The 71,591-nt window shown below is 43.0% G+C and overlaps 1 protein-coding gene and 1 long non-coding RNA gene across 3 annotated transcripts in view; one reads left to right on the top strand and one right to left on the bottom strand.

The window, feature by feature from the left end:
• The first annotated feature begins 2,659 nt into the window (after positions 1-2,659).
• On the top strand, positions 2,660-29,812 carry NAPG (NSF attachment protein gamma). Of its 2 annotated transcripts, XM_032152823.2 has the most exons (13): positions 2,661-2,853; positions 7,472-7,539; positions 9,404-9,488; positions 10,231-10,248; positions 11,161-11,191; positions 16,470-16,579; positions 16,696-16,762; positions 17,032-17,102; positions 23,342-23,420; positions 25,304-25,383; positions 25,968-26,097; positions 27,073-27,250; positions 28,198-29,812. In XM_032152823.2, exons 1-12 carry the CDS (start codon positions 2,798-2,800, stop codon positions 27,214-27,216), a joined length of 939 nt encoding a protein of 312 aa, XP_032008714.1. In that variant the 5' UTR covers positions 2,661-2,797; the 3' UTR covers positions 27,217-27,250; positions 28,198-29,812. The 2 variants fall into 2 exon arrangements, with proteins under 2 accessions (XP_032008713.1, XP_032008714.1); XM_032152822.2 differs by having other exon boundaries at positions 2,660-2,853; positions 27,073-29,812.
• Positions 29,813-64,019: 34,207 nt separating this feature from the next.
• LOC131383474 (uncharacterized) overlaps positions 64,020-71,591 on the bottom strand; it is a 10,051-nt gene continuing 2,479 nt past the window's right edge. The window contains exons 2-3 of the long non-coding RNA XR_009213519.1: positions 66,551-67,295; positions 64,020-65,696 (exon numbers count right to left, since the gene is read on the bottom strand). This is a non-coding gene — a long non-coding RNA (uncharacterized LOC131383474). The remainder of the gene's footprint in view (positions 65,697-66,550; positions 67,296-71,591) is intronic.

The raw sequence follows: 71,591 nt of genomic DNA on the forward strand, positions 1-71,591 counted from the left end.
GAAGAGGCGGTGTCTGGTTTGCATAGGGCCCAGGGGATTGGTTTGACCAGGTATGTCATTTACCTAGCTCTCGAAAAACCTGGCCCTCCCACCTTAGCCCTTTAATAGGCAAATACGGATCACCATGATGTTCTGAACACATGGTGTTATCTGGAGGTGGCCATGACACTTGGTACACCTGATGACAAGGAAGAGATGGCAGAATCGCCATGTTGAGTGAACCCAGTTTCTAATGACTGACATTTGCATATCAAAGCTTGCGGGCCTGGCCCTTGAAGCTGCTTTTTCTGTTAGAAAAGAGATGGTTCAGGGGTTGGGCCGGGCGCGGTGGCTCACGCTTGTAATCCCAGCACTTTGGGAGGCCGAGGCGGGCGGATCACGAGGTCAGGAGATCGAGACCACGGTGAAACCCCGTCTCTACTAAAAATACAAAAAAAACTAGCCGGGCGTGGTGGCGGGCGCCTGTAGAGGCTGAGGCAGGAGAATGGCGTGAACCCGGGAGGCGGAGCTTGCAGTGAGCCGAGATTGCGCCACTGCACTCCAGCCTGGGCGACAGAGCGAAACTCCGTCTCAAAAAAAAAAAAAAAGAAAAGAAAAGAGATGGTTCAGGGGTTGTTTCTTAAAACAGGAAAATTTCCACTGAGAACTTTTACCCTTACTATCTGCCTAAAAAGTATTTCTTAATAACTGCTATATCACTATCGTGGGTTTTTTTTTTTTCCATTCTTTCTTTGTTGATGCCAAAGTAAAATTAAGTTAAATATTGTATCCTCTCATAGATCACAAATGCAATGAGGGCAGGCATTATATATCTTGCTCAACAATTGGGTCCTAGGTGTGTAGGCTTAATGTCTTGTGCAGAGTGGGCATTCAGTAAACAATAATTCACTAATGAATGAATCAATAAGGGAGAATGTGGAGGAGGCTATAGGCTTTTGTGCAGATCCCTTCGAAAGTTTTCTTTCAATGGTTTTAGAGGGTGATGGTATTGGATGGTTAATAAATCTACATTCACTTGAAAACATAAGGCTTTCCACTGGTAACAGTCCTTTTATATTTAATCAGTCATCCCAGAGTTGTGGTGAATTGGAAGTCATGGCCACAGTATTTTACACTCCTCTATTTTCCTACCTCTTGAATCTGAACTTGCCTTATGACTTGTTTTCATCAATAAAATGTGGCGGAAGTAATGTGCAGTGGGAGTCCAGGCCTTACGAAGCCTGAAGTTTCCACTTACACTGTCTTGAAATTCTGCTGCCTTCCTATAAGAAAGCCCAGGCTAGACAACCAAATGAAGAGAGGTCTTGTGTGTGGGTACTAAATAAGAAAGTGAGGACAGAGAAAAAAATCCAAGGCCAGTTCACCTGTTGTCACCAGAGAAAAGGCAAAATATTGATTGGCAAACAGATGCAGGAAGATCGATAGATTGTGTGGTGAGGCCAAAGGGAATTACTGTTATTTTCTATTCAACAATAAGTGAGAGTTGGCAGGCAAGCAGAGATTGTGTAGGAGTTTTGAGAAGGAAGGTGTGAACAGCCCTCCAAGTGAGTGGGTGGGTGATTTGACCGTGGAAACGTAGGAGAGTTGCTCAGCAGCACCAAAGGTCGGCTTAATGTTTATGATCATTAAAATGAGTAATGTTAGCATTCTCGTTTGTTTTTTTCCAGTCAAATTCACTTGCTCAAGAGCAGTTCCAGAGTAGGTGGAGAGTTGGGGTTTTTCCTGGCTTGGAGAAAGGAGGGAGAGGGAGCCAAGGCCGTTGAGAGTATACGCACTAAAATGATGGGACATGAATTTATGCTGGGAAAAGAGGGACGTGTAAGAGCAGAGGGATAGGGAAAGGTGAGGAATCTGGTGAAGGTTAAGTAATTACTGGCACTAGGAGGTATGAGCTGGAATGGAAAGGAGAAGTAAAGTGAGCTGCTTGAAACTGACACTACGGAGGGCACACAGTTATGAGTAAGGTCAAGTGTGTGATCCCAGGAATGTGTGGCTGCGCTGGTGTGGGGAAGATCACAGGAGGTTGGAAACTGAGAGGCTGTATAGTCATTGCAGGAATCATCCATGTGGATATTGAAATCACCATGAATTGTGAATGGAGTCAAATGTATTACTGGTTACTAGTTTTACCAGACCACTGTACGCGACTTTAGATCCCTCAACTTCCCATTTAGAGCACTTACCACGTCTTGAAATATTAGAGCGATTATTTGCGTCGGGCGCGGATTACTTGACAGTAATCAGGGCTTACAAGTCTGTTTCGTTTCTTGACAGACATACGATTAATACCCAAAAGGCAGAATGGATAGATAGAAGAATACTATTCTATCTGTGATACAGAGAAACTTCAGATGTAATAAATTATAAGGCCAATTAACCCTACAAACAGGATCCACAGCAGTTCACATCAATTAAAAAGCAAGACTTCAAGAGGGCGGGAGTTTTTCTCTGCTGATCTTCCCGCGTCTAGAATAGTGCCCGACACATATTAGGCGCTTTGCAAATATTGAATGAAAGAATACTCCCCAACAGTATCCGACCGCGCCTGCGCTAGATGCCCTGGGTGGGGCAGCCTTGACGCGCTGCGCCTGCGCGATGTCTCTTTGCGGGGCGCCCCGGCCGGCTCTCAGCCCGGCTTCGCCGCAGCGGCTTGGGCCCTCCGGCCCTCCGTAGCCGCTCGACTGTCGCGCTGCACCAGCTTCCTCCTTGGGGTTCCCACGCCTATTTGGGCGGACTCTTGGACCCGGACGAAGAGGCAGGGTCACACTCTCTCCACGTCAGAGACCTGACTGTGGAGATGGCGGCTCAGAAGATAAATGAGGGGCTGGAACACCTCGCCAAAGCAGAGAAATAGTGAGTGAGAACCTTCCGTGGGCCTGTGTGTGGACGCCGGGTCCGTCTCTCAGTGGCGCGGCCTTACCACCCGGCGGGGCGGGAGGGAGGGCTCAGGGCTGAGGGGGCCCGGCGCACTGGTGCCCGCGGGGCTGCCGGGGCTCGGTGTCTCCTGGGTCACACTCCCGGGGTCGCGCTCCCGGGGTCGGGGTCGGGGTCAGCTCCGCTGCTCCTCGGACAGCGCCGTGGGTCCACCCCGCCGGAAGTCCGCTCCCCAGAGCCGGTGTGGGCGAGGACCTGGAGCAGTGCTGCGGGGCTGGTCGCTAAAAAGGGCTTCTCTACTTGGGCGCTCTGCTCCTGAAGACTCCTTGTGGTGGCGGCTGTCTGTGCATCGGAGGCTCGTTAGCATCCCTGGCCTCTACTTGCTGGGTGCTGGTCGTACCTCTTCCCCATTTGTGGCAACCCAAAATGTCCTCTGGGGAACAACATCGCCCTGTTGAGAACCGCAGCCCTAGAAGAGCCCCTTGTTGAAGGGGACCATAGGTTTACCCCAAAAACTCCTCAGTGAACCTTTGTCATCTGTCATTTTATTGTTCCTGTGGGCAGGGACTGTGCTTCGTTCGTCCTTTGATGTGTATGTCCTGCCATCTCTAGTACAGTACGTAGTGGGCACCCAGCAAGTGTTTGTGGGACTGAACTGATTCTCCTTAATTCATCCGTTTGGCAGCCTCTTCCCCCCTCCTTCATTACTCCAGCGCATTTTTATCTGGCAGTTACAGTTAATAGTCAGCATTGTGGGCCGGGCGCAGTGGCTCACGCCTGTAATCCCAGCACTTTGGGAGGCCGAGGCGGGCGGATCACAAGGTCAGAAGATCCAGGCCATCCTGGGTAACACAGTGAAACCCGTCTCTATTAAAAATACAAAAAAATTAGCCGGGCGTGGTGGCGGGCACCTGTAGTCCCAAGCTACTCGGGAGCCTGAGGCAGGAGAATGGCCTGAACCCGGGAGGCGGAGCTTGCAGTGAGCCGAGATGCGCCACTGCACTCCAGCTTGGGCGACAGAGCGACACTCAGTCTCAAAAAAAAAAAAAAAGTCAGCATTGTGCTCTGTGGTGGATGCTTCACATACATAATTTCATAAGCTGAGATCTTCACAATAACTTTCCAAATAGAGATTCTAATTTTTCGTAAGAGGAAATGAGACTCAGGGAAGCAGCATAACGACTTGCCCCAGACTGCACAGGTGAAAGATGGCAGAGCCAGTGTTCAAACAGTGGAAAAACTCAAGCTCTATCACATGACTCGAGGCAGTCAGTGTATAAGGTACTGGGGCTCTCCTGGTGCAGGAGGTTCCCACAACATTCTGACTTTCTAGTGGGAGCAAACGCAAAAATTGTAATAAGAATAGTGTGTGGAATAGGGACCACAAAAAAGCTGTATTAACTGTGCATAGATAACCCAGAGGGAGAAGTTTATTCTGCCTGAGAAAATTTGAGGAAGAGATGATTTGTGAGCAGGGCTTGAGAAATACAGAATGTTTTAGACAGAGGGAAAATCTTGTGAAAGAGATTCTTTGCACAACCTGTAGTATGTATTATACATGGGCCTGAAAATGTGCTCTGGGAACAGTGAATGAAGTGTAGTCACAGTGCCAGGGGACGAGCTGGAGTGAAAAAGAGTTGGGGCCAGACTGTGAAGGGACAGCTTCTCAGATGGCTATTGTAGGCATCTAACCAGTGGACTCGGTTAGATTTGCTTTTGGTGAAAGAAATGTGGCAGCAGGCTGGGCCCAGTGGCTCACGCCTATAATCCCAGCACTTTGGGAGGCTGAGGTGGGTGGATCACTTGAGGTCAGGAGTTCGAGAGCAGCCTGGCCAACATGGTGAAACCCTGTCTCTACTAAAAATACAAAAACTAGCCGGGTGTGGTGGCATGCACCTGTAATCCCAATTGCTCAGGAGGCTGAGGCTGGAGAACCGCTTGAGCCCCAGAGGCGGAGGTTGCAGTGAGCGGAGGTCGCGCCACTGCATTCCAGCCTGGGAGACAGAGCAAGACTCTGTCTAAAAAAAATAAAAAATAAAAAGGAAAAGAAAAAGAAATGTGGCAGCGGTGTGGAGAATGGACTTTGACATATTCAGTAAACAAACATTTACAAAGGTGTCTCTGTGTACCTGTACCAGCCACTGAGGATACTGGAGTAACCAAAAGTGGTCCCTTCTTCAAGAGCTTAGAATTCACAGGTGAGCAGACAAGTTAACAGAGGACTAAAAATAGGATGTTCAGTGCTAGAACAGAAGTTACTCAGTGTGGTATGGTAGAGATAGGAAGCAAGGAAAAGTAATATGCTCAGGATGCGGGGAATGGAAGAGGAGGAAAGGTGACTCTCCCATGAAGGTACTGCCAGACATGTTAGTGGGTTGTTGTCTTCAGGGGAGAGGTGGTGATGGCCTGAATTCAAGTAACAGTACAGGGGTAGGATTGGGTGACATTTGTCAATAGGGTTGACATGCTTTAATGAGGTGTCTGCATATAGAGATGAAGGGTTAACTCCTAGGTTTCTAACTTGGGAGATGAGTGAGAGAGGCCTTCAGCCAAGATAAGGGATATAGGTTAATGGATGTGATTGGTGGGTAGGTCTAGGGCAGGGAGGTGGGGCGGGGAGGTGTGGAGTTTAGGCTTGAAGTGTTAGTTCGAAATGCTGCTAGACAGAGTTACTCAGTGGGTGTTAGGAAAAATGGGCCAGGAGCTTAGGAGATATTTGATTTTTCTCCATTTTCTAATGATGATATAGTTCAATATTGCTGAGTAATTTTGTAAATTGATCCCCCCCACACAGATGGTAATTTTGCTGTTTTCTTTTTTTCTGTGGAAATTCGTCAATTTCCTTATTGATTCTTTGGAGAAAAAGGTCAAAAGGACTAACAGGTATAGCTGCTAAACCTAAATTAGCTGTATATCTTTCTTCCTTATTAGTGGTGTTCATGTGACTTGGGATGGTTTGCCCAGTTTTAAACTCTCTAGGTCTTTCCGTGTATAGCACATTAGGCGACTGAATGATTGTATCTTGTTTTTAGTGGGATTTAAAAAATTATGTTAGTATACAGAATGTAATGTTTGTTTTGGGATAGGAACAGAGGGTTAGCATTTTGCGTATTGCATATTTCCTCAATTTTGTGGATTCGAGTAGACACACCACAATTTAAGGATATTATTTTTCTGAACAGTGAAATTCTTGGTAAGCTTGAAAAATTGCTTATATTAATTTGAATCTTGTAACACTATATACACAAACAAGTTTTAGATGCTAAATATGTTAAATAAATTTAATTGGCAAAAAATGTTACTGTAGCTAGCTGGACACAGTGGCTCATGCTGGTGATTCTAGCTCTTTGGGAGGCCGAGGTGGGCGGATCACTTGAGGCCAAGAGTTCGAAACCACCTGGCCAACATGGCGAAACCTCTTCTCTACTAAAAATTCAAAAATTAGCTGAGTGTGGTGGTTCAAGCCTGTAATCCCAGCTACAGAGGAGGCTGAGGCACAAGAGTCACTTGAACCTGGGAGGCAGAAGTTGCAGTGAGCCGAGATAATACCACTGCACTCCAGCCTGGGTGACAGAGCGAGACCCTATCTCAAGGAAAAAAAAAAAAAAAAAAAAAGCTATGACTTTGTGGCAGTTCCCATGGCTGTCACACAATGAAGGCTGTACTTCTGAGGGCTCATATGGATTCCTCATCTTTCAGTTAAGATACTCCCCGAGTCATTTGAAGCAAGCAGTGTTCTATGCAAGCAGGCCTTCACTAATTGAATGAAATTTGGAATTTAAGATGGTTTGGGCAATTTTTATGCACACCCAAATTTGACAGTTACTGAATTAGTTTAAACTAAGTCTGAAATTATTTTAAAATAAGAAAAAAATATTGAGGAAAAGGCAAATAAGATAATGATTCAAAATTGATTGTCCGTTGGTTTGGTATCCAAGAAACCTGTAGTGATCCTGGAAAGCAGTTTCTCTTGGCTTTTGTAATATCCTTCCCTTTCTGATTATCTTGTTTATTGGTGGCGAGTTTTCACCTTTTTTTTTTTTTTTGCCTACTTTCTCTGTTGTTTCACTGAATGATTGTATTCCTTAGTCTTTCTGTTCTGTCTCTGCAGTCTCACTAGGGGATCTGATCTCATCTATGCTCTTGACATATGCTTATGATGCCTCCATTTATGTCTCTAGCCTCTTGTCTATGCGTCAGTTTCATGAATCCCTCTGCTGTCAATACTGTGCTTCAGTGGTTCTAAAGCTTTAAAGCATCTTTGGGCTCGTTAAACCTCAGAGGTGCTGTAGGCTTGGGATGGGATCAACAATTTACGATTTTAGTAAGTTCCCAGGCAGTGCTGATGGTGCTGGTCCAGTGACCATGAATTGAGAACCTCTAGGAGGAAAACCACATACCTGTGACAGTGGGAGTGAAAGAGGTGAGGTTGTGTTTGTTAGGCCTAAGTTTGGATGGAGGCGGGTGACAGAGTTTGCGCCTGATGGCTTCTCTTTTTTTTTTTTCTTTTTAAGACCTAGAAGGTCATTACAAGCAGAGATCTGACTTATAAATGTGGTTGGTAACTTCTGTTAACTGTGTCTTTTTTTCATTCTAGCCTGAAAACTGGTTTTTTAAAATGGAAGCCAGATTATGACAGTGCCGCTTCTGAATACGGAAAAGCAGGTATTTTTGACTATAGTCCGGTTGCTCCAGTATGTAATCTTAAAATAGTCTGATAACTTCATTTCACCATAATACTTACTTGTATGCTTTCTACAAGGCTTTAATAGTTAAAAAAACAAACAAAACAATTGTGCAAGCCCTTGAGTTTTTTTCCACTTATTTTCAGATGTGTTGAGAGCTGAGTCAGAGTTCCTGGTACCTGCTGTCTGTGACAGCAAGGATGGGGCAGGGTTGGTGATACACAGTAGTGGGTTTTTAGCGTTGCTTATATATTCTTTAACTCCAGTTATTTGAATACTATATCCATGAGTTTTGCCATATTTCTCTATTATACTTTCTATTGAATTAGGAATTTGTTAAATTTTTTGTTAACTTAGCCTCATCTTAAGCAGATATGCAAATCATATGTTTGCTTGGTATTTTATGTCTTTTATGAACCTCACTTTGAGTGTATCTGTTCAGTGTTCATGAAGTGTTAAGCTATATACATATTTTAATCAATTTATCTTTAAGATATAAACAATCTAAAATATGCAACAGAAAGGGAATTTACTAAAAATTTAGCATTCTCAATTACAGAATGATAGCTTTAAGCATATCTGTGACAATTTGGAGTATAAATATAACAAAATTTTGAAGTACCTTGAACACATTTTCCGTTGTATTTCAGCAATAGCCCTGATCACATTTGTTAGCCTAGCATAGAGATCATCTAGGGCAAGTGCTTTTGGTTAAACAGCAAATGAGTCTTCGGTACTTTTATTTAAATCTGAGTAAATTCTGTTTTTTTGCATCATGCAAGTACTTTATCTTATACTTTAAAATTATTAAAAGTTCAAACTTTGTATGAATTTTATGGACTACTCATGCAAGGAGGCTTCTGTAGCAGAAGGGAATAACATTTTGCAAGTTTCCTCTGTGAGGGAAATTTAACACAGATTTGTTTTCTGCCCCTCTGAGATCATGAACTACATTCAAAAATAAATGTTTTAGATGAAATTTTCCCACTGAAGCATCCTTTGTTTATTTTCTTTAAGGGCTTATGGAAAATCTATTTAATCAGAATAAATTTTTTAAAAAGCAACATATGGAAAAGCAGGGAGGCGAATAGTTTCAGTATTTGGTTTTCACATTAAAGAGAATTTTAAGAGTGTTTTTAACAAATAACACTGTTCTTAAAGCATTATGCTTTTTGCTTGTTTGTAAGCAACCCTTGATAAGTTTTCCAAAATTTGTAAGATCATATGTTATAAGCACTCCTGTTTTGCTTTGATGATTACACTTTTAAAACAGCTTGCAGTATACTTTAGCTGTTTGAACAGTGAGACATCTTTTTCATAGATAGTAAACAGTATAAAAGATTTTTTTTAAAAAAATGCATTGTTAGACATTTAAAGATTGTGCCAAAAGGAAGGTTTATTATAAAAACGGTTAAATGTGCTTATTGGCCTTCAGTTTCTACCTAATCAAATGACCTATACCCAAAATACCATTCAAAGGTAAAACTGGTGAAGTAAGGTGCTGTCTTTTGTAACTAAAGAATCTGCCAGTCACTGGGGAGTATTGGGGAGTGTTGGTGTTAGAAAGACTTCTTGATTTTGAGTGGAAGTAACACTGATTTGTTGTCAGTAGTCAACAATTAAAAAAGAAAAAGTTTTAAAAATACTCCTAAGTTACTGATAATTGGAGAAGTTGTAAGGAAATTGCTTTAGAAAAAAGTAATATTTTATAGTTTTAGGATACTTCCTAAGTATTTGAAGTAGGTATGTTTGTAATACTTCATATAAAATGCAGATTTTAGTAATGATTCATTTGAGGTTTTTAATGATGGAAATAGAGAGTCATTTTTTTTTTTCTATTTCAGCTGTTGCTTTTAAAAATGCCAAACAGTTTGAGCAAGCAAAAGATGCCTGCCTGAGGGAAGCTGTTGCCCATGAAAATAATAGGGCGTATCTTTTTCAACTTTTACAAAGAAATTAAACAGATGATTTTGACAAGCTGTTTTCTCTTGCTGTAAATTTACCTTACTACCTGTGAAGTAAAATGTTTTTAAATTAGAAAATGATTAGAAAAATTCTGTATTTTTAAACTCTGAAGGAGCATTTATAGTGGAGTTTGATCATAAGGTCCACACTGGTTCGCAGAGCTACATTTGAGAACTTATTTTCTATTGTTTGTGGTTTTACCTGATGATGGTTTTAATTGGGATGAAGTAAAGTACATCTATAGACATGTGCTGAAGAATGAAGAAGCAGCACAGGTATTGAAAACGCGTGAACTACTGTATCAATTTTTTTAAATACAGTTTTCCTTAGGTATTTGAAATAAAAATTATGAGTAGTTTAAAACAGTACATTTTCCTGAGGTATTTGAAAACTTTTCAGTAAAAAATGTTTCTCTTACTTGCAAACTGTAGTCATAATAACTTTGCACTTCAGTAAAACTTCAGATTATTGCACAATAGAAATAGTTTAAAATCTATGCAGTGTTTTGTCAGTGTTTTTGGGAATTAGGTAGTTTTAAACGATATTGACAGGCATTGAATTATTTCTTTTTTACCTGTTTGTAGGATTTGTCTTTTGGAACCAACTGGGTCAGTGATTTAGTTAACTGTCTTTAAATAGTAGATCTGTAGAAACTATTTATTTTTTTTCTTTTTTCCTTAACTTTGACTTCGTTACTTCCATTCAGTCTTTTTCATGCTGCCAAGTAAGTATTCTTCATGTTTTCATGTATTTGCAAATTGTGTTTTAAATGTTGCCGTTTTTCTGTAGATTGGTAATTTTTTCCCAAATTATAAATTTTGTATTGATTTAAATAATAATCATTTCTCTTTGCTTCAGTTTTTACCTAAACCTTAAAAACTAAGACTTACTCCTAACTCTAAGATGTAAAGAGTTTAAATTAAATTTGCCATAATATTTCATTAGGAGCATTTTGTTCAGTAGCCTATGGGAAAAAAAATAAGTTAGGATCTCTTTTTTCCTCTGTTTGATAGTTAATAGTGCCTGTGGAAATGAAGCAGGAAGCTCTCTCCTGCCTTGTGGAGAGTAGTTATTTGTTGACTGAGGCGGGTGGATCACTTGATGTCAGGAGTTCAAGACCAGCCTGGCCAACTTGGTGAAAAACCCTGTCTCTACTAAAAATACAAATATTAACTGGATGTGGTGGCACGTGCCTGTAATCTGAGATACTGGGGAGGCTGAGGCAGGAGACTTGCTTGAACCTGGGAGATGGAGGTTGCAGTGAGCTGAGATCATGCCTCTGCTCTCCAGCCTGGGCGACACGGCAAGACTCCATCCCAAAAACAGACAAACAAGAAAAAAACTTAGGTGTAGGTTTGTCAGATGGAAATTAATTTAACCTTACTGAGCTTTACTTAATTTTGCATCTGCAAAATAAAATCTCTTTAACTCAAATGTCTGATGTTCTAAGCCATTATTCCCCATGAAAAAAGAATAAAAAATTATATTGTGTGGTAATATAAGCCTGAAGTGATACGTTGTGCATGAGCCCATCTTAATTGAAGTCACTTTCCTTACCAGTGGTTCCTCACCAGAAAGTTTCTTCTACCCCTTATTTCGTTAAGATCTCATCAGAGAAATTATATTCTCTTTGCAGAGCTTATGAGCAAGCTGGAATGATGTTGAAGGTCAGTAACGTTATGTCACAATTGTTGTGTAGGTAAAATGAATTAACTACAAGATGTTAAACAAGAATTTATGTTGAAGTTGAAAAGCTACCTTACTGTAAGGCAAGAGGTGCTAAGTTAGGATTTTCTGTCCATGTTAACATTAATTGGACCCATAGAATAGATTCTATACGTCTTAAGATAAGGAATGTTAAAAGTGAAATTTAAGAGAAAATGTACTGGAATGAACTGGGAACAGTAATGTTCTAAGCTCTATAACCAGGATAGATGTGTATTGCTATAAAAAGAGCTCTATGGGAAGTTTCTCTACTTTTGAGAAGGACATCTAAATGTAAAATTTTATAAATATTAAAAAATTATCATACATGGGTTATAGAAGAGATTTTTACTTGTGTGAATAACGGTTGGCAGCAGAAACAACCACAGATTTAAGCTTTTGCTACTTTAATTCATTCTGCATGGAATATTCCAACTAATGTACCTATGCCACTGTTTGTACTTCTGCTCCTCAAAATCAGGCTAGGAATTAATGTCCTGCTGTGGTGAGACAGAACATACTACTTTATGATGCCCACTCTCAAAGTATGCCAGCTGGCAGTTGAAATAAAGTATTTGTCTTTCTTTTTTTAAAACGTTTTTTCTAAAATGGTAAAAGCTGCTTTCAAGTATTTATTATAAAGCTTTGTTTTTAAGAACTTTTACCTTAGTAAAGCTTTTGTTTTAATTTCTATGACTTTTATGATGTGAACTTACTCATTTTTTTCAGTGAACACATGCTCATTGTAGAACAATAAAAAATACCGAAAAGTTAAAGAATGATAGTAATAGCTGTTAACATGCTTAATTTAAAAGATTTTATAGTCTTTGACCCAGGAATTTCAATTCTGTGAATCTGTCATCAAGAGAGAGAGACCAAAGATGTATGCATCAGGTTGTTTTTTGAAGAAATGGCAATTATCTAAATTTTGAATAATAGGAAAGTGCGGTTGGGTGTAGTGGCTCACACCTGTAATCCCAGCACTTTGGGAGGCCAAGGTGGGTGGATTACCTGAGATCAGGAGTTCGAGACCAGCCTGGCCAACATGGTGAAACCCTGTCTCTTCTAAAAATAAAAAAATTAGCTGGGCGTGGTGGTGGGCGCCTGTAATCCCAGCTACTCAGGAGGCTGAGGCAGGAGAATTGCTTGAACTCGGGAGGCAGAGGTTGCAGTGAGCCAAGATCGCACCACTGTACTCCAGCCTGGGCAACAGAGCGAGACTCTGTCTCGAAGTAATAATAATAATAGGAAAGTGTTTAAATAAATTATGATGCTTCTTTATTATAAACTGTTATATATCCATTGAAATAAAGCTTTTCTGGCCAAACATGCAACTGAATTGGTATTTGGTGCTGCAAGTTAGGTTATTAACCGCAGTTCCTTTGAAACTAGAGTTTCTCTTACGGCCAAAGAAGCTGGGGATCTGCTCTGGTCTTCTTGTGTCTCATTTTCCTCTGAGAACTAGAAAACTCCCAGGTGGCTGTTACATTCTTAGTGTACTTCGTGCCTGTTTAAGAAATGCTCAAACACTTTAATTCTCACAGCCTCAGTTTATATTACAACAGCTGTACTAAGACTTGAATCTTCATCAAAAGTTATTATTCAGGCATCATTTCCATTGCTCAAGTATCTATTTAATTTGAGGGTTGGAAAGGCACTACTTTGAATGAAAGAAAATTAACTTAGTGGATAGGGAAACAGATGAAGGAAAATGCTTTCTGGCATTATCTTATATTTAAATTAAATGCCTTTGGACTGTCTTGGGAGCACAGGACCCCTGAGCTACATGGTCCACAATTCTGTGGGCTAAAATTTCTACCAATTTGTCATGCAGACCTTCACATTGATTCACCAGAAAGGCTTGGGGAGTGCCATTTTGTAGACAGATGCACAAGGGAAGCCACAGAAACTTGTTGGATCAACCTTTGGTTCTGTCACTTGATGACTGCTGTGATTTCATATCCTATTTGCTCCACTGGCACACAGCCATTGAAAATAGGTATATTTATGGTGGAGGGTGTAACTTTCAAGTAGGCAGCTCATCATTTTTTATGGAGAAGTATCGGTATTGTGGTTGGACCTCTTATTCACAGCCTCACTTGATTTTATGCAAAAACAGGAAGATGTAGTTGCTTATTTTTAAACAACAAATAGGACTCGGATGCCATTTATACTGCCTTCTAATGTATTTTTTGCTCTATCTACTGGGTAAAACTCATGACGAATAGTTCCTGTGTTTTTTTTATCCTCCCAAATGCTTTTATGTTGTAGATTCACATTATATATGTAATTAGTGGGTAGGTAAATTTGGGGAAGAAATACAGTTGACCCTTGAACTACCCAGGGGTTGGGATGCCAACCCCTTGTGCAGTTGAAAATCTACATATAACTTTTTACTCCCCAAAAACTTTACTAATAGCCTGTTTTTGTTTTTTTGAGACAGGATCTTGCTCTGTTGCCCAGGCTGGATTGCAGTGGCACAATCGTGGCTTACTGCAGCCTCAACCTCCTGGACTCAAGCGATCCTCCCACCTCAGCCTCCTGAGTAGCTGGGACTATAGGTGCATGCCACCATGCCCTGCTGATTTTTTAATTTTTTTGGTAGAGACTGGTTCTCGCTGTGTTGCCCAGGCAGGGCTCAAACTCCTGGGCTCAAGTGATACTTCTGCCTCAGCCTCCCAAAGTGCTGGGATTATAGGCATGAGCCACTACCCTACTACTGACTGGAAGTCTTATCAATAATATAAACAGTCAGTTAGTACACATGTTGTATGTTGTATGGAATATGTTTTATACTGTATTCTTACAATAAAGTAAGCTAGAGAAAAGCAAATACTAAGAAAATCATAAGGAAGAGAAAATATATTTAGTGTTCTTTAAGTGGAAGTAGAGCATCATAGGGCTCTTCATCTTCATCATAGTCTTCACGTTTGAGTGGGCTGAGAAGGAGGAAGAGGAGGAGGGGGAGGACGAAGAGGAGGGGTTGGTTTTGCTGTCTCGGGTGGCAGAGGAGCAACAGTCTGCATATAATTGGACCAGCACAGTTTAAATCTCTGCTGTTCAAGGTTCAGTTGTATTCTTTAAAAGCCAAAATGACCCTCAGGACTAACGTGTCTGAGAGAGATTTTGTTAGATTTACCTCCCCTGTTCATTCAGATATTTTTCAGCAGATATTGTAGACTCGGAATCTTTCATTGACTTGGTTTTATAACAAAAAAAGTATTGTTTTTATTTTTTCACTGAGGTTTGGAAATGTATTAGCATTTCATTCTGCTTGAGTGAATGATAGCAGTCTTATTTCATACAGTGTCTTTCAGTCTGTGTTATTGTTAGTTTCCATAGCTAAATAATAAAGTTATGTTTTGGGGTTGGCGAAAATGAGACCAGTTTTGTTAAGGGTATCCTAATGAATTTGTCAACTTAGCAAGGGACTGAATAGGCAGATTTGTAAACCACCCATGAGATGTCAGTGTGGAGCCTACCTTAAGATACAGCAAGTCAACACTAAATAAGTTGCTTGTGTAAACTTTATAACTAGCTTTTAAACGGTGTTTTTTTTTTTTTTTAAGTTTATTTTTAAAATGTTTGATTTGGAGATATTAGACATTAGGACTGCATGATCCTGAGATGTATAATTTGTAGCAAATCTGTAGCAAGATGCAGAATTTATCAGTCTTGGAAGATGGTTGCAAACTCAGATGAACTCGGGATATGGAGGAATAACTGAAATGAATGAGCAGCCGGGATGTGGAGGGCATTTGGAAGTGAAGAGCGGGGATAAGCGCCAGGAGGTGCATGCTCATGTGGCGGGACAGTGCTGCCCAGCCCCAGCTTGTTGCCATACAGGGATGCAAGCCTGCTGATGCCACAGCTTTTGATATTTTTTTTAAGAAAGCCATAAAACAATTTTTGTGAAAGTATCTAAAAATACTGCGTGGATCAAGCAAAACACACTTGGAAGTGAGATAGAGTCATTGGGCTGCCAGTTTGTGATCCTTGGCATAGGTCTTGTATGTAGTAGGGACTTGGTAAATGTTTAAAGAATAAGAAATGCTTAGAAAACAGTAAAGAGCAAGGTTTTTGGTTTTTTCTATTTTCATAGATTTCCCAAAGGTCTGTGAAGTGATGATGAACTCTGTGTAGAAATTACCTGGTACCTTTTTGGTTGGGTTTAATGAAGCTTGATTGGGAGAGTAATCATGTGAAGCATTTCATTTTAAATATATTTATTGCTATACAATGTTTTTGAGTTATTTACTTTCATGAATTAGGGATAAAATAATTGCATTTCATATCTTTTGCCCACTTTTTGATGGGGTTGTTTTTTTCTTGTAAATTTAAGTTCCTTGTATAAGAAGAAGACATACGGCCAACAAACATGAAAAACAGCTCATCATCACTGATCATTAGAGAAATGCAAATCAAAACCACAATGAGATCTCACGCCAGTCAGAATGGCGATGATTAAGAAGTCAGGAAACAATAGATGCTGGCCAGGCTGTGGAGAAATAGGAAAGTTTTTGTACTGTTGATGGGAGTGTAAATTAGTTCAACCATTGTGGAAGACAGTGTGGGGATTCCTCAAGGATCTAGAACCAGAAATACCATTTGACCCAGCAATCCCATTACTGGGCATATGCCCAAAGGAACATAAATCATTTTATAAAGATGTATGTTTATACAATAAACACGTATGTTTATTGTAGCACCATTTACAATAGCAAAGGCATGGAACCAACCCAAATGCCCATCAGTGATAGACTGGATAAAGAAAATGTGGTACATATACACCATGGAATACTATGCAGCTGTAAAAAAAGAATGAGATCATGTCCTTTGCAGGGACATGGATGAAGCTGGAAGCCATCATTCTCGGCAAACTAACACAGGAACAGAAAACCAAACACTGCGTGTTCTCACTCATAAGTGGGAATTGAACCACAAGGACACGTGGACACAGGGAGGGGAACATCACACTCCTGGGCCTGTTGGGGGCTGGGGATTAAGGGGAGGGAGAGCACTAGGACAAATACCTAATGCATGTGGGGCTTAAAACCTAGATGATGGGTTGATAGGCATAGCAAACCACTATGGCACATGTATACCTACGTAACAAACCTGCACATTCTGCACATGTGTCCCAGAACTTAAAATAAAAAATAATTGCATTTCAGATTGTTAACTCTGTTTTTCTTTAATTGGTGCATTTGCTGACCTGTCTGCTGTATCCTTTGCCCAAAGGAGATGCAGAAACTACCAGAGGCTGTTCAGCTAATTGAGAAAGCCAGCATGATGTATCTAGAAAATGGCACCCCAGACACAGCAGCCATGGCTTTGGAGCGAGCTGGAAAGTGAGTGTGAGATGGACAAGTCTCTGCATAGAAGTCTTGTCTTTTTGTTTTAAAGAGGTCCCTGAAAAACAAGTTTTCCATTTCTCATGTAAGACACATTTTCTTGTCTAATTCAGGCTTATAGAAAATGTTGATCCAGAGAAAGCTGTACAGTTATATCAACAGACAGCTAATGTGTTTGAAGTAAGTTTGAATCTTATTTTTTTCTTTAATTACTTAGAATGTTTAGATTAATAATATATAGGAAAATAGAGAAGCGCAGTGGCTACTTTTAAAACTTTTCCCTGCTCACAGTTGCACACTATTTCTTTTCTGTTAGAGTGAAATGAACTAGCAGCTTTCGTATTCCCCCCTTGATCCAGTGCCGTTACTTCTTTACAAAATAAATATTATGGGATAAAAACATTTCAACATTAAAGCAGCCAACAGTTGTTTTTCTTTGATTCCTTCAGAATGAAGAACGCTTACGACAGGCAGTTGAATTACTAGGAAAAGCCTCCAGACTACTAGTACGAGGACGTAGGTATGTCTTTAAAAACTATTGCTGTGTGTTTAACTATACTGTGAATCCACATTTGGAACTGGAAAGTAATTTGAGGGATAGCTTGTTAATTTTTTGGTATAAGCTGTAGACACACCAGGCCACACAAAAGAATATTAACATTTACTAGACAGTAGGCACATTGAATTAGATATTAAAAGATCTGCTGTTTTTTGAAAGTGTAATGCCCAAATTTATCATGCACCATGCTTTTATTGGTTGAACCCTGGCTCAGCAGCATGAAAGGGAACAGTTCTGTTCATCTGTTATTTGGTTGGATTATAATATCTCTCTCGAGGAAAAATAAGAATATTAGGATAAATGACAAAGATGCGTAAACACTCACCCATGAAAATTGACAGGTTCTTGACAAATAGTGTCATTACTAGAATATTTACCTTGTTATCCTTTCAACATATGACCTGAAGCACAAATAGTTGAACCTCAGAAAGCTAAAATCCTATTGGGATTTCCTTTTTTTTTTTTTTACTTTATCTCAGTTTACTTTTAGTAAACAATTTTTTTCATTAATAAAATTCTGTCTCAATAATATTTAAGATAAACATCTCTAGGAGATTGTAAGTCTGCAGCTATCTTAATTGAAATTTGCCCAAAGCTTCCCAGTAACAGAAAACACCCAAGATCCATTTAATATGTCAAGGAATCAAAATAGAAATGACTGATGAATCTATCCTATCCGAGACTGAATTAAATTTTTTCTTCATGAAGACTGCAGATTCTGAAATACAATTTAAACCTGTCTAGAGTAACATGAGAATAAATTAATCTAGAATGAACTATTAATCTCATTTAGATAAACTAATTTGTTTATAGGACCTTCCTTCACTGAGTAGTATTTTTTTGTCTAAATGGAATAGAAATTTCATTTTGTTTTTAAATTAGGACTTTAATCATGAAGCAAAGTTTAATTTAAATGTCAGTCCGGGGTCATTATCTTTATTCATCTTGTTACTTACTCGTTGCTTCCCAGAAATCAGTGACTGAAATGCTAACTCTGACAATTCCCAACTTAAAAATGGTTCAGTTTAGTTCTGAAAGTGTTTGTTATAGCAGCAGAGCTGTTCTTGGTGATAGTGCTATGGCTGTGGCAGAATAGCTGAACTGTGAGGTGATACCAAGGTTCTGACTTGTGAGCAGGGGCCCCATGTCTTAGAAACAGTGTCCTTCATTCTTTTCAGGGCAGTCAGGAGGCAAGTTTTAGCATAGTTTACCTCCTTTCTCATCTGTTCTCACCTCCTGATGCTCCCTGACAAGACTCCTAGTGCCTTTCTAGAGCGCTAAGCCCCTTACTATAAGACTCCATGGAAGGTGGAGGAAGTGAAGTTGCAGGAAGAGGCAGAAGTTAAGGACAGCCTTGTGTGAGAGTCCAGACTGCATCAGTTCCCCTGAAGTATTTCTGCTTTCCACATCTTCTTTCCTTTTGTTTCTCAAGGTATAGATTATCTAAAGCTGTGTTGTAGAGGGAGTGGCACAGGAAAGGAGAGAGGCCAGGATCTTTTCAGGGGAGGTGAGATGAGGAACGTTTTCCAGCTGCCTGTGCATATTCCTTTAGAAAGCTCCACTAGGGATGGGGGCTACCATCATCCTCAAAACATTACCAGTGTTGCCAGTCGGTTTGGACACATCCGATGAAAGCCATTGTTTTAAAGCAGTTACTGAGTTAAATTCTTCAAAGCCTCAGCAGAGGGCAGAATGCTAGTTGAATGAGCAGCAGAAGTGAGAATGCTGCATAGATGTGCTCAAAGGGCACATTTATAAATCTAGGGCTTTTATTCATGACTTTGTTTTATTGGGTTTTTTTTTCTTTTTAGGAAAAATGTATTTTAAAATGATACTTTCTGCTGTGCTAAACAAAAATGTTATGGAAATACATTTTTGAAATGTATTAACAATATAAAAATTAATTTAAATTTGTGCAGGAACATGAAGGAATTTGATCTTTTGAAAAGTGTTGCTGGGTACCTTGGTATGAAAAAATTAAGTCTACTGTCATGGTGCTTCTATTGGGAACTTAAATAGTGCAGGGTAAGAAAAAACATGCAGCTTTTATAGTGATGGAGAGATTACTGAGATGATTTATGTGATAATTGAAAATATTAACTATGTGCTTAGATTATTATTTGATTGCATCAGTTGCCTAAAAGAACTAAACAGGTGGTAATTTTATACTTCACACAAGCAACATCTACTAATAGACTGTGGCATGGAGTCTAAAGTTTTATGTTTGTTATATTTAGTTAGTGCACTTAATGTTTTTACATTAACATGAGTCCGTAAGATGTCCTAATTTAATACTTTTTATGTTAGTATAGCAAAGTTAATCTATTTAATATATTAATCTCTTGCTTCTCCTTCAGTTCTGGAGAGTCAAAATTCAGAAGTGATTCAGAGTTTCATTTAGATTACATCTGGAATGGTCTTAAAGTCAGTCCAAGGCCAGTGCCCTTGTTCCTTTTTAGAAAAGGCCTTTCCAGGCTGGGTGCAGTGGCTCATGCCTGTAATCACGACACTTTGGGAGGCCGAGGCAGGTGGATCACCTGAGGTCAGAAGTTCAAGATTAGCCTGGCCAAGTGGTGAAACTCCTTCTCTACTAAAAATACAAAAATTAGCTGGGCATGATGACGCACACCTATAATCCCAGCTGCTCGGGAGGCTGGAGAATCGCTTGAACCCAGGAGGCGCAGGTTGCAGTGAGACTCCCATCTCAAAAAAAAAGAAAAAGAAAAAATAGAAAAGGCCTTTCCAGCAAGTTGATCATGACCTTGTGCCTCTGAGAGAAGGTCTGTGCCTCTGAGACAAGGTATGTGGTCTCAGTGAACCCAAATCCCTCCTAGAAGATTCACTTAGCAAAGAAAAGAGCTGCTTCTCACCGGTTGTCTGAGACAGTCACTAGATCCTAAACACAAGGAGGGTTGGGTGTGTATATGTTCAGGGGTGGGGTGTGTGCTATTAAGGAGAATCACTGGGTTTCTGTCTTGCATAACGGTTCTGTCCATGTTGCCATTAATAACTGAGATAAGGAATATAGAAACAAACTTATCGGTGATGGTAATAAACTTAGTTGGGAATATGACACATAAACTAAACATTTCTGTAGGTAGTTAAAAATAGGTTTTGGAGTTCAGGAAATAGTTGGGGCCAGAGGAGCAGTTTGAGTTGTGGTAAGGAAGGTGTCTGTTGAAAACTTGGGGATAAATGAGGTTTTTTGATAGTTTTCTGCCATTTGCACATAACTTCTGTGGGGTTTCAATTTTGTTTCATTTGGGGAAGATATAAACAATTTATTCTTTTTTCAGCAAAACCAGATTCTTGTCATTTTGTTAGGAATATTAAGTATTACCTGATGGAAAAGTTGAAAGCATCTGTGTTTCATTATAATAAGTAACTAATACTTTTCTGGATACATTTAAAAATAGATGGCTTTGTATGCTAATTTCATGGTCTTTTAGCAAAGTCGGTCAACTTTTTCATCTACAAACTCATATAAGTGCTTGGCTCTTTTGTTAGGTAAATATATATTAGTACATAGAAATGCTATTATTATGTCAAGGAAATAAACAGTTTATGTGTAAATAATGCACCCTTTATAGTTAAATATACGAAAAGTTTAAAATACTGAGATTGCTAATAGAATGATGTAATCTAGACACGATGGGCACAGAATATTCTGACCGTAATTTATTTTATAAAACAGGATCTGTTATAAGCTCAGGGTCACAATTATGATATAGATAAATGTAGCTGTAGTCCGCCTTGCATTAATTTTTTATTTATGCATAGCAGAGTGCTACAAACTTAGCAGCTTAAAACAATACTCACTGATTAGCTCACAGTTTCACGAGGCCAGAAGTCTGGATACAGTGTAGCTAGGTCCTAGTGTAGCTAGGTAGCAGAGCTAGGGTCTGACCAGGCGGAAATCAAGGTGTCGGAGGGGGCTGATCTCACCGGAGGCTTGGGTCCTTTTCCAAGCTCATTGATTGTTAGCAGAATTGATTTCCTTGCAGCTGTGTGAAAGAGATTCCTGTTTTCTTGTTGCCTGTTGGCCAGGAACTGCTCTCAGCTTTGAGTTCGCCTTCAGTTCCTGGCCATGTGCCCCCCTGGGTGGTTCACCGCATGGCAGTTTGCTGCTAATTCGAGACATCAGGAGCACTCTGGCCTCTAACATAAGGAAGGGCCCACCTGATTAAGTCAGGCCCACACAGACAGTGATTCACTCGAAGTCAGCTGATTTGTGTCCTAATCACAGGATGGCCCATCATATTCCAAGGGTCACACCTACACTTAAAGGGGGATTATAGAGGAAATGTTTACAAGGGGCAAGAGTTGGGAACGCTCTTAGAATTCTGCTACCAAACCCAGCTTATAAATTGACTTTGTTCCAAAAATTTATCAAGTTGACCTGTGGAAATTCAGAATGCATTTCTTCTATGAGTGTCATTTTATAAGGCACTAAGTTGCCAGCGTGCATCCCATAAAGATTCAGTTCAACTCATGATGTAAGTAGCCATAATAGCATAAGCCAAGCCACTGTGTGTGTGGTGTGTGTCTGTGTCTGTCTATACATGCAACTATTTTTAAAAAGATAACATACAGGCCAGGCGTGGTGGCTCACACCTGTAATCCCAGCACTTTGCAAGGCCGAGGCAGGTGGATCACCTGAGGTCAGGAGTTTGAGACCAGCCTGGCCAACATAGCGAAACCCCATCTCTATTAAAAATACAAAAATTAGGCCGGGCACGGTGGCTCACGCCTGTAATCCCAGCACTTTGGGAGGCCGAGGCGGGCGGATCACGAGGTCAGGAGATCGAGACCATCCTGGCTAACACGGTGAAACCCCGTCTCTACTAAAAAATACAAAAAATTAGCCAGGTGAGGTGGCGGGCGCCCGTAGTCCCAGCTACACGGGAGGCTGAGACAGGAGAATGGCGTGAACCCCCGGGGGCGGAGCCTGCAGTGAGCCGAGATCGCGCCACTGCACTCCAGCCTGGGTGAAAGAGCGAGACTCCGTCTCAAAAAAAAAAAAAATACAAAAATTAACTGGGCGTGGTGGGGGGCACCTGTAATCCCAGCTACTCGGGAGGCTGAGGCAGGAGAATCACTTGAACCCAGAAGGCAGAGGTTGCGGTGAGCCGAGATCTCGCCACTGCACTCCAGCCTGGGCAACAGAGTGAGACTCCGTCTCAAAAAAAAAAAAAAAAGACAGAAAAATAGAGCATATAGCATAACAAGCATAACATTTTTGTATTTTTACTTTGGTTTACAATACCACTTACCTCCCTTTGAATCCCGATAGTACAGACTCTTGCCCCTTTTGACTGTTGGTTGTGTGTAGTCCCAATGCCCAGACCCTGGTAGTTGCTCCCATAACCTTGGACTCTTATTGGGATGAGAGCAGTGGCTAAAGACTGTACGTTTCACTCAGTCTCAAGTTGTACTACTCAGGGAGTCCTGGCATTTGGAGTATACTACAGCTTTGCAGGGAGAGGAGGATTCGATTAGGGTTTGATGGAATTAGAGCTGGGGGAATGAGAAAGGGGTAAGGGCCTGGAGGGTTTGGGGGAAAAGTTTTGGCGGCCCCTTTCCTTGGTTTCATCTTCATTCTGCCATTGGGCAAAATGGAAGAAAAGGAGAATGTATGAGGGTCAATGGAAAAGATGAATGTTGAAGACTGAAGATGCAGGAAGGCTTTTGTGTAGGTCTCTAACTTGCCTCCCCTCAATGCTGCCCCTTTAGGCACCTCAGAGCTTGCTAGGGCCACTGGGGCAGCAGCGGAGTATGTGATGGAGGGACACAGTTGGGGGAAGGCACCAAGTGCCTTGGGTGTCTGGATGTTCTTTCAGTCGAGAGGAAAGAAATCTTGGGTGATTTAATCGAAGATCGTCTCAAATACAAATCACGAAGAAGTTGTGACACTCATTATTGGACAGTCCTTACTAAGCTTAAAACTCCCCGTTTGACCTAAGCCATCCTTGAGTTCTTTTGCTTTTTCTGTCAGCGTGCAGCCTGAAAGTGGGGAGTCAGACATTTGAAAGGCAAGCCAGATGAGCAGAGCGTGTGGAAACCTGGGTCCTGGGGCAGCTGCTAGCAATACCTGTCCTCCTGGTGTCCTTACAATCTATGATGTCAAGTACATTTCACAGGGGACCTCTGCTATAGATCATTTAGACCTGCTTGTTTTACATTTCTGTGTTTCGTTTTAGGTTTGATGAGGCGGCACTCTCTATTCAAAAAGAAAAAAATATTTATAAGGAAATTGAGAATTATCCAACTTGTTATAAGGTATTCTTTGAAAGTGTTTGTTTTTGGTATTACATTAGATGATTTTTTATACTGGTATGAATAAGTACCTAAGAAAGGATTCTTTGGGTATTTCTATGTTTTTGTAAAATAATACTTCATGGGCCTCTATTTTTGACCAAGATAGAGTAAGCCCACTACAGCTTGTTTCTCTGCTGATTACAACTAAACTACTGGATAAAATACAAAAGCAACCACCCTTGAACTCTGAAAAGTAAATAAAAACAGACAGACTAAGGAGAGGAGCAAACACCCACCATGGGAGTGAGTTTCTCGGGTTTTTTTCCATTTCCTCTTGCAGCGTTGCCCTGCCCTGAGAGAAGCCCACAGTTGTGGAGCTGGGCAGCAAAGGCTGCAACAATGAAAACTCCAAAAGAAATCCCGCCTTTCTAACCAGCACTGGGAGAAAGAGGTCTCATTGTTTTCCTTTTCTTTGGCTTTGCTCCAAGCTTGTCCCAGGCGTGGAGCTACACTGTGATAATGGCTCAGGTTGATAAAACTCCACAAGGACCCCAGTCTCTTTTGCCAGAGGAACTAGGAAAATGAGCTAGAGAGCAAGGAGAAAATTCCATTCCAGAAAGGAGAGAGCTGGAAACAGAGTCCCCTGAGTGTGGATGTGGCCTACACAAGTCTTGGGTTTACTCTTCAGCTGTGCTGAGACAGGCCCCAAAGTAGCAGTGCAGCGGAAAGCTTGGAGAGCTAAGATTTCATCACTGTCAAAGTGTTGCACTGCCCTCTGAAGGGCTTATGCATGGAACAGACCCAAAGCCACATAGCAAAGGATTTGAATTAAGTGTAGAACTTCCATCCACCAAAAACAAGGCACCACATGTAGTCTGAACCTAACTGGGGTGATTACCTGCCAAAAACATCCGTACTCTCCTGAGAATTAAGCAGAGGCTGTGCAGCATCACATTCACAGTACAATCCAGAATTACTCAACGTGCAAGAACCTGGAAATATGACCAGTTTTCAGGAGAAAAGACAACTGATGGCAACCCGGCAGTGACCAGGGTTATTGGCATTATCACATAAAGACTGAAGCAACTGTAAGTTGCTCCGTGAGGTAAAGATAAACACAATTGAAATGAATAGAAAAGAGGACCTATTGTTTTTCATAGGAAAAATTATTTTTATAGAAACTATAAAAATGAATAAATGGAAATTTTAGGACTGACAAATACATTATTGAAATAAAATATTGGATAAGCTTAATCTCAGAGATGACGGAAGGAAGACTGTGAACTTAAAGACAGATCAGTAAAAGTTACCTAAACAATAGAGACCAAAAGATGGAAAAATACTTCATGAAGACCTATTTTGCCAGTAATTTATCAGTCATATCCTTGATCTTATTATTGCTTTTATTGTTGCCTTATCAATACTATCATTGTTTCTTTTATGTGAAGTTTTCACTCATACATCTTTTTCCTAGTTTCTTTTTAAGGATTCTAAGTATCATTGTGGTGTTATGGGTCCCCCCCCCTTCTTTTTTCTTCACTTTTCAAGCTCGAATCTGTGTAGATATTTGAAAGAGATTCTCTTTAAAACGTGGTTGTGATCTAAGGCTTGTGTCAAAGTGCGGTTCCCAGACCAGCAGCAAGAGTGCCCCCTGGAATTTGTTAGAAATGGGTGAATCCCAGGCTTGCCCCAAGCAGCCAAATCCCAGGACATGAGAGTTAGAAAAGTACTGTTCTAGGATATTTCCCCTCAGGTGTCCCGTGGAAGTTACTATAGCATTTATAAATCTCTATTTATACAAACAAAGACTCTGAAAGTTAAACTCTGGGTGTTTTTAATACTGCCTGGATATTGACTTTATTAAACAGATGTAAATTTGACCATGATCCTCTCTTTTGTTTTAGAAAACAATTGCTCAAGTCTTAGTTCATCTACACAGAAATGACTATGTAGCTGCAGAAAGATGTGTCCGGGAGAGCTATAGGTAAGATGTTGTCTGGGCCCTCTTGACTTGCAGTGTCGACACCTCTGTTTCTACAACTAAGATTGCTGCTAGGACAAATGTTCCTGGCCATGAAACTGTCATTTCTAAATCTTAGGAGTGCTCATCTACCATTTCATCTTTTACAGTGGGCATTTTACACTTTTTTTTTTCCTTTCCTGTATTTTTCTCTTGGGGACCTCCATGGAAGTGAATGACTTTAGTCATTTTAGTCACGTTAATTCCTTTCTAAGAAAAAAAGAACAAGAAAAAGGGGAAAAAAATTCTCAGATTTATGTTACAGAAATCAAAATGAGGAATTTTCTTGGTGTTTAACATGAGCAGTCTTAATCTCAACACTGTTAACATTTGGGCTGGATAATTCTTTGTGGTCGGGCCTGTCCCGTGTGCTGTAGGCTGGTTAGCGGGATCCCCGGTCTCTGCCCTCTAGATGCCACTAGCATTCCCACACTTTTAAGTACCAAAATGTCTCCAGACATTGTCACATGCCAGGGGCAGAATCATCCCTGCCTGAGATGTGTTCTTTTAAGGAGAAGGTGAAGACGTGTGATTTGTGCTTACTGCAGCATCCCTGGGTTCAATGGCAGTGAAGACTGTGCTGCCCTGGAACAGCTTCTTGAAGGTTATGACCAGCAAGACCAAGATCAAGTGTCAGATGTCTGCAACTCACCGCTTTTCAAGTATATGGACAATGATGTAAGTGGACCTGTTTGCATAGCTTTCATCTTTTCTCTTGAAAGAAAGAGGTTTCTAGTGAGATTATTTTTTACCCACGTACTTAAAGAGATTTTTCCCTACCTCTTTTTTTCTTCTCAAACTACTACTCATAAGGAAACTGACCACTTGCATTGAATTTCACCATAGATTTAGATAAAATAGATGTTAGTTGTGTGGTTTATAGCCATTTACTCACCCATCTAACTGTTGACCATATACATATTTTAAAATTGAGGCTCATTTCTCAGCTTTTCCTCTATCTGTTGTCCTCTGTAGGTTGCTTTTATTCGTTTCTTTTAGATGGACTCTCTGAAAGAAGCCCATTCTGTAGTGGCCTTTGTAATTCAGTAGACCTGTGGAAATCTGTGAGGACTAGCTACGTGTTGCAGGTCATTAATTATCTCTAAGCCTCAGTTAATTCATTTGTAAAAATGAAGCCACTAGTACCTGTCTTGCTGGAGTGTTGTGAAGAATACATTACTCAGTGTGTGAGAAATATCCTCACATGATGTCTTGCACATAAAGTGAACCGTGACTATAAGTTTCTATTTTTTCCTCATTTGTCTTTTTCAGTAGATTTGTACCTGTTTGGCCTTAGGCCTTTAGAGTATCATCATAGTATCAGATCAACTTAAGGCCTTCAGTTGTTTATTATAATGATATATGTAGAAAAATTTTTTTCTAAATAATGTCTTACATAGGTTTTGAAAATATATATTTTTTTAAATTTTTAATTAAAAAAATTTATAATTGAAACTTTTACTAGTTGTGTACCTGTCCCACCATGGTCATGAGGCATCTGGGTAACAGCATTGTTGGGTTTTGTTTTTCCATCTGAATGGTAGAATTGGTGTTCATGAGGGTGGAGAGCCAGGCTATGTCTTTTTAGAGCTGAGTAAAACGTGTCAGGATTCTAGTTATCCAGCTTTTAAGAACATGTTCTGTTGTTGACAGTATGCTAAGCTGGGCCTGAGTTTGGTGGTTCCAGGAGGGGGAATCAAGAAGAAATCACCTGCAACACCACAGGCCAAGCCTGATGGTGTCACTGCCACAGCTGCTGATGAAGAGGAAGACGAATACTCAGGAGGACTATGCTAGTATTTCGCTTGCTGAAAAGAAAAGGGAAACAAAGGTAAAATCCTGACATGCTATTTCAAGGACTTGGGAATAGATTAGGGGTATCTGTACTTCATTATAGTCATGATTTTGGATCCTAATGAAGACTAGTTTTTAGTTACCATCTTCCCAAATCACTCATTGTATCCATTACCTGTGAAGCATATCTTTTTCTTTTCATAAGACCTTTTCTAAGACACCAGCAGGAATTAACAGAAAATGTACTGTCATGTTTTAATACAGTTGATTAAAAAATTTGCAAGCCAAATTATACATAAATTATGTTCTAAACAAAAGGGGTAATAAGCATAGTTATTCTTCTCTCTTGGACGCTTGTAAGTTACTGTTATTGAATTTTTTTTACGTTTCATTTAATAATTGCTGCTAAAAGTGATGTTTACTGATAAAAAATTATTTTAAAATTTGTTTTGTTTTGAAAAGGAAATTTATCCCCCATGATGTTACATACATTTAAATTATTAAGTCTTTTCAGAGATGAGATGGGGACAGGAATTTATTTTGAGCCTTACAATATTATTTAGCCCAATAAAAGATGCATTGAAGCTCTTATATATTATGAGTTTGAAAAATTTTGAAGGTAGCATATTAAAGTGATCTATAAATATCTTCAGTCCTCTCTGAAGTGTGGATATTTCTTCTATCTAAAAAATACATACAGTGACTGTCTTCAAATCTACTTGGTTCTTGACCAAATAGGAGCTAATGGGTAATGAATACCTTTTTGTTTGTTTGTTTGTTTGTTTTTGGTTTTTTAAGGGTCTCACTCTGTTGCCCAGGCTAGAGTGCAGTGGCACAATCACAGCTCCCTGCAGCCTCTCCTGGACTCAGGTGATTCTGCCACCTCAGTCCCGAGTAGCTGGGACTACAGGCGTGCACCACCACGCCAGGCTAATGTTTTTATTTTTAATTTTTTATTTTTTATTTTTTGATATTTTTTTGTAGAGATGGGGTTGCTCCATGTTGCACAGGCTGTTCTCAAACTCCTAAGCTCAAGCCGTCTGCCTGCCTTGGCCTCCCAAAGTGCTGGGATTGTAGACATAAGCCATCTCACCCAGCCTACGAATATCTTTCTAACATTGTAAGAATGAGGTAACGTTTCCATCAATCTAATACAGATATATTTCTTCCCTCCAAAATAATTTGGTTTATTGTGATTGTAACTCCGTCGTAACTTGACATGGAAAATGCTATATACTATGAAAACTTAGCTGAAAGGGAAGAATTGTTTTAGAAAGACAATATTTAAAACACCACACTGCCAATATATTGATCCTTTATAGTTATTTCCTAAAATGCTGTTTTCGAAACATTCCTTTTTCACCCTGTGTGGCTTAGACCCATCTCATAATCTGTTAATTGGAAAGAGGCTACAAACACCAGCAGTGTACGTTCTGCAGGTACACGCTGCCAAAGTAATTTCCTGCTTCTTCATGCCCGGTCTCTGTCTCTTTTAGAGTCATACCTTATTTGAGTATAGGTTGCTTAATTTTGCTAGACTTTCTGAAAACACTAAGTTGGAGTATCAGAAGTGATTTTAGTCACAGTTCTGTGGGAGAGCTTAGACAGAATAGCATCCTCCTTTGGGAGGTGGTCTTGGGTGCGTGGATGTTGGTATACAGTCTTTATTGTAAGTCGGATACAAAATGCTAATAAATTTAATGTTTTTCTTCCTTAATTTATTGGCATAGTTCTTCAGGTAGCATCTCATTTTTATTAATGATATTGGGATTAACTGTGAACAAGCTATATGTAGACATTTGCATTTAAGGACATTGCAGTGTTTCAAAGATCCCATCATTGCGGCTTGTATCCTTTAGATCCAATCGGAAACTTCTGGAGTCTACATTAATGCTCATTTGAGCTAATTAGTAATCTGTTTAAACCGATTTGGCAATACTTAAAAGATATTGTAGACTATTTATAGATCATATTACCCATTAAAGTCTTGGGGAAAAAATTTTTTGGTTTTACCCTTCTTATGTACTGAAAACTTTTTTTAAAAAAGGTGATGATGAAGTGCGTTCTGTAGCAGCAGCGCAGCTGGGCTTTAAACCACACAAAAGGCTGTGTCCAAGTGCAGCCTCCTTCACCCTTCCTGCCCACGGTGAGGACTGAATAACCAGGACGTGGGGATATTCTTTGTTGTCAGGGTTATTCTGTGCGGTAAAGAATATTTGTTTCACATTTATACATTTTCTTTTTCCACTCATAAGTTTCTATCTTGAGAGCATAGTCCAAAGTGTAAAACTTGGTGTTTACAAGAAAAATTGTCTTCCAGAACTCCACTGTCATCACTTTCACCAAAGTGGAAGTCTGCATGAATATGCTCAGAATCTAATATTCAATGTTCTGTTACATTGTAAGTGAAGTCCAGCTACAAAATAGATTTAATATATTGAATTTATTTGTACATATGCAGAGTATGGTATTTCTGTATGGAATCTGCTTTATTCCTATTTTTTCCAACTCTGATGACTAGAATATTAAATGTGTTGTTATGGAAATATAGATTATTGCTTCTATAGGAAGATAATTATGAAAATAAAACCTGAAGCTATATAAATATGATTATTCTTTGTATTATTTATTTTGTTTAGCTTGTTAATTTTCTTTTTTCCAGGGACACATTCTCTTAATTATATGACTTCAGCATTATTTTACAAGGACAGTATTTTGTTATCTGCAGTTGTCTTTTCTGCTCTTTGGGAGCAAGGTACCTTTGGGAATTTAAACTGTTTGAGCTTCTTAAAATACCAGTCATTCAGTTATTGTAATACTACAATATACTGCTGTTTGGTGAGATGGAAGACTAATACATCTTCCAAGAGAGTAATTCTTTGATTGGGTTAAGTGAGATAAAACCATATATGATGAGGAGGCTAAGAGAACTGATGTGAAATTGTTTACATAATTAGCACCTTAAATACTAGCAGATTTACTTACAATCAGACATTTATTGGATGCTAACTATGTAATATTATCCCTGTCTTTCATGGAATGGAAATTAATAACATAATTTGATACCTGGATTCAGGAGAAGTTGAAGTAAGAAAGAATGCGGAAGGAGTGGCTGTTGGACATCGTATGATTTTGTATTTCTTTCAGGACACCTTGGAGTGTCTTGAATGTGGTTTGTGGTCACTATTGTGTTTGTAGCAGCAAGAGGAGATAGCCAGGAAGGATAAGCAAAGTCCACCTGCTGCTGTCACCCCCCGCATTGCTTTCATTCGACTCATCAAGAAAGCCTCAATAATGACTTTAATGTGATGAGTTAAATTTAAGGACATTAAAAACGTCTTGAAGGTAAAAAGGACTGAGGCAAACACCAATTTTGAAAAAGGAAAGCAAACTTTCCACTGAATTGTTTTTATTCCAACAAGGTTTTGTGCATAGAAACAACTTACGTGGCTTTTAATTAATACTCAAGGACACTGAATAAAATGCCGTTAGATAATTATCTCCACTTCACAAACTTGGCTAATTAGCTCCCATGGAGTTACATTACCTTTATAGCTTTTTAATATCTGACTCTCTTAAATTTTTCAAGGGACCTAATTTAAACAGCCTTAAAACTTTAAAAAATTTTTCTAACTACTTAAGTAACTCTTGTAAAGCTAGTAAATCCAACATACACATATGGTAATTTGGGCTTTCAGATTTTCAAATACTGTTTGTGAAAAATTCTCAATCACAATTAAACATTGAAAATCAAAAGATTAATGTGTAAGATTTTGTTAAATGTTTTAAGAACCTTAAATATAAAATTGCACAGATTATCATAATGATCATAAAATTTATTCCTAAACACAACTAGAAAGTATTATCACTAAAGTTGACTTTATCAATATGAAGTACTTATTTCTCTACTTAACCCAGGGGTGAGTCACTTAATTTAGCCAAATAAGAAGAACAAATTTACCTTCTTGGGAGGGCCAAAATGCTGTTGAGACCACGGCACAGTTGGAGCGCGAAGACTGAGATGTATGCCGTGAGTCTAAATTCTTGCAGGAGATTCTGTGCATACTCAGGTGAGCATGGTCGGCCTTCTTTTTTACTTTAGTTTTTGTACCATGTCAGTGGGGGACACCAGGACTGTGCCTTTCAGCTTGGAGTTCAGTTTCACAAAGCAGTGGACCATGGCATTTTAAAGTCTTCATCCTTGGGTTTATTATTATGGATTTTTGTAGCCTATTTTAACATTCTGTAGTGGGATTTGGGTAGAAGGAATTCTGCACCTACAATCAGGTTGACGGTACTATCTTCCCCTACTTGATTTGGATTGAAGTATCTTTATTACTGTTCAGTTGGTTCCCGTGTCTTTTCATGTTTCATGGATTTTAGGCCACGATTTAGTAGTCATATTGATAAATTCATAATTCAGTGGGCTTTATATTGATAAATGTAATGGAACAACCACCACTATGGATAAGATGGTCTCATTACAGGGAAGGTATGACTTCATAAAAAGTTGATTGATCAGGAAGGACTGTGTTATGCTGCAGTAATAACCCTCAGATCTCTGGTTTAACATGACAAAGGCTCATTTCCATTTGTGCCACATGTCCACCACAGGTCAGCTCTGCCCCATGTCTGCTGCTCTCAGGGCAGAACAAGGGACCACAGATCCCAGTGATAGGAGAAAGGAACTCAAGATGGTCTTATACCAGCAATGTGCTGCTCATCCTAGAAGTGAGACACCTGACCTACATTCATTCACCAAATCATAGAGGGGCCAGAGCCTTTGGGCGCCTGTGGGGCAGAGGGAGAGGAGAACCAGCTATGCTAGGGATGATACAATCTACTTATGTCTTAAAGCATTTGAGGTCAATCAGAAGTTATTTTTGATTAAGTTTTCCTAATTCTCATTATAGGATTTTAGTAGAAAACAATATAGTCAATCCTACAGCAGTTGCTGTTACGCTGTTACACACATTCAGGGTGGCTTTACCACATTATTACATGTAGCCCTGACAGTCATTCTCTTATCCCCATTTTTCAGGTGAGTAAACAAACTCAGAGGAATTAATTTACTCTGAATGTTTCTGATGTTAATATTCCCAGTAGGAGATACTGTTTGAACTGGCTTCTTGGTTTTCTGTCAATTATGTGAAATGAAAAACAACAGTAGGCCAACTTGGAGTTTGAGCTTTTAATTTGATTTTTAAATAGGAATGTGAGCAGTTGGTTGTTAAAAACTAAGCAGCGTGGTTCAGACTGGCTGGTTTCCTAGCTCCGATGCTATGGCTTTCATCCTGTGGTAATCTCAGGTCTCAGATTTTCCTGCAGTAAGGAGTTGGAACATCCAGGAAGATTGAAATCAGGGTCTCTGCCATAGAGATTTCTTTCTCTCTTTGCTTTTTCATGTCTCGTACTTAAAATTTTTCCATCAGATCTCAACATTTCTCTTAATCCTGATCCAAGTAGTAGACCATATTGTGGAGAACGTCAGATGCAGTGCCTGGCTGGCTGGGAAGCATCCTTGCAGAAGCAGCGTCGGTAAGTGAAGGTTCAGGGCCTGAGCATGTAAAGAACAGCCCAGGATTTGGACATCACTTGACTCTTACTAAAGAAAATTCTTCCTTTTCCCCATGTTTAAGAATATGAACCTGGGTTAAGGCACCTTTTGTTACAAAGTATTCTAATAACTCTTAAAAAGCACGTTTGGCTTTCCTGTTGGGATTCTTTGAAGCCAATGGCAGTGGTGTTGTGTGGTGCTGGTGAGTGTGGCTCTGAACAAGTCTGCCTGCCTTGGATTCCTGACTGCGACTGCCCAGTGGGCTGTGGGGTCCAGGCAGGCTGGCTTCCTCACCGGATAACCTGGGGACAATGGTACCTGCTGACAGGGCAGTTGTGGGGTTAGAGTTCACAGGTGCAAAGCTCTTGTAAAGAGCTATTGAAAAACTAGACAATGGCCAGGTGTGGTGGCTCACGCCTGTAATCCCAGCACTTTCGGAGGCTGAGGTGGGCGGATCACAAGGTCAGGAGTTCAAGACCAGCCTGGCCAACATAGTGAAACCCCATCTCTACTAAAAATACAAAAAATTAGCCGGGCGTGGTGGCGGGTGCCTGTAATCCCAGCTACTTGGGAGGCTGAGACAGGAGAATCACTTGAACCGGGAGGTGGAGGTTGCAGTGAACCAAGACCGTGCCATTGCACTCCAGCCCGGGCGACAGTGCAAGACTATGTCTCACCAAAAAAAAAAAAAAGTAGACAATAAACATTAACACTGTCCTCAGCTACTCTACCTGTAATCGCCTCCCTCCACCCCAGATTGCTCTTGCTCTTGTTTGATTTGACTTTATAGCACTCCCTGGCTCTGGAAGTTGTGCTATGTGTTGATGTGTTCGTTGTGTGTCTCCCCCATTAAAATGTGCTCCACGAGAGCCATGGTACCTTTCCTCGCTCTTCCTAGAACAGTGCTTGGCACATATTGGACTCTCAATAACTGTTAATAACTACATGAACAAAAGCACTCAGCAAATGCAATTCTGTTTTGATTGAAGTTGGCAGGCCTTTAGTAATGTGGTTCCCACTCATTTCTACTCACCAATACTTACCCAACACTTTTAAAAACAAATAGATTCCATGCTACTCAGTTCATGAAGAATTTTATTTAACTTACGGGATTCTTTGTTTTCCCCAGCCCTCCATGCCTAATTTAGAGACTGAATGCACCATACTAGATAGTAGGCCAAGGCACATTCAAGATTTCAACATGTGCTTTGAGAAATACGTAAGCACATGGAAATGCTTTCAGCTACCTGCCTCTCAGGGCCCAGCATGGATCTCTTCCATGATTCTTGGGTGCCAACTTTTCCAAATCTCAGAGCCAAACCAAAAGCTTTTATTGCCTGAAGCTAAGATGAGATTTGGCAGTGATTTCACAGGAATGATACGTGAGGTGGGCAGTGATTGGGAAAGAAGAAATTAGAAACAAAATTGGTCTGAACTGCCCTGTTCAAATATTTGAGCCTGTACACAGAAATCTTGCTTCTCCTCTTTACTGAAAGTACTTCTATAGCCCTTTCTAGAGGTTGGGCTTCACAATTCAAGAAGTGGAACAATCTACAGCTTACATGATTTGCACTGAAGACCTTGACGGGGACAGTCAGCACTTCAATGGCTTATCGCATAGAACACTTGTTGAATCCTATCTTTGAAAGGGTTGTGTTAAAAATTGAACTCGTGTTTCATTTTTTAAGTGTAATTTAGGTTCAGTCCTAAATAAAACAATGATATATGCTTAGTTCTGCAATAACAAAGCCAAGTGTCCTTAGCTGAAGAAGCACAAAACCACCATTGTGCCTATGATTCAGGCCCATAAGTGAAGGACGGTCTTGTGCCCTAGCATCGTGACCCTGTCAGTCTTTGGGATGCTTTTGGTCATAGATTAATTGAGAACAAACCTATTTGGAACATCTCATTCTCTTGTTCATGTCTCTGGAGGCTTCATTCTCCAGAATGGGAAGCAAATCCCCCAGCCAGCCCGAATGCCTCTCCTCCAGGATCTGTACAGGAGAAAGACCAGAATTCTCCAAGCATCTGGCCTTTCTTTCTGAGTGCTTGTATGTTTCTATCATTGACCTAAATGAGAGGATGAAATTAGAAGTGACACCAACAAAGTTTTGGTTTATGATGAAAGAGCACTTGTTAGTACTGAAGGACTGAGTGCGCCCACACCACGATTCCTATTTTCAGAGCTGAGCATCATCTTAAATAATGTAATGCTATGATCCTAACTGGTTGATTCTCTTGACAAAAAGAGTGAGTTAATGTATCCCTGTTATCAGAGAAGAGAGTGGACAGTATAAGAAGAGGAAGTGAGTGGGGCAAAGGTGTTAGCATAGTCCCACCAAGACACATGAGGCTCCTCACACCTCAGTCCTTGTTCTTGCGGCGAGCATGGGCTGAGAGTCACCATATGGACAGAGTGGCGAGCTGTGACCTCTGGCCCACAGGGACTCACTGTCCACCAGACCCTGGCTCTGTCCCCATCCTCTCAGCTCCTTACCTCCTCCATGTGCCTTGTAGACAGCTACAGGAGAGACAGAAAATTCACAGGCACAGATTGCTCTGATGGTCACCAGAAATTCTAGTGAGAATAGGGACAGGATGACAAAAGTTACTTGACAAGTGGAAGTCAGAGTGGCCCAGGCATCTGGAGGGAGTTCCCTGGCATCTCTGAGCTGCACAGCCACCTGGTCTAGGAAATGCATGTACATGTTCCCCAAATGAGCTGGAATGGTAGGGGTACCAAAAGTTTCCAGAAGCTGCTGGTAATCCATCCTGGTCCGGGTGACACCAGCCAACAGTGACCCTGGAGTTAAGGGGTGCTCTCCAGCCAGACTGTCTACATGATTTGCAGGGCCCAGTGCAAAATGAAAATGCAGGAAATGCAGAGACCTCCCTCTGCAGTCACTGTTGACCTGCCATGGTGTTTTTTGTTTGCTATTCCATGTCTTGCTTCAGCAACAGACCCGCATGGGTGCGTGGACCCGTGCCTTGTGACGTGGCACAAGGTGTGCATCCAGCCCAACCCTCCCTGTGCCCATCTCTGATGGGGAGGGCAGCTGCACTTTCTGGGCAGGGTCGGGGAATGGGCTGCCAATGGCCCATTATTGGTTGGACCCTGCAGGAGGATGCAGCCTCCACTGTCCCATCAAACTTAGCTTACAAAACGTAAATTCTAAGATAGTTGTTGAGAACTTCAAGACATTCCCACGTGCAGGGCCTTCAGAGTGTGGGCCTTGTACATTTGCACTGGCCACCTGCCTGTGGAGCTGCTGGGACTCCAGCACAAGGTGTCTGAGCCAAACTTCAGCATGTGGAAGCCGGGTGGCAGGGGCTTCAGGTGAGGCATGAATGGCCCCCTCTGGCGTGCAGCTTCCATGTCTGGATGTGCACCTGGGAGCCCCTTTCACCCCTGACCCTAGCTTTTGTTCCATCCCTTAGGAGTTTGCCATGGGCTGTGAGGATCTTAGATCCAAGGTCCACCCTGGGAGGGTGGCAAGGGTTCTCACAGGCCATGCAGTCATTTGCTGAGGCCTTTGAGGTTCTTTACTGAGGAGTCAACAGAGGCAGATAACATTTCCCATGCTGACACGGGTCCCTTGTCACAGTCGAGCGTGCTTGAATTATTAAGCTCAGAGATACCCCCTGGGAGTGAGGGGAGGACACCATCGTGGGGAGCAGGGGGAGGCTTAAGGAAGCCCAGGATGTTCTCAGGCTGCAGTAGCAAACCCTGAGACCCCATAAGAGTGCACAGGAAAGACTGCTGAAGTTAGAGCCCGAGTTCATCCAGACATCCCTGACTCACCTCTGAGCAGCTGTGACCTGGCGTGCCTGTGTCCACAGGCTTCGTTGTTCAGCCCTTGCTCTCTAAAGTACAGGGCATGTTTGGCTTGGTGACGATGCCACAGGCTGTCCAGGTTGCCCTCTTGAAATGCCCCCTAACCCTGCCCCGCCCCAGCCTAGGCTGTGTGCCCAGCAGCAGCCATGAGCCCCCCGCTTACAGACGGAATGAAGGAAACAGGGCAGAGAGGGCACATTGCAAGTCTGGAGGAGCCACAAGGGGTGCGACATGAGTAGATCAGAGAACAGAAGGGAAGCAGAGAGTGAGGGAAGGTGAGATGGAGGGAAGCAAGCAGCCCACGTGGGAAACAGGCAGGGAGGGAGGGAAGATGGTGGAACGAAGTTAGGTCTGTCCCGAAGCCCCGAGGGGGCTTTCCTGGGAGGGAGCTGAGCCAGGGCGTCCCCTGGGAGGTGCTTGTGCCTGGTGAGCTCTCAGGTTGTCAGGGTCTTCTCCAGAGCGCTTCCCTAGCGTCGGAGCTCATAACCACCTCCTGCTGACTTCCACTAGCAAACGTTTTTGGAATGGAACGAGCATGTTTATTTGCAGTTTATTCCCTGCCTTCCCTCTGTTTTTGGCGTAAGAAAATTCAGGTTTATCAAGGAGAGTCTAGGGTCAGAATTTTTCTAACCACCAGGTGGCGCTGCAGAGCAAGCTTACAGATTCCGGAGCAGGGAGAAAGCTGATCCTGACTAAAGCACCAGGGCCCACTGCGACCAAGACTTTACACGGACCAATCCCAAGCTTACTACCCTACCGACAGAGAGTGAGGATAAATTATCGAATTGGTGCGTAGGATTTGCGCTTACCGATCAGATGAAAACTTGCAGCCAGGGTGTGTTCTTCTCTGAAGTACACTTGCATGCACACAGACACTTGGCGTGCAAATGCTTATTCTATTCACTCCTTGTCCCTTTCCTGGCCCTGAGTCATGACAAAATGACATGGTGGATAACAGCTGTTCTGAGTGTGGCTGAGGCTCTGTCCTGGGCAGTGCTTCTCTAGGGTGGTTCTCTGTGTGGTCTGTTCTTTCACTGCCGTCATTGAGCATCCCTGGCCCTGCCCAGGAAATACTCATGGCATCCCCCAAGAACCATGATAAGCCAAAAATGTCCTCACACGTGTGCAGGGGCTGCACCCTGGATTGGGGTATTGTCCCCTCCTGGGAAGCACAGACAGATTTGAAAATACAAGATCCCTCTTTTTCACCCGTCTGCCCTAAACACTTAGGAAATGTCTGCAAACACCATCATGGATCTGTGCTGTCCTATGGGATAGCCAGCTGTTAGGATTTCAATTAATTAAAATGAAAAATAAAATACAGTTCCCTTCTTTGGTCACACTAGCCACATTTCAAATGCTCAATAGCCCCGTGTGGCTACTGGCTACCATTTTGGACAGTGCACACACAGAAGGCATCTCTATCACTGCAGAAAGTTCTATTGGATAGTCCTGGTCTGGAATATTCTTTTGAGGCACATCTAAGCACTGTTTTAGCCCCAAGCCACAGAACCCTGCATTAGAGGATCCAGTGCAGGAGTGTCTGACAAACCAACCCTGGCAATTTAGCAGCCGTGGCAGCCAGAGGACCCCCCTTCCACCCACAGGTCATGCAGGATGGAGGTCTGCTCTGAAGCTCTGGAAGCAGCTCTTACCGGTCACCCCTCATTTGCCTGCCTCTATCTGAGTCCTGGAATCCTACACAGGCCTACATCAGGGTGCATATTGTCTGGGCCCCCAAGCAACCTGTCATCTTTTTTGTCTGACTCACTGGATTTATTCTCTCCTTGAAAGTTCACAATGTCACCGAAAGACAAAGTCCTTGGCTCTTTCTTCCCTTTCCAACTAGATTATTGGAGTAGAGGAAGGTTTTCCTAGTTTAGCATCCCAGAGACATTCAAAAGTTTCTGATAGAAATACCTGCTACTGGCCGGGCGCAGTGGCTCACACCTGTAATCCCAGCACTTTGGAAGGCTGAAGCGGGCAGATCACTAGGTCAGCGGATCGAGACCATCCTGGCTAACACAGTGAAACCCTGTCTCTACTAAAAATACAAAAAAATTAGCCAGGCATGGTGGCGGGCGCCTGTAGTCCCAGCTACTCAGGAGGCTGAGGCAGGAGAATGGCGTGAACCCGGGAGGCGGAACTTGCAGTGAGCTGAGATCACGCCACTGCACTCTAGCCTGGATGACAGAGCCAGACTCCGTCTCAAAAAGAAAAAGAAATACCCCCTACCCTGCCAGAGAAGACGGGCTGAGTTACACAGAGATCATTAGGCAGTAAGTGCTTGGAAGCAGGGAGGCATGAACTTTCATCAGTAAAACACCGTGGGAGCTGGCTTCAGGATATCCACCACCCTGCCCAGACAGGCTTTGCTGCTCCCAGTAACAATGATATGTAAGCGATTAGTGGGCAGAGAAAGAGTGAGAGGGGGAGATGGATTTGCACTAGAAGCTCCACGGGTGAAGATATGAGCCTCCTGAAGAATCGAGGGCCCACCCAGTACTTTTTTCATCTCAACTGTTTGTTTCTTAACTTTCCAGCATGCGACATTTCTCAGAGTGAGTCACAGATCGTTATTCTAAAGAGATGCTCCTTGAAAAAAATTCCCAAAAAGAAAAAAACCCCAGCTGAAAATGTTTAAGAAACTCTGTGTAATATTTTCTGGAACTACATGCCACAGCCTATTAAAGGTTTTGAGAAGTGCTATACACAAGAAAGCCCTTGAATATTGTGTGACTCAGCACGTCTGTAACACTGGACTATAGTGACCTCTCAGAAAACATCCACTCACACTCTGTGGATGAAATCCCAGGAATACACAACCATGATGTACTACCTGCAGGTTGTCCACCCCACACCTCAAAGGCAGTGACGTGAAGGATTTCTGAGCTCAAACTTCTGCTGCACAGCAGCACTGAGCTCTTGCCTGCCTGAGAGAAGGAATTTTTACCATGCTGAGAAATAGCCGTTTCATAACCCTCGCAGCCCTAGTGAGAAAAGGTATCTTATTATCATTGGCAACCACAACCTCACTGGCAGCCACACAGCACTGTACAGAGGGCATCGTTAGTTTTCAATGCCTAACAACCCTGGGCAATAGGAAGACCATTATCGGGGTAGGATCATTTCCACAAATTTAAGTAATTTACCCTAAATCATTGAGTTGGTGGAGTAGAAATTCACAATGAAATCTTTTGCTTCTAAGTCCCTGGTGCTTTTCTCTACCAAGCTGTGATCCAGGGTGGCGTTTGCTGCCAGGGGCTTCTTCCAGCCACATGCTGTAGTTCTCCCTAGACCTAGGGTAAAAGTCTACTTCTGTTGCTGTTGTTAAGGCCCAGGACTTGGAATTAATAGACAAGGATTCCAATTCTAGGTGTGATATCGGAAAACTTATAAACCCCTCTACACTTAGCTTCCTCTTCGGTGATCATTCCTGCTTAGCATGGTTCTCAGGATGTGCCAAGATGGAAGAGAATAGAACACGATTTATGCTTCAAGGAGCTTAAGGACTCCAAATGAGCTGATCCACCCTTGACAGGCAGCATAGTCCAGTGGTTACCGGAGAGGACTCTGGAGCCACCCTGCGGGGGTCAGTACCAGCGTCCCGGGCCACATGACCTTGGGCAAGTGACTTTCCGTCTCTGGGCCTCTGTTTCTCCACTTGTACATGGGGTTCTTTGGAGTCCTCACAGCTGAGTCGTTGGAGAATTGAATGAGGAAACATATGCAAGCCACTTAGAATGATGTCTGGCACACATTTGGGAAGGCACTTTAGAAGGGCCTTTCTGGGAAGGATGTAGAAGGTGAACCCAACAACCCTGACGTGGTCAAGTCCATTCGCCAGGCTGAGGCTGGGTGGTGGCTTGGCAGCTTCTGGACGGCAGGGACCGGGTTTATGGACAGGCTGGCACTGCTCTTTCAATTTTATGTTTCAAATTCCAAATTTCCAAAGGAAAACATCTGGTCTCTCAAAGGAACCAATGAAGGTGAAATGGCTGGCGTTTATCCCAGGTGACGGTGGCAAGAATGCAAATCTGAAGTCCAACTGCACTGCCTGTGACTCAGCAGACCTGTCCTCAGCCCAGAAACTGCCATGTCCTTGCTGGGCTCAGCTCAGCATCCCTGAAGGTGAAATCCACCCCTTTTCTATGCTTGGTCCAAGCCTCTATGTGTGGTGTGCCCTGCCCTGGGCCCTGGCTCTGGGCCTCAGGCCGTGATTGCATTTCCACCGCCAGGAAGGAAGACCTGTGCTCTCCTGTGAGGCCCGGCTGGCCTGTGCTTAGCGTAGACACAGGATCTATCAGGGCAGGGCTCGCAGAGCAGAGCAGAGCAGGGGGTGTCTGCTCACCCTCCCAAAGGTATTGGTCCCAGCCTGGCTCACCTCATCCCTTTTTTGGGGGCCCCTTCTCCTCTTCCAGACTTTTTAAATCGGGATTGGGGCTCCCCCTTTCTCTTTCTTTTCTCTCTTTGTGGACACAGTGCTTCCTGTGGGTAATTTTTCTGATGATTCTTGAATTTCAGCCTCTGCATCAGATCCACCTCCCAAGTCACGCCAGGCCAGGGTACAGGGTCCCTGGGCTCTCGCAGGCTCCATCTTACCTGGGAAACTCTATCCTCCCTTCACCCACTTTGGGGGTGACCACAACACAGATGGCTCAGGTCTTGGGGGCAGCACTGAAGGGGGATGGGGAGACACCTTCTTTCAGGTGTTTTCTCCACAGCAGCCTGGCTCTCAGCCCATCTCCACCCACCCAGGGGTGCTGGCCCATGGCAAGCACAGGGCTGCCTGACACTGTCGTCGGCCCCCAGGGTGCACCCCAGGGCATGGATGGGAAGTGGGATACGAGATGTTCATAGTTCACCATCAGGGGCTACAGTCTGGGGGCTGGAGGGACTGGCATTGACTTGATGGTCATCAGAGACCTGGACCTCAATTCCAGGGGCCCTAACCCACCTGTCTTTCAAGGGACCCTAGTTCCCAGGCTCTGGTTCTCCCTACACCTGCTTTTAGCCCCAGTTTTTCATGGCTTTAATTTTTCAACTCTGGGTCAGTGCTTTTTCAATCCCTATCTTCAGCCATGACTCTTCTAAAATTTCAGCCCCACCCAGTTGTCTATTATCTCATTGACGTGAAGCTCCATGAACCCAAATCCCTCCTCCCATTCCTCTACCTCCTACTTAATTCCCTTCACGTTATGTCTGGTTCTTCCAATCCTTGCTTGTCCCAATGATCAAATCTTGATTGTTCTTACCATCTCTGTCATTGTGAAAATATCATTTTTATCATGGTTACCATAGGCTTGACTGATATGAATTGAGCACATCAATACACTTTTTTTTTTGGAACAAGACACCCTGCTGAAATCCAGCCTCGTGGCCAGAAGGATGTGGCTGTCGGTGAGGAGGCCCTGAGTCTGGGCTCTCATGCTGGTGCCTGCTGTCTTGCATCTCTTTGCATTACTCCGTGTGCTTTTCTCAAACCACTCCCTCCCCTTGGCCCCACAGCACCCTAGCTGTGCATCTGCCTGGCTCTGTCTGCCCCGCCCCTCATGTCCACACACCCCAGCCCTCCCACTGGAAGGTCAGGTTTGAGTGCCCCCTCCAGCCCCTCCTGCCGTGTCAACTCCAGTTCATTCCACCCTGCTCACTGGGTGCCAAGCCCACTGCGACCCCTGGAAACAGGGACCCATCTCTGTCATTTTAACCACCGTGACCCCCAGAAACAGGGACCCATCTGCCTGTCACTTTTGTCTGGACTGTGCTTGTTTCAGGTGCTTGTATTAACTCCCCTCCTAAGTTCTAACCCCTTTTGACCCAGCAAACCCCTTCTAATAAAGTGAGCTCAGACATCTGCTATTGGCTGAACAAAGGGAAGTAGGCAGATTCCCTGATGTTCTCAGGCAAGCAGTGGAGGTGGAAGCTCAGAAGCAAGGCTGCCCACGCATCCCACTTCCCATGGTCTGGACAGCTGGCTGAAAGTGGTGTGAACACAGCTATGTGTGAGCCAAAAGTTCTGTAAATGAGGGAGTTTCACTCTTTAAAGAAATTATTCATGAAGAGAAGAGTCAACTTCATTTGTCTTTGGTTTAAATCTTGGCCTTACATTAAAGTGAGGTTCAAATATATTTTCAAATCTTCTCATATTGACTGTTGTGAGAATGTTCTTCTCATGAGTTTGTGTGTGACTGTGTATAAGCACAGGTATACATGGCTCCTAGCTGCATCAGAAAGACAACAAAAACAAAAGTTGTCCCACGCAGTTTTTATTTCTTTCTTTTATGAACATGTCTAGAGTCCTTCCTGTGTGCTAGGCACTCCCCAAAGTGCTTTTGCAGGTATTAACTCATTTAACCTTTGTAAGGATCTTACGAAGTACATACTATTACTACATTTGATTGGTAAATGAGGAAACTAAGGCACAATAACCTTTCTGTTAAGCAGTTCATTACTCATTCATTGGTTACCTTTGACTCACCTCGATCCATATTCTGACTCCCAAAACATAAGGAACACTTTTCATGTGTAAGTCATGGAAGAGCAGGACTGCCTTCAGACAGGGCATAAACACAACTTCATTGACTTTCCTGGGTAAAGATTTAAGGCTCATTACCATTACAATTTCCATTACTTAGCCAATTGTACTTTGATCCAAGAGATTGGGTAATTTACAACTGTTCTCATAGGTTTCATTGGATTTACATATTGAATCTATTATATCATTGAGAAAGAGTTTACCAATCCACCAGACATAGGAAAAGAAAGTGAGGGAAAAACCACAAATACTGTGGAAATTCTCTCAAGAGTTAGAGTGACCAGCCATCTTGCATCTTGGTTTGTTTGCCTGGGCTGAGGGGTTTCTTTTCTTTCTTTTTCTTTCTTTTTTTTTTGAGACAGCATCTTGCTCTGTTCCATAGACTGGAACGCAGTGGCCTGATCACTGATCATGGCTCACTGCAGCCTCCACCTCCTGGGCTCAAAACAATCCTCCTGCCTCAGCCTCCCGAGTAACTGGGACTACAGGTGAGCACCCCCATGTGTGGCTAATTTAAAAAAAAAAAATGTTTGTAGAGATGAAGTGTCACTATGTTACCTAGGCTGGTCGTGAACTGGCCTCCACCAGCCTTCCTGCCTCGGCCTCCCAAAGTGCTGGGATTAAAAGCATAAACCACTGTGCCTGGCCTCTACCTTTTTTTTTTTTTTTTTTTTTTCCAAAAAGGTCCTTGTGAGGATTCAGCTGCCATGCTGCTTAACTGTGGAGCTCTGGCTTACATGTCATCCCTAAAGCTGTTTCATATAAGGGTAAAGTAGATCCTAGGTTTACACCTTCTCCTCTGGTTAATCTCTGAAAGCGATTACTTGGCATGCAGGGACTTCTCCTGGCATGACAGGAAAGTGATGGCCTGGGGATCAGGCATGAGGACCCACTGGGCCCTGCTATGACATGAGCAGGGTTTTCAACCCCTCTGCATTTCACTTTTCTGTGATGAGGGGGCTGGGACCAGGTGCACTTCAAGGTCTCTAAAGAATGGAAGACTCAGTATTTATGAAAAATTACTTAATTACCTCTTTGCCTGCAGGTTGTTTTAAACTTGTATTTTCTCCACTTTCACAGGTATAAAAATTCATTATCTTAGGACTTATACACATTTCCTGTACCTATAAACCTTGCTATGGGAAAATGGAAATTGGCATTAGGCCTGAAGCGAGGCTTCACAACGTTGATGGCTACATCAAGTCTGCTCTAAAATCCATTGCACTAGGCCAGATGCGATGGCTTACACCTGTAATCCCAACACTTTGGGAGGCCAAGGTGGGGCAGATCACCTGGGGTCAGAAGTTCGAGACCAGCCCTGCCAACATGGCGAAACCCAGTCTCTATTAAAAATACAAAAAATAGCCAGGCGTGGTGGCAGGTGCCTGTAGTCCCAGCTGCTTGGGAGGCTGAGGCAGGATAATTGCATGAACCCGGGAGGCAGAGGTTGCAGTGAGCCAAGATAATGCCATTGCACTCCAGCCCGGGCGACAGAGCAAGACTCCATCTCAAAAATAAATAAATAAATAGATTAAATAAATAAATAATAAAATCCATTGTGCAAAAAGGGAACACAGCCTTCTCCTGTAGAGACAAGTCATCTGAGTGAGGACTCAGCTCCCCTGGGGCATCAGAGCACACTCTACTCTCAGCCTCGCGTGAGGGACAGTGCCTCTTGCTTGTTAGAACTTTTCTTTCCTCGGCTGGGTGTGGTGGCTATGCCTGTAATCCCAGCACTTTAGGAGGCTGAGGCGGGTAGATTGCCTGAGACCAGAAGTTCAAGGCCAGCCTGGGCAGCATGGCAAAACCCCGTCTCTACAAAAACATACAAAAATTAGCTGGGTGTGGTGGCAGGTGCCTGTAGTCCCAGCTACTCAGGAGGCTGAGGCAGGAGAGTCGCTTGAACCTGGGAGGCAGAGGTTGCAGTGAGCCGAGATTGTACCACTGCACTCCAGCTTGGGTGACAGAGTAAGACTGTCTTAAAAAAAATTAATTTAAAAAAGAAGAAGAACATTCCTATCCTTTTAGGATTTTGGTCTTCTGCCGCCCAGTCTTGGGAGGCTCCAGCAGCTGCTGCCCAGGCTCCCTTCTCCTCTCAGCTCCCAGAGCCTGCGCTAATGGGCACTCGATGGCATCTGTCTCATTCTGCTGTGCTGTACGATATAGCCAGCATCTCTTCTGCACTGTCAGTTATTAAGATGTAGGGATAAGGACTACATTTTACATCAAGCTTGCTTTTCATCCATCCATCCGTCCATCCATCCATCCATTCATTCATTCTGAGCATCTGTTTGTGGAGGATCACATTTCAAAAATGGTCCTGTGAGTTCTGGCAACACAAATGCCTGGGCTGTGCTCTGCAGCTCACCCGGATGTCTTCAGCGATGGACGCTTGGTTCTGTGGAGGCGGACCCCAGCCTGTCCCCTCAAGCAGCCGTGCATTGGCAACTTCTAGGACTGAGAAGAAGCCCCAACAGCGTGTTCATATATGGTTGTGTAAAATGTTCTACTGTAAGCCAACCTCTCTTCCCATCTCAGATCCCCTTGTGTGAAGTATATGGCCTGAGAAATGTTGGTGTCCAGCTGAGGGGCGTGTCTGGAGTCATGTATTAGGGCAGCTGTGACAATGCCATAGGAAGCTGATGACCAAGCATGAGAAGGGCTACGCTCCTTAGGAAGCCTTTCGGGGGAGACCTCTCGGGGAGGACCCTCTCGGGCCGGCCTCTTCTGGCTTCTGGTGGTGGCTGGCAGTCCTTGGAGCTCCTGGGCTTGCAGCTTCATGGCTCCAATCTCCACCTCTGTCTTCACTTGGCTCCTTCCCTCTTGTCGCTGTGCTCTCTCTCCTCTTCTTATAAGGATTCCAGGTCATTAGGTTTAGGCCCCACCCTAATTCAGTATGACTTCACTTCAACCAGTCATAGCCACAAGGATACTATTTCCAAATGAGGCCACATTCTGAGGTTCCAGATGTACATGAAGTTGGGAGGGACACTGTTCAACCCAGGACAGGTCAGTTGTCTGGAAACTGACTTGGAGATGGAGATCTGTGCATAGGAGGCTTAGGGGAGGGTGCGCTGGAAGCAGGACAGGAGCTAACTGAGAGGCAGCTGTGAATTAAGGGGGGTGAAGCACACCAACATGATAGATGATGATTGAGGTTCTTTTTTTAATTTTTATTTTAAATTTAGGGGTACATGTGCAGGTTTGTTACACAGGGAAACTGGTGTCCTGGGAGTTTGTTTTACAGATTATTTCGTCACCAGGTATTAAGCCTATTATTCGTTATTTTTCCTGATCCTCTCCCTCCTCCCACACTTCACCCTCCAGTATGCCCCACTATGTGTTGTTCCCCTTTCTATGTCCATGTGTTCTCATTATTTAGCTCCCGCTTATAAGTGAGAACATGTGGTATTTGGTTTTCTGTTCTTGCGTTAGTTTGCCAAGGGTAATGGCTTCCAGCTCCATCCATGTCCTTGCAAAGGACATGATCTCATTTTTTTATGGCTGCATAGTATTCCATGGTGTATGTACCACATTTTATTTATCCAGTCTATCATTGATGGGCATTCAGGTTGATTCATTGTCTCAGACTAACAGCAGACCTCTCAACTGAAGCCCTGCAAGCCAGAAGAGATTGATTTAGATTTCTGGCTGATTTATTAAAACACTGATTATCATTGATAATAACAAAATTTGTAATATGCCATTACAATGAGAACATCAGTGACAAACTGGTTAATAAACATTGATAATTTAAAATATGTTTGTTGTTAGCCACTACGTAAGAAAACTTGAAATGTCCTGAAATCTTACATTTTATGTACAAAATAAACATGATAGAAGTTTCCCCAAATTTGACAAAATTTGACATAGCATTACCCATAATAAGCTATCAGGTCAAAAGGAGCTTTTCTAAATTGTCAATAATAGAAAATAAATTTTGACCGATCATGCTACAGAAGACTTGACTATCTATTCTCTTTATAGAAAAATAGTATAAAATCATTGTCATATAAAAAGAAGATAGATCAAAGAGTATGAAACCCTAGAATATAAGGGAAATTGTTACAAAGTTACAGGCTGGGCACAGTGGCTCACACCTGTAACCCCAGCACTTTGGGAGGCTGAGGCAGGCAGATTGCTTGAGCCCAGCAAGCAATTCAAGACCAGCCTGGGCAACATAACAAGACCCCATCTCTACAAAGAAATTAAAAAGTTAGCTGGGCATGGTAACATGTGCCTGTTGTCACTGCCATGCAGGAATGTGGGGCAGGAGGACTGCTTGAGCACAGGGGTTCAAGGCTGCAGTGAGCCATAATTGCACTACTGCACTCTGGCCTGAGTGACAGAGACACTGTCTCAAGAAATATAAAAATAAAATTATAACAGGGAGTAAATTAAATTTTTTTCTAGATGTTGTGAAATTTATGGTACTTGTTAACTTTTTAAAATTTTTGAGTGCTGTGATTTTTTTTCTCCTGCCACATAAAGATGCACTTTATACCTAATTTTTTTTTTTTTTTTTTGAGACAGAGTCTTGCTCTGTCGCCAGGCTGGAGTACAGTGGTGCAATCTCTGCCTCCCAGGTTCAAGTGATTCTCCTGCCTCAGCCTCCCGAGTAGCTGAGACTACAGGCACATGCCACCATGCCCAGCTAATTTTTTTATTTTTAGTAGAGACGGGGTTTCACCATGTTGGCCAGGATGGTCTCCGATCTCTTGACCTCGTGATCCACCCACCTCAGCCTCCCAAAGTGCTGGGATTACAGGTGTGAGCCACCGTGCCCGGCCGTTAATTTTGTATTCTTATTTTTATATTTTTCTTAAAGACTCTTTCAAATTGTATAAGCTTCAGGTCTTACAGAATTTGGATCTCCCCTAACCCTCAGGACTAGGCAGCTGTCCAGCCTAAAGAGAGGGCCAGGAAGATCAATGGATATAAACATAGGAATTCAGAGTTCCTAGAATCTCAGGCCATGGAGGCCCTGAGCAGGCAGTCCAGTGCCTTGATGAGGAGGCTTGAGCCCAGGTCCTGGAAGTGTGGACCAGGGCAGAGCTGTGCATGGACTTGCCCACAACCACCCAAAGGCTCTCTTCTCCAGACACTCTGCAGCCCCCTCTGAGAGTGGAGGCAAGTATGGACTTGGCTGGCTGTTTTGGTGGCTGGGGGTGAGGCTCAGAAGCAGGGGGAGGGGATAGCCTTCCTAAAGGGACATACTTTTAAGAAATTTGGGTGTATCTGTCGTCTGTCTGTAGTAAGCTTTAAATAACCACAAATGGGGAATCAGGCCAAAGACATGGGGCCAGGAAGCTGCTTCTGGGAGCACAATGCGGCCACCTCTGCCAGGGTGGAGACCCCACAGGCAGCTCCAGAAGGCAACTGCATCCTGTGCACACCCACGACTCCCAGGACGAGAATGGATCTCTGGCCCCTTGTGGACCATTCTGTTCCTGTCCATTCACTAGGTAAAGAAAAGGCAGCATGTGGCTGCAAAAGTGGACAAGGGCCACAGTGACCCTGCTGGGTTGGTACCAGTGCTCCCAGCACAGGCAGGACCACAGCCAATCTCACCCCTGAGCTTAGGAATTCGGTTTCATCAGGTCAAGACTAATTGTTTTGGAGAACTGGATCTGAGCTCTTTGTTGAAACTGACCATGGGACACACATGGGGCTGGTAGAATTCTCTGCATCCCAGAGAATGAGAGTCCCACTGGAGGAGCCTCCCGTGCCCAGCCTGGGGGTGCACAGGGGAGCCTCCCGTGCCCAGTCTGGGGGTGCACAGCACTCTGTGCCAGTTCCCTGGGAAGCTAGGCCTGAGGATGGAGGGGAACATGTCAGGGTCAGGATGGCATTGCACTATGCTCTCTGTCCCTGCTTGCCCTGTCCTCACCCAAGCCAGGTGACTCACTGAGATTTCCTCTCATAGACTCCCCAGCCACAGCAGGGGCAGTAAGGTCCCAGCACACCTGGATTTGTTTCCAGACACTCAAGACACTCTTGGCCAGCACTGTTCTTTATTGCGCTAGGGCGCCACCATCTTATAAAAACCAAAGCCGTGGCTCAGTGGGGCTGAAGGAATCCATCCCACAGAAATATCCCGCAGACCAAGGATGTGAGAGGAATTGGTTAGTGAATTAATTTGTAGCATAGCCAGTGCCTGCCTCAGAACTAGTCCCTCCTATAAATCAATAGGCTCCGCAAATGGACAGCATATGTGTTCTGTCTGCCTCTCTACAGCAGGGATGTGGGGATTGCAGACAGGTGCTCAGGGTCCTTGGGTTGGGGTGAGTGAGATCCTGTTACTGGCTGCACATGTGGGGCCCACAGAGCTGCTCAAGTCATTCAGGGGGCTGGAAAATGGACAGCTTGCCAAGCAGTAAAGCCGGATGACTTTGCTCTTCTAACCCTCCTGTACTCATTGCGCACAGGCTTCTTCATGCTTTATTCTGCTATTAGGTAATTTTTTTTTAAAGTTAAGCTTTTTCATCCTCAGTTGGAGGTACACAGTTCTGTTTTGATGGCTTATCTCCCTTCCTGCTGCTGCTTATCCCAGAAGCCCCCCGGACAGGCTCCTCTCCAGCTGTAGGTGATTTCCACATGGCTGCAGTTCCCTTGCAGGTGGCTGGATAAGGACGGCAGCCACAGGAGCAGGGCGAGGCGCACCTCAGCTGTCAAGGCTTAGGCGTGATGGCCCCCAGAGGTTACCCAGGTGCCGTCTCTTACCTGTCTCTTCACGTTCCAGGATGGCAAAGTCCTGAGCAAATGTGAAGGCCTCCAGAGGTGGCCATGAGGGATCACTTGCTTCCCCGGATGGCTGGTGGGGGACAGCCTCTGCAGGCAGGCCCGGGGGGTTCCCATCCTTGCTCCAGGCAGCACCACTCCTGAGTCTGTGTGATCTGGGGTTGTGTTCCTTCATCTCCCACCCCAGTTCCACCTCCATCTTTCTAAGAGGTCTCTAATAAGAGTTATTGTAAAATTTGCCTACAGAGGAATCCATTAACTCACTCATTTTATTCACTTAACAAACATTTGGGAATCACATTCCACGTTCCAGACAACGTGCTCTGTAGTAGGAATTTGAAGATAAACAACATGAGTTATTTGTCTGAGGACCTCATGGTCTTCAGAGGAGGCCGACTTGTAAATCAAGGAAATAGACTGTCCCAGGCCTCTCCAGCTTTGGGGCACAAATGACATCACATTAACACTAATGTCCAAGCCACCATGACTTCTTGGATGGTTCCTGCAGAACTGCAAAGTCTTAGGCTGTTCTCCACCAGCCCCTTCCACTCCCAACATTATTTCCACAAGTCCCCAGGGGGCAGCATCCTGCTCATCTCACAGCTATCAGAGCATTTCCAGTTTCTATACAGGAGGACGGGGTTAGCCAGCCTCCAGCATGACAGCAGGAGCATTGCCAACTTGGACAAGCACCATCATTTTAAAGTTCACCTTGATCAAAAACTGCCTAAATCCAAAGGGCATCAGCCTAATGGCTAAGGTCAGCATGGCCATAAACCACAAATGAGATGTCAGCCTCAAGAGACTCTCCCCTCCAGCCACAGGCATTCCAACCCCACCATCAACTTCTCCTGAGAGAGTGCTCCTGACGGAAAGTGGCCAGAAGCCCCTCTCAAAAATAAACCTGTCTTTGACTGTTGAGCCACTTCGCATGTTTCTTTCCTCTTTCTTTAACTCTTACACAAGATGCCTCTAAATAGCCTTGCCTTTTAGTGTTCATGCCCTCACACAGCTCTCTCCCACGGCGAATCTGGGCTGACCCATGAGACCAACAGAGGCTGGTGGAAGAAACGGTGTCTGCCTTTTGAGGCAAGGTCATGGAGGCATGCAGCTCCCACTTTGCCTGTGGGATCACTCATCCTGGGCCAGACCACTGTGGGAGGGAGCCACTCGGAAGTGGGTCCTTCAGCCCCGCCCAGGCCTTCAGATCTGCAAGTGCAGCTGATATTTTCACTGCCGCCTCATCAGAAACCCAGGCAGAACCACACAGCCAAGCTTTTCCCAAATGCCTAATCCACAGAAACCGTGAGAAATCATGTTTTGTTTTAAGGCACAAGGTTTTGGAGGGATTTGCTATGTAGCATTCTATGACTAACACACATTCTGTGGAGTAAACCCTCTGGCACTTGTGTCTCATTTGGGCCCCAAATCAGTACCACTGGAGACTCTGCCTCCTACAAAGTACCCAATAAAAACAATTTCTTCTGCTCCTTGTTCTAACTGCTGTCTACATAAAGGCACAAACCCAAGGCATCAGAAGCTGCGCCATCATCCTGTCTGCTGCCTAGACTATGGGCATTTCCTTTCCTCCCTGTGAATCAAACCTCACTTTATCTAGTTGGTAGTGGATCTGACTTGATTGCAAGAAAGGGAAGCCCTTCTTCCACTTAAGAGGATGAGTTGTGGTTGGTCTAACCAAGACATGGTCACCTAATCTTTTTCATCTAAGACAGGATCGCTGCCTCGTGATGGGCAATGCTGTGGAATAAATGTGCACTGGGGATCCCCTCCCTTCCCCCATACTAAAGTGTAATCTCCCTTGGAGAAAGCTCTTTGCTTCCCTCCCTTTCAACTGTCTCCCAGTCTTGGCCCTGGAAGTGTCTGAAGGCCTAGCCTGTGTCTTACATTCATAGGGCAACACATCAACACTTTTAAGAATGTTACAGCAGCCAGGCAGGTTGGCTCATGCCTATAATTCCAGCACTTTGGGAGGCTGAGGCGGATGGATCACTTGAGGTCAGGAGTTTGAGACCGGCCTGACCAACATGGTGAAACCCAGTCTCTACTAAAAAAAATACAAAATTAGCTGGGTGTGGTGGCACACACCTGTAATGCCAGCTACTTGGGAGGCTGAGGCAGGAGAATCACTTGAGTCCGGGAGGCGGAGGTTGCAGTGAACCAAGATTGCACCATTGCACTCCAGCCTGGCGACGAGTGAAACTCCATCTCAAAAAAAAAAAAAATTTTACTGCAGAAGTTCGTGATTTTTTAAGCCACTGCATCAGTTCATTTCTAACTACACCCAAACTTCCTGTTATAGGGAAAAAAACAAATAAGTCCATTTGTTTATGCAACTTGTATTGCTTTGTCTTTCTGGTAATTCTGCTCTCCTGTAGTCCACAACTCATGTTCCTAACTTAGCGCCCTTCACTTTGAATACTAGTCTTGGCTCACGTGGGCTGTCCTGCTGCATAAATATCTGTAATACAATATGGAAAGTGCTATGGGACTGTGATGAGACAAGAAGGACTTCTTTCTGGGGCCTTAGGGAGGCTCTTATAGGGGAGGAGAAATCCGACCTAAGTCTTTAGGGCTGGTGAGAGCTCACTGGATAGATTCTGTGGTCGTCTCCTTCCTGGGAATGGACTTTGTCTTTTCCAAAATTCCACAGAAAAATGCTGAAGAAATAGAAGATGAGGCCAAGCATGGTGGCTCACGCCTGTAATCCCAGCAATTTGGGAGTGCAAGGCGGGCAGATCACTGGAGGTCAGGAGTTCGAGACAAGCCTGGCCAACATGGTGAAACCCTGTCTCTACTAAAAATACAAAAATTAGCTGGGCGTGGTGGCGTGTGCCTGTAATCCCAGATACTTGGGAGGCTGAGTCAGGAGAACCACTTGACCCTGGGAGGCAGAGGTTGCAGTGAGCAGAGATCGCACCATTGCACAACAAGAGTGAGACTCCATCTCAAAAAAAAAAAGAAAAAAGAAAGAAAAGAAAAGAAATAGAAGACAAATGTGCTTTCCATCTAGCGTTCCTCAGAGTCTGTAAGCTGGCTTTTCAACAATTTACCCACTTAGTTTTCCATTTTGACAGGGTGGCATTTCCGGTTGTGTGTCCGCATCTGTATGGTTTCTGTGTTCACAGAGGAAGAAGGCAGGGCTTGGGAGGAGGCAGCCATCACTGCGCATTCCCTGGGAGGGACTTTTCGCATGGCCTGTGGCCTTTTGCTTGCTTATTCGGATCAGAGAAACAAATACATAGAGACTAAAGACAATTTTCAGTGCTTTATTGCCCACAGCTCTCACTTTTCACAAAAGAGTGAGCAGGACTGTGCATGGGGCCTGGGAGAGGATATTTTCTTCCCATGCATGTATGAGGGAAGGCTCTTTATTTCGAACAACTCAAAATTTAAGGGGTAGAGTTGAACACATACAAGATGAAGCATTAAAAAAAATACTGATTTTATTTCTTTGACTTCCTGAGCACGTGCACACCAGAATGAACACTACAGCAGCCGGGAGTGTTGCGGGGCCCCTTGAAAGTGAGGTGCCCCTCATCACCCACACTGTGGCCCTCCTCCCTGGCTCAGCTTCCTTTTACCAGGTGAATGGTGGTGATGGCCTCTTGACCTGAGAAACCAGCCTTCCTTTTATGCCTGTGTACCTAAGCTAAAAGAACAACAGCTGTCTTCCCTTCAATGTGGAGATATTACAATCTGAAAATAAAATCCTCTTTATCAAAACAATAATCTGAAAATTAGCATAAAATTAGGTTCATGGTGTTATAGATGAAGAAATTGGAGAAACATTTTAATAATAGCACTGAGGAGGGATATTTTACCGCTCAGTTGGTGAGTTAGAGGATAGTTACTGCCAAGAAATCTTTCTGCTTTTATTTTCCTTACTGAACAAATCAATGAATAATACAGATATAGATGCAAGATGTTCTGGCCAAGTATCCCTGTGACATTCTTTATTTCCTTATCTAATTGGCTGCTTAGCTTTTTGTCCATCACGTATCTTTACTGTGTATCACCTATTTATCTCTCTCTAATTCCATCATCATAATTCCCATCCCCATCAATGTTGCCTTTCCAACTAGAAGTCTATGCAGAGTTCCACAGTTCTTAACCACATATAATGTCTCACACAAAATAACTGGTTTAGTAAATATTTCTTTTTAGTTGTTGTTTTGTGGAAATTCTATAATTTTTGCTTATTTGAAAAGAAAAGAACGTCAAGCAACCCAAGAAGTGCAAAGGAAAAAAAATTCATTCAAATTTTATTATTCAGAAATAAACATTACCTTTGTGACTATCACTCCAGTCTCCTTTCTGTGTGGATACTGGTGAAAGGATCAATAGATAAGCACATTATTATATAGGATTCTATTTACTAATTAAAAATAAAGTTATAACAATCACCATTGAATTTAATAAAATACAAGAAAAATGAAATAATTGTTGAAATTCGGATAAATGTTTCCTCATCAGAGGTATTCATTTCTGTAAGATTCTTCTCAAATTTAAAAAGGATTGTTTATGCTTGTATTTCTAACTATTTTAAGCATTTTTAGGCATTTTCTGTTGATTCTCAGCTCTGAAATATGGGGCAATTGGTACAATCTTGGGTCCTTGAATAGTTTTTCTTAAAATGTCCTTACTTTTAAAAAGTTATATAATCATGCCTGTAATCCCAGCACTTTGGGAGGCCGAGGCAGGCAGATCACGAGGTCAGGAGATCAAGACCATCCTGGCTAACACGGTGAAACCCCATCTCCACTGAAAATACAAAAAAATTAGCTGGGCATGGTGGCAGGCACCTGTAGTCCCAGCTACTTGGGAGGCTGAGGCAGGAGAATGGCGTGAACCTGGGAGGCAGAGCTTGCAGTGAGCCGAGATCGCACCACTGCACTCCAGCCTGGGTAACAGAGGGAGACTCTGTCTCAAAAAAAAAAAAAACAACAAAAAAAGTTATATTAAAATTTTTCTATTTTCAAAGTTCCTAACACTTCTCTTTTTTCACCAAAATTTTCTAGTTCTTTAGTCTTAGTTTTATAGTTAATAGATTTAGAACTCACCACCAGTCTTTTTTTTCTTTTTCTTTTTAGTTGACCTGGAATAAGTGTACATATTTATGGGATGAGAGTGATATTTTGATACATGTATATGATGTGTAATGATCAAATCAGGGTAATTGGGATGTCAATCACCCCCAACATTTATCTTTTCTTTGTGTTAGAAACATTACAAATCCTCTCTTGTAACTATTTTGAAATATACAATAAATTACTGTTAACTATTATTTCCCCACTCTACGATTGAACAGATGATAGTATTCTTTCTGTCTGTGTTTTTCTACTCATTAACCAACCTTTCCTCATCCCCCTTTCACCTCTACCCTTCCCAGCCTCTGGCAACCACCAATCTACTCTCCACCTCCATGAGATTCACTTTTTAGCTCCCACATATGACAAAATGTGATATTTGGCTTTTATGTCTGGCTTGTTTTACTTAACATAATGACCTGCAGTCTCATCCATGTTGCTGCAAATGACAAGATTTCATTCTTTTTAATGCGTGAATAATATTCCATTGTGCATATGTATCCTACTTTCCTCGCTTATCCTTTGATGGACACTTAGGTTGATTCCATATCTTGGCTATTATGAATAAGGCTGCAATAAATATGGGATGCAGATATCTCTTTGATACAGTAATTTCCTTTCTTTTGGATAAATACTCAGCAGTAGGATTGCTGGATCATCTGGTCATTCTATTTTTAGTTTTTTGAGAAGCATCCATACTGTTCTCCATAGTGGCTGTAATAATCTACATTCCCACCAATGGTGTATAAGAGTTTGCCTTTCCTGCAGCCTCACCTGCAGCATTTGTTGCAGCATTTGTTGTCTTTTGGATAATAAACCATTCTAATGGGTGAGATGATACCTCATTGTGGTTTTGATTTGCTTTTCTCTGATTAGTGATGATCAGCATTTCACCACTAGTCTTTGACTACAGTTTTTCCTTTTTAAAAAAAATTGTTTTGATTCATCTTTCAATTGGCTAAATTTCATCATTCAGTTTTTCTTTTTCCAAGAAGCGCTCATGGAATTCTTGAAGTATTGCCTGCTTGACAGCATCTACCTTTTTTTTTTTCCTACGTTATATACATCTTGGCTAAGTATGAAACTTTTGGGTGACACTCTTCCCACTCAAAACCTTTTAAATAACACTGCACTGGCTTCTGGCATTGAATATTGCACTGGAGGAATCTGAGCCCAGCCCAATTATTCCCCTTGTATGTCATGTGGATTTTCTGCCTAGATGAACATGTAAATCTTCTGTACCCTTGGAGTTCATTGTCTACTCTTCACCAAACTTGGTGTTGATTCCATTTCGTGCGCGCATGTGTGTGTGTGTGTGTGTGTGTGTGTATGTGTGTGTATTGAAGGCTGAATTTTAACACGCTGTGAAATCAAGTACGTCATTATTTCAAGACTATTTAATCCTTAGTTTCTGTTGATATTTTGTGAGTCTTTCAATAATGAATTTATTATTTTTGTTAATGTAATATACGCACATAATTTTAGAGTTGAATATTCTTTGCCCCACACTTCCCCAGTTCCCAACCCTATTTTCTAGAGCCAACCAATTCATATGTTTTGTTTCTTTTTATATTTACTTCTATAGTTCTAAATAACAAGCTCATAATATTCTTTCTTGATTTTTAGACTTTGGACATTACTTAATAACTTCCTTTGGTGAAAGTTGAGATTTTTCCCTCTTAGTCTATGCACCCACCCTCAGCTAACCAACATAGTTATAACCTAATTTTGGTTGAATTTGTGCTTTGAGTTTACATTATTTTAAGTATATAAACAACATTGATTGCTTTTCATCCCTAATGGAGACATGTCTCCAAGCACCCAGCACTTTCCCCATCTTCCTTACCCTGTTGTACTTTTTTTTATTCCACAGCCTGTGCTTGTCTTTCCTCTCCTAAAGAATGCAATCCAAGGACTTCATCTGTTTTGTTCCTGCTTCATCTTCAGAGCCTAAAACAATGCTTGACTTGAAATCATTACTCATCCAATACTTGCTAAGTGGGTAAATGCTGAGAAGACAGAGTGCCATAGTTATATACTCTTTGCTGTACAACTTTTTGTTTTTCCTTAAATTAGTAATTGCCTCACTTTTTTATTTGCTTGTCTTTAATCATGTAATCATAATTACATGTAATCATAATTGATCTTTCCCAAAATTTCCAAAGGAGTTGCAACCCCATCTTACAATTCTGCTTCTCTCTTTTGTAACAGTTCAGATAATCTCCCCTCCACACCATGAGCCTCCCTGGTTTCCAGGGCTGTGACAGCTGTGTGCTGGGCTCTCACCTCATCATCTAAGGTTCTCTTTGCTCTTCTCCCTGCTTCCTGTTTCCTGTTTCTCATTTCTCCTCTTCTTGATTTACTCCCTCATTTTTGTGGAGCACACCTTCCCATGATTCCTGGAAAATGGGGTAGAGATACTGTTTTGCCCTGTTGCACGTCTGAACTGTTTTTATTCTCCTATTTGTTATTTGGAAGGGACTAGAATTCTAAATCAGCAATCCTCTTCCTTTGGAAATTCGAAGGCATTGCCCCATTATCTTCTAGCTCCCGTCGTTTCTGTTGAGAAGTCCATTGCCATCCTGACAATTTCTCTCTCTCTCTCAAGCGTTCTCTCTGGAATTGTTTTAACTCGTGGTGTTTTGAAACTTCATAATTATGTTTTGTGGAGTGGTTCTTTTCATGAATTATGCTGAAAACCCAAGCTCTTTATTTCTGGAATATTTTCTTGTTTGTTTGTTAAAGTAATTTCCTCTCTTCTGTTGTCTCTTTTTGGGTTTCCTACTAGTTGGATATTGACTTCCGATTTGACCCTCTAATGTTTTAATCTTTCTGCTCCTATTTTTTTATCTCTCTGCCTTTTTTCTATGTATTGGAGAATTTTCTTAATTTTAAGTTTTAACCAACTGGTGCATGTTTCATTTTAGCTATCAGTATTTAATTTCCACTGAACTTTTTCTTCACACCTTCTATCTCATTTGTTCCTCTGTTCGCACCCCGCCCTTATTAAACTGTTTCTATTTTTTGAGTGCAATATAGTATATTGTCTTTTGGAAGATTCTAATTATTGGGCTTTTCAAAACTGCTTCTGCATTCCATTTTTGTGTATGTTTTGGCTTCTGTCTTTCATGCTGAAGGACCTTAAATGTCTGGTGGTTCTTTGTGACTCCCTTAACTCTAGAGGGGCATACCAAAAGGCTAACGGGAAGAGCTGTTGATGGGCAAGGCTTGTGGATAAATGGGCTTTGCATAGGGTGATTTGACTAGGTACCCAGAAGCTTCTTTTCGGAAACTCCAGATGTTTGGTATCTGAAGGTCATTTCTCTGGGCCAGTGGTCTTTCTGGAGAAGACCCTCCCCCCGTGTCCTATGGTGGCCCATCTCCCATGAGCAGGTAGCAGGGTGGAAAGTCCTGCAGGCAGAAAGCAGACCTCATTCAGTCCTCCCAGACAGTCCTGCTCTCCTGCTTCCAGAATCCTGAAAAAGAGGTTTTCACTCAACTGAGCATAATGGGCCACGGGCTATGAGGCGCTAACTGCTCTGTAACCAGAATTTGGACCTATTTCCCTGTTGTCCACTCTTACCTCATTTCAGTGACTCCTGGCACATCGAGTTTCCAGACTTTCTGGGGCTCTGTAGGGGTGGAGTGGCCCCTTCCTGTTGGTGTCCCCTTCCATAGGCACTTAGATTCCTCTATCTCGGTCCTTCTCCACTCTCTGCTTTCTGACCTGCTAGACTTGTTACCATTCCTTTCTCTGTACTCCTTAGTTTGAGGATTTCACCTGCTCTACTTTCCACAGTTTTGTTTGGGGGCAGCGGTAGGAGTGTGCATACCCACCCACCGTGCTTGTCCCTTGGCTCTTTGATAATGTTGAGTCTTTTCTGTTTCATTTGCTTTACTTTCTTCTTTGGGAAGAAATTGTGACCATGGTGCATTTGCGTTTGGGTCACCATGACATCTTCTATCTGATTGTTTTAAGAACTGTCCTGTGATGCTCTGTCCTGCCTACTTTGCCTCTGTGTTTTAATTCATGGTTACTCTTTGCATGTTTGTTACTTGCAATGCCATTTTAATCTCTTTCACATTTAATTTTTTTTCTATTTTTTCTTTAGAAAATTGCTTCGAACTCTAATATCGTTTTCGTGTGTGTGTGTGCGCGCATCTCTGTGTGTAATTTCTTTGACTATGGATAACTATCTAAATTCTGCCTCTTTCTTGTGTAGTATCTCTTATGACACACATTTGTCCTCTGCTCTTTGCTTACGTTGATTTCCCACTTAAAAAATCTTTCTACTTGGGCCCTATGTGTGGTTCTTTCTGATGATTCACCTTTGACTATTACTCAAGGCTTACACGGGGCTCGCATCACCTTCCAGGCTATTGTTTGCTTCTGAACATGGCTTCGTGTGTGTACGGGAGAGAAGCTTGTGTTTCTCGTGTGCTCCGGGAGTGTGAGCCCCAGCTTCTACTTTCACTGAATTCTGCTGCCAGCTACATCCTTGATACTTTGTGGGTGATTTATTTCATTGGTTCACTATTACTTGGCAGCGGCGGTGGCTCCTCAAGCCAGCGTGGGCTCCAGGCGGCCCCGGGCCGGGAGGCGGCGGCCACGGCCGCTTGCCGGCGTCTGTCCCCAGGAAGGGCCAGCACTGGGGCAGCGGAGGAGGCAGCGGCGGTGATGGCATCGGGTAGAAGGCACCGCCGCCGCCGCTGCCCGCCGCCCGCCGCGGGAGGCTTCTGTGGAGACTCAGGGCTGTGGAGCCAGCGGAGGCTGAAGGAAGGGAAAGGTAATTTTCCTACTCGCATATATTAATTTCAGGAAACAGATAAAACAATTAGTAAATCAGATATATAAAACAGAATTTTTAAAGAAAATAATCTCCCAAAATATATAAAAGTAGAATAGTTAAAAAACAGAACCGAATCTTTTAATGTAATTTCTAATTTTCAATTAATGAATATTAGGTGGGTTTTGTTTGTTTGTTTGTTTGTTTTTGATGGAGTCTCCCTCTGTCGCCCAGGCTGGAGTGCAGTGGCGCAATCTCAGCTCACTACAACCTCTGTCTCCCAGGTTCACGCCATTCTCCTGCCTCAGCCTCCCAAGTAGCTGGGACTACAGGAGCCCGCCACCACACCAGGCTAAATTTTTCTATTTTTAGTAGAGACGAGGTTTCACTGTGTTAGCCAGGATAGTCTGGATCTCCTGACCTCATGATCCGCCCGCCTCGGCCTCTCAAAGTGCTGGGATTACAGGGGTGAGCCATCACGCCTGGCCAAAATGTACTTTCTATTATATGAATAAATTACCCACATTTTGTCAAATTTGCTAAAACTGTCCGGGCGTGGTGGCTCAGACCTGTAATCCTAGCACTTTGGGAGGCCGAGGCGCACAGATCACTGGAGGTCAGGAGTTTGAGGCCAGCCTGGCCAACACGGTGAAACCCTGTCTCTACTAAGAATACAAAATGTAGCCAGGCGTAGTGACGGGCGCCTGTAATCCTAGCTACTCAGGAGCCTGAGGCAGGAGAATCACTTGAACTCGGGAGGCAGAGGTAGCAGTGAGCTGATATTGAGCCATTGCACTCCAGCCTGGGCAACAAGAGCAAAATTCCGTCTCAAAAAAAAAAAATTACGAAAACAAATAACATTTATTAAAGTCCATAGTTTTAACTAATTTTATTAGTTGACTTCTAATGCCATTAACCTTTTTTTTTTTTTTTTTTTTTTTTTTTGAGACTGAATTTGGTTCTGTCGCCCAGGCTGGAGTGCAGTGGCATGATCTCGGCTCACTGCAACCTTCGCCTCCCGGGTTCAAGGGATTCTCATGCCTCAGCCTCTGGGGTAGCTGGGATTACAAGTGTGTGTCACCATACCTGGCTTTCTTTTTTTTTTTTTTTTTAAGAGATGGAGTTTCCCCACGTTGGCAAGGCTGTTCACAAGTGATCTGCCTGCCTCAGCCTCATAAAGTGCTAGGATTACGGGCTTGAGCCACCACACCCAGCCTACTTGGGGTTTTTGGTTTTGTTTCTTGTGTTGCCCGGGGTGGCCTCAAACTCCCGGGTTTAAGCGATCCTCCCATCTCAGCCTCCTAAGTAACTGGGACCAGAGGTGTTCCCCAATGTGCTGGGCTAACTGGTTTTAATTCTATAGAGTACTCTTCAAATCACTGTTTCCTCTCTAACAGCTTCAGTTTCAATTGTTGTTCACTGTCTTGTAAACTACTTTTCTGTGGGAGCAGCTACAATCGATAACATTGTGGTGTACATAGTGGTATACATCCTTGTGATATACATTGTTGTGCTGTGGTAACATTGTGGTATCTTTGCCACCTTGTATTTTAAAAATCCTGGCTTACACTAAGGAAGCCTTGGAAACTCCAATATAAAATGGTGTTTGAGAGCCTCGAAGACAAAACTGAGAGATTTTTTCTTTTTTTTAAGATAGGATCAGGCCAGGCCAAGTGGCTCACACCTGTGATCCAGCACTTTGGGAGGCCCAGGCAGGCAGATTGCTTGAGCTCAGGTGTTTGAGACCAGCTTGGGCAACATGGCAAGACCCCGTCATATAAAAAATACAAAAATTAGCCGGGTGTGATGGTACACGCCTGTAATCCCAGCCACTAGGGAGGCTGAGGCACGAAAATCGCTTGAGCCTGGGAGGAGGAGGTTGCAGTGAGCCGAGATTGTGCCACCACAGACCAGCCTGGGCAACAGAGACTCTATCACAAAAATAAATAAATAAAAATAAGGCTGGAGGTGGTGGCTCACTCCTGTAATCCTAGCACTTTGGGAGGCTGAGGTAGACGGGTCACCTAAGGTCAGGAGTTCAAAACCCAACATGGCAAAACACTGTCTCTACTAAAAAAAAAAAAAAAATTAGCCAAGTGTAGTGACACACACCTGTAGTCCCAGCCACCCTGGAGGCTGAGGCAGGAGAATCGCTTGAACCCAGGAGGCGAAGGTTGCAATGAGCCCAGATAGCGCCACTGCACTCCCGCCTGGGCAACAGAGCAAGAGTTTGTCTCAAAAAAAAAAAAAAAAAAAAAAAAAAGACAAAGTCTTGTTCTGTGGTCCAGGCTGGAGTGCAGTGGCGTGAACACCTCCAGACCCACGAGTGATCCACCTGCCTCAGCCTCCCGCATAGCTGGGTCTATAGACGTGTGCAACCATGTCCAGCTAATTTTCAAATTTTTTGTAGAGACAAGGTCTCACGATGTTTCCTGGTCTCAAACTCCTGGGCTCAAGCGACCCTCCCACCTTGGCCTCCCAAAGTGCTGGGATTACAAGCGTGAGCCACATCACCAAGCGGAGAGACCATTCTTATATTTTAACCATGTTTGCTGAATTATTGTAAGATATTTGCCTACGCTGTGTCAGTGAGCACTCTGGGGGGAAATGAAACTCGGGAAGCCGAGCACTCCTCATCTCTCATGGCATTCAGCCTTCTCACATCCTAGGTGCTGAGTAATCTCATCTACTTGGTGTTTTCAAAGATCATTCTAGGGACTGTGCTGTGGACATAAAGATGAAGCTGGGAATAGGGAGAGTAGGATCCTAAAATCCAAGAGATTAACTTTTGTGGAGAATTGATATATTCGCTTTAAATTGTCATGCAACAAATGACAACAAACTTAGCAACTTAAAACAACCTTGGCCAGGTGCTATAGTTTATGCCTATAATTCCAGCACTTTGGGAGGCCAGGGTGGGTGGATCACCTGAGGTCAGGAGTTTGAGACCCGCCTGGCCAACATGGCACAACCCCATCTCTACTAAAAAATACAAAAATGAGCCAGGTGTAGCGGCACGCACCTGTAGTCCCAGCTTCTCAGGAGGCTGAGGCAGGGGAATCACTTGAACCCAGGAGGCAGAGGTTTCAGTGAGCTGAGTTGGTGCCACTGCACTCTAGCCTGGGTGACAGAGCAAGACTCTGTCTCAAAAAGCAAACAAGTGGCCAGGTGCGGTGGCTCACGCCTGTAATCCCAGCACTTTGGGAGGCCAAGGCGGGTGGATCACGAGGTCAGGAGATCAAAACCACCGTGGCTAACACGGCGAAACCCCATCTCTACTGAAAATACAAAAAAATTAGCCAGGCGTGGTGGCGAGCACCTGTAGTCCCAGCTACTAGGGAGGGTGAGGCAGGAGAATGGCATGGACCCAGGAGGAGGAGGTTGTAGTGAGCCGAGATTGCACCACTGCACTCCAGCCTGGGCCACAGAGCAAGACTCTGTCTCAAAAAAAAAATAAAAATAGAAATAAAAAAATTAGCTGGGCTTGGTGGCATGCTCTTGTACTCCCAGCTACTTGAGAGGCTGAGGTGGGAGGATCGCTTGAGCCCAGGAGGTCAAGGCTGAGATCTTGCCACTGCACTGCAGCTTGGGCAACAGAGTGAGACCTTGTCTCAAACAAATAATTACAGAGAACTATAGGGGGGTGGGGAGGTTGTCACATGATACATTATAGTCAGTCCACACTGAGATGTTAAATGATTGATACATTTTTTATCATTATAATTTACAAATTATCTTCCTACCTCCTGTGTCTAATACAATCCCAGACAGATTTGAAACTCCCTGAGAGAAGGGCCAAGCTTCATACTTATTTATAACCACAATAGCATTTAGTAGAATGCAGCACGTCACTGATTCCCAGTCAAAATGTATGGAATGAGTGGAAAACAGTAAGATGTGCTATGAGGTTGTCAGAGATTCTGGTTTAGGGAGGCTTGATTTAGTTACTTTTCAGGGTAATTTCTTTTAAGCAGCTTGGTTGTTAGAACTTCCTTGGTAGAGTTACTGTGTTTATTTTGCATTCATGTGCTTAGTTCAAGACAGAGTCCATAGTTCAAATCATTGAAAATGACTCATTAAAATTTTCCTTTTTTTTTTCTAATAAACATGGAAGAAGAGCCATTTATCCATTAGATGCTATGGATCGAGCAACTAAATGGCAAAAGTAAAAATCCCTACACAAGGTTTAGAACAAAAGTAGTTGACAAGGTATCCCCACAAACCCCAAATGTAAGAGGGGTGAGGAGGAACCACAGACAGCTGCAAGACCTGAGTGAAGTCAGCAGATAAAAACAAGGGCATGACAAAGCATGTGGTGGACATGAAGAGAGGAGAATCCAAAAATAGCATCAGGTTCCCCCAGGAAAGTGTGGCGAGAACAGCAGCTGAAAACAGGAAGGATTTCGCGCCGTGCAGTAGTGAGTGAGTGCAAGGGGCCCATGGTGAGACCTGAAAGCCTAGAGCAATCCTTCCTTCCGGGATTAAGACCCCTCACAGAAGGGAAGCTCTTAAGATGGAATGAGGATTTTGCATGATGTCGACTAGAGAAATGTAAGAAAGAGAAAGTGCAGAAAAAGGTGAGAAAAGGGAAGTTTCATGAGGCAAGCTTCCCTATTTTAGCACACTTATTAAAACAACAGAAAAGTTTGCGAGGTGCTGTGGTCTGATGTTTGTGTTCACTCCTCCCAATTCACATGCTGATATCTCATCACCAGTGTGATGATATTAGGAAGAAGGGCTTTTGGGAGGTGATCATGTCATGATGGTGGAGCCCTTACAAATGGGATTAGTGCCCTTATGAAAGAGGCCCCAGAGAGCTCCCTAACCTTTCCACCACCGCCACCTGAGGACACAGCAGGAAGGCACTGTGTGGACCAGGAAGCAGGACCTCACGAGACACTGAATCTACCAATGTCTGTATTTGTCAAGTCCAGTCTTGATCTTAGGCTCCCCAGCCTCCAGAACTGTGAAAAATAAATTTCTGTGGTCTCTAAGCCACGCAGTTTATGGCATTTTGTTAAAGGAGCCCAAACGAGCCAAGACACTAGGTGAAGTTGCAGAAGCTCTCCGGAACTCTGCCTCCTTCTAGGTGTTAAGGACAAGTAACCTGCCTAAGGAGGAGCACTTGAGAAGAAATGACATCAAAGATGCACAAAGCTATCATCAGAAAAAACAATGAAGGCCAGGTGCGGCGGCTCACGCCTGTAATCCCAGCAACCTCATCTCTCAAAAAAAAAAAAAAAAAAATCAGCCAGGTATGGTGGCATGTGCCTGTAGTTCCAGCTACTCAGGAGGCTGAGGTTAGAGGATCATTTGAGCCTGGGAGGTTGAGGGTGCCGTGAGCTATGACTGTGCCACTGCACTCCAGCCTGGGTAACAGAGTAAGACCCTGTGAAAAAAAGAGAGAAAGAGAAAAAGGGAGGAAGGGAGGAGTGGAGGAAGGGAAGAGGGGAGGAAGGGAGGAAGAAGACATTTGTACCCACAATGAAAGCATACCACAAAGACATGACCATAAAACAGATAAAAGCTGTAGCCTATTGTTTCAGAACAAGCTCAAGACCTTAAGGGAGTAAATAGAAGATATGAAGTAATAACATAAATCTAAGTTAGGAAAACTTAGAAATTAAGTAACACTTCAGAAAAGAATTAAAAATAAAAGGAAAAAGGTAAGAAATATAAACTAAATAGCAGTACCTACTTCGCAATATTGCTGTAAGTATTAAACACTTTACTATATATAAACTGTTGGGCGTGTGCCTGCCACATAGTTAGTGCTCAGTAAGGATTACCTGTTACTCTGATTATGTTGTCGACCCAGAGACAGGCCCATGGGCTGGGTGGGTGTCCTGTGTGCCAACAGTGGCGGGGGGCCTGTCTTGTCTGCGTGTGTCTCCTCCATCCACAGGTGGCGTGTGAACTCCTGCAGCAGTAGGGTTTGGGGAGCAGGTGAGCTATGGCAGTCAAGAGAGATGACCACTCCACCACTCTTTGTCACAGCATACTAATTACTGTGGCCCTGGCCTCTCCACCCCATCAGTCATTGAATTTTAGCAAATGCCAAGCACAAATGTCTCCCCAACACCTAGACTCAACACACACCCCACAGTGGGCACATCCTACATATACATGTATGACTTACACGTGCTAAATGTTACACAAAACAATAAGAATTCCACACATTTTGCCCAACTCACAATGTAGAAACGTGATCCTTACTTCATTATTTTTACTTAAATTTTACATTTTTATGGCTGTCTTAGAAGTCCTGTGAATTTTCTTTTTTTCTTTCTCTCTCTTTTTTTTATTTTTTTATTTTTATTTTTGGCAGATATGGGATCTTGCTATGTTGCCCAGGCTGGTCTCAAACTCCTAGCACCAAGCAACCCTCCTGCCTCAGCCTCCCAAATTCCTAGGATTACAGGTATGAGCCATTGCACCTAGCCAAAAGTTCTGTGAATTTTAATGCATGTTCTTTTTTTTTTTTTTTTACTGCCAGCAGCAGAAAAAGAATGACTTGTGTTTCCTTTTCTCACCAGTTTTTTCTATGACTCTATATCAATATCCTAGCCAGGGACCTGCTGCCAGGACTTCTCCCCGCCCGGGCTCTAGGCAAGAGCAGAGGAATGATTCAGTTCTCACCCAGCCAGAGGATGTAGCATTTCCATATACCACAGAGGGAAGGGGTATAGTATAGAAAGAGAGAAGATAGAACTACTCATCACACCAGAGTCTGCCCTACAGGCTTGAGATGGACAGAATCTAAGAAGGGCTGACCTGTTTCAGGATTTTTGTTTGTTTGTTTTTTGAGATGGAGTCTCACTCTGTCGCCCAGGCTGGAGTGCGATGACATGATCTCAGCTCACTGCAACCTCTGCCTCCCAGGTTCAAGAGATTATCTTGCCTCAGCCTCCTGAGTAGCTGGGATTACAAGCACACGCCACCTCACCTGCTTAATTTTTGTATTTTTAGTAGAGACTGGATTTCACCATGTTGGCCAGCTGGTCTCGAACTCTTGACATCAGGTGATCCACCTGCCTCAGCCTCCCAGAGTGCTAGGATTACAGGTGTGAGCCACCGCGCCAGGCTTGTTTCAGGATTTAAGGTCAACTAGGAAAGATTTTAATTTCCCAAGGTTAAAAAACAAAACAAAAAGAAGCCGCTCTTCCTCGCAGCTGCCACAGAACAGGCACCACACTGTAATATGTCAATCCTGCCAAGATATACTATCTTTTTACAAATTGTCAGCCTCAGTTCTGGCAGGTACAGAGTCCGCTCTTCGAATCCTGCCTGTGTCATGTCTCATCTGAGGGCTAGTCTGCCTAGCTGCCTGCAGATTTGCACCATCCCATCTGAGATGATCCGCCCTGCTCTGAGATGAATCGTTGAGATCGCAAAGACAGTGATGCTGTATGTAAGCCAGGCACTGTGCTTACTCCTGTGTGAGCTGCATGTACATCCCATGCGGGGGTCCCTGGCTTCCAGTTCCTTTGTCACTCACGGAAGATCATATCAATACATTCTGGAAATGACAAAAAGAATAAATTTCTAAATAGGAAAACATAAGTGCTCACAATTCACTAAGGATTTTGCAGATTTCCCAATTATCATACATCCACGCCACCAGGAATATGCCCATCAAATAATAAAACCCAAAATTATATTCCTCAGTATGCTGGGTCAGTCACTGCCATCCAAAGAATTCCATACATCCAGACTAGCCTGGGCAACAAAAGTGAGACCCCATCTCTACAAAAAAAAAATTGTTTTAATTAGCCAGGTGTGGTGGAGTGCTCCTGTAACCCTAGCTACTTGAGAGGCTGAGGTGGGGGGATTGCTTGAGCCCCGGAGGTTGAGGCTACAGTGAGCTGAGATTGCATCACTGTACTACAGCCTGGGTGACAGAGTGAAACCCTGTCTCAAAAAAAAAAAAATTAGCTGGGCGAGGTGGCGGGCGCCTGTAGTCCCAGCTATTCGGGAGACTGAGGCAGGAGAATGGCGTGAACCCAGGGGGCGGAGCCTGCAGTGAGCCGAGATCGCGCCAGTTCTCTCCAGCCTGGGCGACAGCAAGACACTGTCTCAATAAATAAAAAGAAGAAGAAGAAAAGAAAAAGAAAAAAATGTTAGTGGACAACTTAGAATGGGTGGGGCAGTACATAGTTTTTCAGCATTCCTTCAGTGTTATATAAAATAAAAATTTGAAAACTACTGAGCTACTGAGCTAGATGACAGGAAACATTCTCTCGACCCAAAATGAGAAGGTTGAGCCCTTGATCTTTTAATGTAGACATGTTCTAATATTATTCATACAAATTAACTTATATAAGCTATACAGTTATTAGGGAACAACATATACGGGAATATTCTCAATCTTAGTTGAATCAGATTTGGGAGGATATTTACACAAACCAAATAAAAAATCATTGCACACTACGCAAACTATAAAACACATGTCACAAAATTAGCTGGGCATGGTGGCGCATGCCTGTAATTCCAGCTACTCGGGAGGCTGAGGCAGGAGAATCACTTGAACCTTGGAGGTGGAGGTTGCAGTGAGCTGAGATCGCGCCACTCTACTCCAGCCTGGGCAACAGAGCGAGACTCCATCTTAAAAAAAAAAAAAAGAAAAACAACCAAATGAACAAACATACACTTATCAGATAACTTCACTGGAAGAAAAGTTACGTTCTCTTCTCTGTCTTTTTCACAGTGAATCAGCAGGCAGTTATTAAGCATTTTCTATGTGCCAACATTGTGTTAGCTTGTACTGGGGAATACAAAATACAATCATTTCTCACAGTAGTTTTGTTCTAAAAGTTGCCGCAAACACTGAATTGGTAACTACTAAAACCTTTGACCCTAGAGGAATTATAGGGTTAGGTTCCTGCAAGCCTCTGACCATGACGTTTTCATCAACCAATCAATGCATAACCTTGGGGTATTTTTTGTTTTGCTTTGTTTTGTTTTGAGATGGAGTCTCACTCAGTCACCCAGGCTGGAGTATAGTGGTGCGATCTCAGCCCATTGCAACCTCCACCTCAAGGGTTCAAGTGATTCTCCTGCCTCAGCCTCCTGAGTAGCTGGGACTATAGGCATGCACCACCACACCCAGCTAATTTTTTGTATTTTTAGTAGAGACAGGGGTCTCACCATGTCGGCCAGGATGGTCTCGAACTCCTGACCTCAGGTGATCCACCCACCTCAGCCTCCCAATCATGCCTGGGATTACAGCCATGAGCCACCGTGCCTGGCCCATAACCTTGTTTTATTTGTGTTTCTGTTTAAAGACACCTTATTTAATATACATTAACAACAGCCAACAGCCCCTAAAACTCATGCCTAAACCAAGCTTATCTAACACACATATTTTCTCTGTAAGGCACATCACAGCCTTCTTGCTCTTAGGAACACTAGCCAGCATGAAAACACTGTGCTTGGGGCTTTTCAACAGCAAAATCAACAGGAAGCACAAAAATGTGGCAAAATGACACTAACTAGACCATGCTAAGGAAGCTTGTTCACAGCATGAGTCGAAACAGGAAGGCCGAGCATTGCCTTGTTCCATCTCAGTTGGGAACATATATTTGGGCAACTCAAATCTTGTGTCACTCATGCATGCCTGTGAATTACCTCAAAAGCACTGTGAGTATTGACTTTGTGGTTACCTGTGAAGTTTGGCAAGCAGGCAGATTTACCAAGTCCAAATTTATGAATCATGAGAGTCAACTGTAAATGCATGCTTAAGAAGCATAACTCTAGCAGGAAAGCAAGACACAAAATACAGTCATGCATCAAATAACGTTTTGGTCAATGATGGATTGCACATACGAACAAGCAGTCCCATAAGATTATAATGGAGATGAGAGATCCCTATTGTCTAGTGATGTCAGAGCCATAGTAAAGTTGTATAGCAACGCATTGCTCATGTGTTTGTGGTGGTGCTGGTATAAACACACCTGCTTCATGTCCAGTCATGTAAAAGTCCAGCACATGTAATTATGTGTAGTATATCATACTTGATAATGACAGCGAATGACTTTCACTGGTTTGTGTATTTACCATGCTATTTTCCTTATCATTATATTAGAGTATATACTCATTCTACTTATAAACAAAAGTGAACAGCCCTGCCAGTCTTCAGTTCTTAATCTTATTTTAAAAACTGTGGTCATGGGAGGCTTAGCTGGGTCATAACATACATCAGGTTGGTCATTTCCTGGGCTACATACCTTGTATAGAATAACATTATACAAACAAGCTTTTTTTTTAAGAGTTCCAGTACACTTATAATAACCATAAAATAATAGGACTGTAGCAACTTTTTGTCCTACCTCAGTGACTTGATGTATACACTGGGAACAGCCCTTAGTCTGAGGAAGGTCAGTTGAAGTTCTTACTGTACAAGTCCAAATTTTAAGGAAAATGAGTCCCACGAGGAGTTTTCTCATGCTTCAGCTGTGCGTGGACCAGTCAGCTTCCGGGTGTGACTGGAGCAGGGCTTGTCTTTTTCAGAGTCACTTTGCAGGGGCTGGCGAAGCTGCTCGCATCCACGTACAGCTGCTAGTCTACTGATGTTTAAGGATGGTCTCGGAGGTTGGGCCTGCTAGAATAAACTGAGTCCAGTATCTCTACATGGTTATGTTCAACTGGGCTGTCTGATACCAGGAGCAAGGTGGTGGGGTTTAGGGTGTTGTAAACTTCACCTGTTATGCGGGGATTTTCACAGAGCAAGCTTTGGCATCTAGTTAGTCTAGCATTCACTAGCTGATGATGTCCTTTGCTATTTATTAAAGGCACCACAGCATGGGGGACTTAATGTTTAGGTTTTGCCTAAGAGTTAGCTTATCTGCTTCTTATGCTAACAGGGCTGTTGCTACCAGAGTCCTTAGACATGGGGGCCAGCCTTTGGAAACCCCGTTTAGTTGTTTTGTGAGATAGGCCAGTGGCCTTGGCCAGGGCCCTACAGTCTGGGTTAAAACTCCAACTGCAATTTTTTCTCTTTCTGACACACAGGGTGTAAAGGGTTTTGTCAGGTCAGGTAGCCCCATGGCTAGGGCCGACATGAGTTTTTGTTTTTTTTTTTTTAACTCATGAAAAGCTTGTTGCTGTTGGTTGTAATAGATGTAGTTTATCTAATCTACATTTTTATTAACTGTCACATACTAAAATATTGACTTAAATCCTGTACCTATTTGATTTCAAGCTTTAAATTGATCTGGTATTCCTTGCGGGGCTCCAGTTGCATCTAAATAGATGTGAGAGTTGAAAGACCCATAAGGGGCTTCTCTCGCTTTACGATATCTTATTTTTTTCTCCTTCTGGTTGATGAAATGCCAGGTGAAAGGGATAGCCAAATGGACTAAACCACAAGTGCCACTCCAGTTATTCAGCAGAGTGCCCGGTAAAGGTCCACCACAATACCACCACACATCTGCATGGGGAAGAACAAACGCTGACTGATTGATAAGCTCTTGAAAATTCTTAAGCTCATTGCATCCCTTCAGGTCTCCAAGGAATGCTAAGTTTCCTGCCTGTCGTGAGAGACACAAAGTGAACTTAGTGTTGGGAGGTGGAAGTTGGCTGGCCCTCGGGGGCTGACCCGCAGGGTGCCGGACTCCAGGATACAGCAGAGAGAGCTTGGCATGACTTATTACTCCAGGCTGTATAATCCTGGAAAAGAGCTACCATGCAGCCTACGCCTGGTCGACTGGAGGACCACCTTAGTGGAAGCGAGACAATCTGGGCCTCTGGCCTGCCGTGTGCACAAGAATAACAATTGCTTTTGTTTAACATGCAGAAGGAATATTTGATCAATTTT

Source organism: Hylobates moloch, unplaced genomic scaffold, assembly GCF_009828535.3.
Source record: "Hylobates moloch isolate HMO894 unplaced genomic scaffold, HMol_V3 SCAFFOLD_5, whole genome shotgun sequence".
NCBI lineage: Eukaryota > Metazoa > Chordata > Mammalia > Primates > Hylobatidae > Hylobates > Hylobates moloch.

Excerpts from the sequence above, each read along its gene's own strand:
- NAPG (XM_032152822.2), top strand. The coding sequence starts at position 2,798 with ATGGCGGCTCAGAAGATAAATGAGGGGCTGGAACACCTCGCCAAAGCA. Across the intron at positions 17,103-23,341 it reads CTACTAGTACGAGGACGTAG|GTTTGATGAGGCGGCACTCT; the intron begins GTATGTCTTTAA and ends GTTTCGTTTTAG. Across the intron at positions 23,421-25,303 it reads ATTATCCAACTTGTTATAAG|AAAACAATTGCTCAAGTCTT; the intron begins GTATTCTTTGAA and ends CTTTTGTTTTAG.